Raw genomic sequence first — 58178 nt, 5'->3', positions numbered from 1 at the left:
GACAACAGGAACAGTTATTTTTAACTTTGCTTTGTAAAGTACTCAACATATGATTATAAATGTAAGAAACAATTATTTGAGAAATAATTATACAATGTATATATTGTTTCTTAACAGATGATAACTGAAAATCCTTGCACTGGATCTACAGTAGGCATAGTGCTTTGTGAAGATGAAGGCTTCCCTCCATTAATAAAGGGAATCATCATTGACTCCAGAGGAAAACTGGAATGAAGGGTTTTGTTCTTGTTTTCATCCAATACCATATAGACATGTCATATTGTAGGGATCCTTTACTGAATAGTTCATCTGGAGAAGAATGAATCGACCAGGAGGACAAATTGAACTTTGACACAGCAGAATAGGAAGAGTATGAATGCTTTTGAACTTTGATGTTGAAGACTCTTAAGAATATCTTGGACAGTTACAAAAACAAACTGAAAATTGACCAAATCAACCCAAAGTTCTCACTGGAGGCCCTTTTGTTTATCCTATTTATTCAAATACCAAGCTCTCCGGAGAAGGGTGTAGTGCTATGAAGGATGGAAAGAGAAGAAAGGGATGCCCAGCCGCAAGGTGTACGGACTCAGTTATAGTAGCAATGAGTGCACCATTGGAAGACCTAAAAGACCTTGTTTGGGACAGATCATCAGAAAATCCATCCATCCTTCCATGCAGGAGTTGACTAATGTGAACAATTTCCTCTCATCTAGTATTTTGTCCATAAAACCAGGGAGATTCATTTCTAAAAGGCCAAACTCTGTTCCAATTGTTTTTAATCAATAGCACACTAAAAGGAAATATTAGAGGTCTATTCTACCTCAATGCTTCTCAACCAATAGTATGTATACTACTCTTAGTGTGCAAAAGTGATATAGGTGGAATGTGACTCTTCCTCTCCCCAAGGATCTTGTAAGAAGACAAAGCAAATCAATTCTAGGGTATTTCAAGAGTAAAAAATTGAATATTGAATTTTCTGTAATCTAAAACACTCTGAAAGTTTTGGATTCAAGAGGCAAAATAAAACACTATTTTGAACTACTTCATTTTTATTATTTGTTTTATTTATTTATTTAATTTTTGAACTTCATTTTTATTATTTGTTTTTGTGTATTGATGTTTGTATGAGAAAGATTATTTGTGTTTAAATAAACAATTGATCCAATAACTACTGAAAGCAGAGACTTCATTCTTTCTGGAGAAATCTACATGTGCATGGTTGTTACTCAAAGCTTTGATAATACCAGTTGATTGCCATATCTGAAATACCTATTACTGTACAAATAGAACTTTCATGAAATATATTTCAAACACAGTGGTGAAAATTATATGGATAAAAAACTAAGTGAATGATCAAATGTGAGAAGACTCTGCAGTATATATGACGATAATGAAGCTCTTACAAATGAGAAGGCTTAGTCTTCAAATGGATTGTTCTAAGGCAGGATACATAATCTGAGATCAAAAATGGTATACATCCCCTGGAAGTTTTGGGCATGGTGTGAGACATCTCCTAGGTTCTTAGACTTAAATGAAATGTGTTGGCCTATCCATTAATAGGATTACTTGCATACCATTCAAAAGCTACAAGCAATCCTTGGTTTGGAACGTTTAGACCAGGCTATTCAACTTGTAGAGGGGAAAGAGCCACACTGAGAAATTAAAAACCATTCTGGATTGAAAGGAATATCTGGGTATCAACTGTCTGATGAGTGGCAAGGGGAGGTCTAGAAACACAGCAGCGGCAGCAGTGAATTTATTGACATTTTACAAAATGAGGGAGAATAGCTGAAGGCTGCTTGGGGGCTGCAGGTTGTACAGGCCTGATTTGGACTCTACTCATCATAGGGCTTCCATCTTCTGTTTTGCTATGCTGTGTGTTATCCCCCATTGTCTCTGCCTCCTGCAATGAGCCAGGCAAAGGTGTTGAATTGTCAGAACCTTTCATCTTTAGAAGCTCCTAAGATGGCAGGCATGACTTTACTCTCACCATCTTTAGTTTTCACTTTCCCCCTAGCTGAATTACCTTTTAGTGACTGCAGAAATCATTTTATTTAGACATTTTATAAGGGAGAGAGCCTAGCGTTTCATGGAGGTCATATGCTTGTTCTGAGAAGAGGTGTAAATCAAACCGATTCATTTTCCCAATTAGTATTTCACTTTAAATTGAAAGTCAGACCAGCGAAAAGGGAACAGAAAAAGCTGTTTATTAAACCCTGCTTGTTGTTTGAGAGTGGCTCATCAGAAGTGGTTTCACAACCTATAATAACACAGAGGGGTTCCCACATCATGCTTAAACGGGGAATAAACCACAATCGAGCGGCTACCTTCAATCTGCTAAAACCACCAATCGAAACGCCTGGCTTCGCGTGGCACGTCAAAGCAACGCCAAGCGCCGAGCAACTACCCTTTCCCAACTTCCCCCACGAGATGCCAAGGCCTCCGGGTCTGTCCCAGCGCCTTCCTTGTCCAGCGTCAGGCCTTCCCCCTTGCCTCTCTCAGACGTTACCTTGACGAGCAGCTGCTGACCTCGCGGGGAAAAAAAAAAAAAGAAGAAGCGTCCACAGTGGACCAGCCCTGCGTGACGCGCAGAAGAGGCGGGCCCGCAGAGCGGATGGGCACGCGAGGGCAGCGTCTCCCTTCACTTGTTGCCTGAGGCGTCGAGCGAGCCTCAAAAGATGCCCCGAGATGCTTTCCCCGTAGAGGCTGCGTGGAGTGGGCGAGGGCCTGCTGGCGAAGGTAGGACCCTGTTCGCTTGGGCGCCTTGTTGTTTGGTAACCTATGCAGCACCATCAGCGCCGCTTTTTTTTTTAATTCAATTCTCCCCGCCGCCGACCGGCGTGTAACACTGCCCTCCCTTCATTTGCAGCTGGGCAGAACCGGCCGAGGAGAAGAGGTGTCCGCGAGTGGCGTTAGCCTGGTAGCCGCTCGGCTCATCCTTTGTTTTTCCCAAGTTTTGCCCAGGCTTGTCGCTCGTGTCCTTTCTGCATCCCCGTTTATCTCCCACCCCCAACAACTTTCAATAAGTTTTCAGGGGAGAAAGACGATGTAAATCGACTTTCCTCCGATATGCGGCCTTCCCGACGTCTTGGATTACTAAATCCAAGTCTGCCGCATCTGATAGCTATTTTGGATTGGTGTGATAGGAGTTGGAGTCCAACGCTCTTATAGAATACCAGGCTGAGGAAGAGTAACAAAGTAGTTGATAAGTTTTAAATGAATTTAAGAAGCAGTAAGGAGGGTGCCTTGGACTACAGTAATCAGTCTTTCTATTTGTAAAGCAATATTGTATGAGCAGATCAAAGGCTTGTCTAAACCATCATCCTCTCCTGGAAAAAATCACTTATATACCTGTTTTCTTTTCATCAGTTTATACACATTCCCTTTTTTCTCTTTTCCAATTTATAGATGTTGAAAATCAATTTGCTTGAAAGAAAACAAATCATTTGAGATAATTTCAGTAATAATGTGACAGTTTATAGCAGTGATGGCTAACCTATGACACGCGTGTCACTCGTGACACGCCGAGGCACTTTGACTGACACGCCTGTTGGTGTGGGGAAAACCTGCACATTTAGAGGCTGCCTGTGCTCTACTCCAATCCCTGCTCCCTGCTTGTTGCGTGGAGGCGTGGTGTCACCGCTGCCGCAAGATCTTTGCAGCAGAGAACCAGTTTTAACCTCCATAAACTGAGGTTTGTCAGTTTCATTACCTCAGGAACGCTACAGGAGGAAAGGAGATCCATGAGGTTCACAGCCCTGTAAGGTGGCCTTCCGATCCCCACATCCTGCACCTGCAGCCCTGAGACCAGGGAGACGAGTTTCACAGCCCTGTGTGATCACCCCAGCCCAGTCCGTCATAAACCAAATTATTGATATTTCTTGAAGTGACACACGACCCGAGGAAGGCTACACTTTTTCCCGATTTTCGACACACCAAGCTGAAAAGGTTAGCCATCACTGGTTTATAGGCCATTTGACTGGCTTATAATTTTAAAAGGAATACAGGATGAGAAACATGGAAGTTTTATTGTACTAACCTTTTATAATTGCTAGCCAGCTTTTTTGCTGGAAAAAACATGAAGGGGATACAACTGTTGACTGAAATTACAATAGCATTGAAAAAAGCAATATATGATTTTCACAATTATGACAATCGTGATCAAAATTCAGGCACTTGGCGACTGGCATGTATTTATGACAGTTCCACTGTCCTGGGGTCATGTGATCACCATTTGTAACCTTCCCAGTTGGCTTCTAACAAGCCAAGTCAATGGGGAAAGCTAGATTTGCTTAACAATTGCATGATTCACTTAACAACTGGAATAATTTGCTTAACTGTGAAAAAAGATCATAAATTGGGGTACAACTCACTCAACTGTCTTGCTTAGCAACAGAAATTTTGGGCTTAATTGTGGTCGTAAATTGAGGATTATCTGTATTTTATCTAATGGTGTTTGGGAAATGCCACCCATTTAACTCTGATTTCTGTTTGTTTCCATATTCACAATTTATTAGGAACAATTATGTGAATGAGCACCCGTGGAAATAAGGGGAAGTAAAGAGACAGTGAACTATTTAGTGAAAAACAATTAATTTGAAATGTGGTGCTTTTAGCTTGTGGTCAAAGAAATTCTTAAAAAATGTAAATTAATCCCTGCCCCAAGTTAGAGAAACATAGACAAATGTATTGTTTAATGTAGTTGTGTTCTTATAATCACATTTAGCTGAAAGCATAACTCATTAAATACAGTGGGTTTTCAGAACAGATATCTAAGATTCTGCTTTTAAGATTCTGCTGTTTTACTATGAATGATAGTCTACTTTCTGCCTATTAAATGTCAGGTTTTTACTGACTCCTATTTCTAGGCATTTGATTGCCAATTGTATCAGGGAGTTGAATGGTTTCTTGCAATCAGTCCAAGCTACATTCAAGCTGAGTCTTCCTTCTCTTGCAGTTTTCCAAAATCATTTTGTCAGGAGTTGATTATTTGTTCCTATGTTGTGAGGGCAATTTTCTTTCTGGTCATGTGGAAAGGGCTTGTTTTCAGCAAGGTGCTGTTGAACTGTTATCAGCTACACCAGGGGTGTCAAACCTGACGTGTTGTGACTTCCCCTTCACTAAACCAGACATGGGCGTGGCCAGTGTGTGAGGCATCCAGCCCGCAGGCCGCAAATTTGACAGTCCTGAGCTATACACTATTTAGCGATTTGAAAGTTGCTGGTAAGCAGATAATTGGTCTGTATTTACTTGTGCTACTCCTTTTGCTGGATCCTTCACTATCATGTAGGTTCTACCAGATGTTAACCAATCTTCAATTTCACCTCTTTGTAGTTTGTTAAACTGCTTGGCAACAAATGGATTAGACCAGAGGTCTCCAACCTTGGCAACTTTAAGACTTGTGGACTTCAATTCCCAGAATTCTCCAGCCAGCTATGCTGGCTGGAGAATTCTGGGAATTGAAGTCCACAAGTCTTAAAGTTGCCAAGGTTGGAGACCTCTGGATTAGACAAGTCAGATATTTCAACCAAAAAGCCATGTAATTCATCTCCACCTGGAGTTGATCAATTTTTGATCTTTGCCTTTTTTTCCCTACCATTTCAGTTATTCAGTTATTACATGTTATTTCATTTCACCTTTTTTATTTTTATACACCTCCTTTATCCAAGCTGTATTCTTGTTGTATTTATTTGAGTTGTCCCATAATTGCACCCAGAACTGCATTGTTTCTTTGTTGTCAGGTATTGACTGGTTCACTGGAGCTTCTCCATTGTGGTTTAGTAGAAATGTTTCTGATTCCACTGAATTTGGATATTCTGCCTATAGTTTACAATTCAAAATTTGTTATGATTATCCTTTTAGCTAATAAAGCTACAGTTGACATGGCAGTACCTGGAGACAGCAGAATAGAAAAGAAAAAACAGAGAAAATCTTAAAATACAAAGACCTGCAAATAGAATTAGAATGACTTGCAAGAGGAAGCAAAATAGTACCAATAATGAGAAGTGTCTTGGATGCAATCACAAAACATCTGGAATACCACTTTTACTCACCGGCATTGACAAAATCATCATCAGCCAACAGCAAAAGGCTTACTTGGAAGAACTTACAATCTGCAACAATATCTTTAACACCAACAAGATAAGAGCAACTACCTCTCCCAGGTCATTGGGAAGGATTCGATAGGTGAATAAAAATGCCAAAGACAGTTTAAACATTTGGTTGACTGTGACAAACTATAATAATAATCAAAGAGCATTAATAGCTCCTCATCAAACTGGGAATAACAATTTGATTTTTGCTACAAATTTGAGTCCTTTACTCTTGAATATTTTTATTAATGACTTAGATGAGTGAATGCTTATCAAATGTCCATATGATGCAAAATTGAATGGGGAAATAGAAATAAAAATGTAAACAATATGGATGGGTTGTAATTTTGTACTGCTGTATAAATAGTTCTACTCTATTTTTCATTGATCATACAAACTCCAGACTGGGTATGATATTTTAAGAAAACAAATACAGAGAAGCACAGTGAAGATGACCTGGAGGCTAAATATTATGTGGAGAGATGGCAGTGATGGTTTTAACTTTGAGGAAAAAATGACTGTTTAAAGATCTAAAGGGAAATCATAAAGACAGATCAATATCTATTCTTGCTTGCTCAGTTTCAGGTCATATAAAAATGGTCTTAACATATGAGAAGGCAGAGGCAGAAAGCAGCTGAAAGTAAGAAAAAACTACTAAAAAGCAACTATGGCACTGGATCAAGAAGGTGTTTCGTATGACCTTCTTCAGTAGATATGCTCAAATTGAAATTGGATTAAGACTAATTAGATTACTGTCATCTTTTAATAACCACAGAGATAGATTCTCTCCAGGATCTACAACATTCATAGCTGTTAGAATAGGCCATTCTAAGATGATTGAATACTTGGAGAGAAAAGCATATGAAAAAGAATTGGGAATTGGATATTCTCTAGAAAAGGATTAGTGGGGATATGATAGCAGTATACCAGTATTGGAGGGGCTGCTGCGAAGAAAAGGGGTCAACTTATTTTCCAAAGCAAATCAAGAAACAATGTATGGAAACTAATCAAGGAGAAAAGCAACCTGGAATTAATTCCAGCCTGGAATTAATTAATTTGAAACTTCCTAACAGTGAGAAGTGCAGGTGGGCTGCAACCAGTTCACACCAGTTCTTGTGAACCGATAGTTAAGATTAGGCACAGTTAGGCATGGTTTTTCAAGCCGTTTTCTGGGCCAAAAACCTGAAATAATGGGCAGGGCAGGGCCAGACAGTGGTGGGAGTAGTCCCAACCATTACATACCTCTTCCTTTGAGGCGAGTGGCTGAAAGGCTGGGCTGGTTGTGATGAGTGATGTCACCTATCCAGTCACATGGCTAACTGGCCATGCCTACCCAGCCAGAGAACCGGTTGCTATACAATTTGCAGCCCACCACTGGTGAGAACAATTAACCAGTGGAACAGCTTGTCTTCAGAAGTTATGGGTGCTTTGGGGTTTCCGGTTTGCGAGGCTTCGGCAGCGGCAGGAATTTGCGATCCAGCGCGATCCCTGCCGAGCTCACTGCCAAGGTTCCCCCGATCCGTTTGGATCTGGGGGATATAGCTGCCCTGCAGGGGCAGCTGAAGACAGGGGGGATCTGGAAAGGGGGCAAGGGGTGTCGCAGACCCCCTCCCCAGCCAGCAAAACCCCCTTTTCCCGAGGCGGAGGAGCAGCGGTCAGCAATGGCCGCCATGAAGAAACCTGCAAACGGATAAGATTGTGCAGGAGGAAGAAAATCGGAGAAATTGTGAGAGCTGTTTCTGGACCGGGATAAAGTTGCCAAGGGATAAGAAAGTTTCCTGGGGCTTGAAAATTGCTACGGAGAAGTTGCTACATTGTTTCCAGAGAGAAACAATGCACACAGAATTCTAAAAGGGAAAGTTTTTTTTTTCTTCACTTGACAGCGGATGGAATAACAAGAGAAATCTGAAAATCTAGGTAATTAAATACTGAAGAGATAAGGATTTCTGATTTTTTAAAAAAATTTTTTTTTTTGCTGTGAGTGGGAAGGGAGAGGGAAAAATTGGATTAGAATTTGAAAATAAGGAGAAGACTGCCTGGATTTTTAAAGAGCTATAAATACTAACAAGGCTTCTGAAAGATATATATTAAATGGAACTTTGTGATCAAACTCCAATCCCAGAAAGAGAAAGTGAAGGAGAAAGTGCTTAAAAGAATTAACCTACTTGGATTGCTTGGTGATTTTACCACTTTTGAGAATTATCTCTGATTAAAAGCACTTGGGTGGTTGCTTGGGAAAACTTTTTCTCTTTATAATGGCATTACTTGTGGACAGATTGAAACTTTTATATCAAAAATATGAGAAAGAAAAGCAAGAAGGGAAGGATGTTTTTGATACTCTTTTTCAGTATTTAGAAATGGCGGTCTACACTTATGTAAAATTGAATGGACAACAGGACGACTGGGACAAAGAAGAAGCCATTTTTGATGAACAAGTGACTTTGGCTGGGGAAGGAAAGGAGAAAGAGAAAAAGGAAAAAGAGACTTTAAGACCTATAAAAGCAATCAAAAAGAGAAAAACAAGATGAAAAAGAGATATTATGTTAGAAGACAACAGAAAGGAGGAAAGCAGAGAAAAAGGGAGGTGGAGAGGCAAAGGGATAAAGAGGACAGAGAGAAGAATAAGCAAGGGAGAAAGGGGACGAGAAGCCTCAATAGTAGAGAGCAAGATGTAAAGAAACAAAAGTGTTTTAGAGATAATGGGTAAACTTTATTGATAAAGGGATTCTAGAGGTACATAAGATTGTTTTTATATTTGTATTTAGAAATAATTTTAGAAAGTTGGAAATAATGTGTAATTTAAAGTGTGATAAAATGTTTAATATAACTTAGTGAAACTTGTCTTAAGAAAAGGGGAACATTTTATGAAATAAGGATTTGAGATATGATGTGGGGGGGGAATAATGGTGGAAAATATAAGTATTCCCAAAAGGCATGTTATTTAATTGAAATGGATAAAATGGTTAAGATATAAAGGAGTTGGAGAGAAAGATACAAATGAATGTCAATATTAATTAGATTGTGTTATTTCAGTGGAATTTTTTTTTTTTTTTTTTTTGAAAGGAGAGATTTGAAGTAGGAGAAGCAGGAATACCTTAATGAAATAATGATTTAAAATATGTGACGTGGGGGGGAATAATTATGGAAAGTAGGTGCTCCCACAAAAGTATGTTAATTAATTGAAAAGTAATGTGCTAAGTGTTTATGATATAAAAGAATATGAATATTAATGAATAGATCAGTATTGGTATTGATAATATTGTATAATTTTAGAATGTACCAAATAGAATCCCAATGTAGGTTAGGTATTTTATATTAAGTATTATAAATGTAGGGGAAAGAGGTAAAGGCATCATACTCCAATTAGTGTACAGGAGAAGCTTTTTTTTTTAAAGAAGAAAGATAAATCGATAGCTGGAAATAAACAGACAAAGAATAATAAATATTATGATTTGAATTGAGATGAGATAAATAAAATAAAATTAAGAGAATCTAAGAGAGAGAAGAAGTTATATAAAAAATTGAAAATGGTAATAATGATATGGAATGGCATATAAAATGAATATGAATTTGACTTGGTGTCTGTACAAAGAGTTTTGACCCGGGATTAAGCAACTTTCAGAAAAGATTTTTTTTTTTTTATGTTTATATGTTTTGTGTTCTTATGTGTTTATGTTTGAATGAGTTAATAAAACCTTGGAGAAAGGTTAGAAAAGGACAATGGAGAGAAAGATAGAAGAAAATAAAGCAAGTTAGAAAGGGAAAATATGTGATTGTAAGGAAATGTGTTAATGTTGTAAAACTTTCAAATAATTTTTAGAAATTTTTAGAAAAAAGGTTTTATGTTTGTATGTTTTGTATGCTTTTTAAAAATTAATAAAATTTGTTTAAAAAAAAAAGAAGTTATGGGTGCTTCATTACTGGATATTTTTAAGAAGAGATTGGACAGCTACCTGTCTGAAATGGTATAAGGTCCCCTGGACTAGATTCTAGATTCTTCCAGGTCTATTTTGATTAATCGTGCCTAATTTTCTTTTTTCTTCATTATAGAATTCTCAAGGGTCTTCAAATTATATTTTGAGTCCAGTTATTTGTGCCTCAATTACATTGTTTTGTGGCCTGTTTGGTGGTTTTCATGGCTTTCTGTGGTATCCTTAAAAGTCGTCTGCAATAACAATGTTCAAATGTGTTGATATTTGTTCTGTCCTGCTTTTGTAAGTCCAACTTGTGTGTATGTGTGTGTGTGTGTGTGTGTGTGTAGTCTCACAAGAAAAATGATAATCTGAACAATTCTGATCTTTGTAGGTATAGAGAATTTTGGATTTTGAATATTTTTCCAAGACCTTCATTATTACTTTACAAATCTGTTATCAGATAGTAGTTTTTAACTACTAGATCACGTACAGTTAATGGTTGGTTAATCCTAAAAGCTATCTCCCAATTTAATATATTCATTATCAATTCTGAGACTAGTTGCTATACCTGTTATTATTTAATCTTGATATATAATTGTAGTCTCATTCTTTTTACTGTGCTCCTTGATTTTCATTATTATACATTGTAGATAATTTGCATTTTAGCTATCAACTATTTCTTGCTCTGAATTTGTATTTCTGAAGTGAGTAGGATATTGAATTTAAAGTTCTGTGGCAGAAATAACACTTTGAAAGCAAAACTATAGAGATTATGCCCTTTTTTAAAAAGTCTTTGGGAAAACTATTCCTGATTTTTTTCACAGTTTCCTGGCTGACTTTAAAATACATAAGCTGTATGTTGGTACAGCTGTGATTTTAACAATTCCCTGACTGCTCATCATATTTTAGTAGAATTGGTACTGTGCATATCTCTTCTTAGATTGATATTCTTATTGACTGCTGAAGATATTACAGGATTTGAACTAAGATGAATTTTAATGAAACATTTAATTCTAATTTGAAATGCCAAGATTTCAAAATACCCAATTAAGCTATTTTGCATAAACTACTAGATTGCAGCAGTGTTATTGCATATTGAGTAAAAGGGAAGAGAACATTCCAACTGTTTCAGTTTTTGCACAAATAAGATAATAAAGAAGAGCATGAACAAAAGACTGAATTTAAATAGTACTGCTCAAATATTTCTTTTTAAAATATTTTAAAATCTGATTTACAAAAAAGTACCCTTTTGGGTGTCTCGTATTTCACTTCTTAGAGTATTGTCTGTTAGTATGCAAGTACTGCATATTGTTTAAGATGTTTTTTGAAGCAACAAAGAAATTTGATGGCAAAGACAACAGGTGTAAGTAATGTAAGAAATTGAAGTAATTTATACTGTTTTATGTATATACTTTCCTCTAAATAGAATTGAATAGTGAAAAACACACAAAGGATATTTAAAGCTTTTAAGGCAATATAAATTGTGGCAAGTGAAAAAAATAACCCACTGAAAGTCACATTAGCTTCTCCCCACTTGGGGTATTCTCCTTAAAAACAAGTAGACTACTATTTTTATCATTCCCTGGGGGTTGGATATGAAGCATTAGAAAAATTAAATTTTGAAATAACATTCATGAACCTGATTAGTTGCTAGTAAAATAAAGGAAAATCCATGCAATATACATTCATGGGGAAATTATAGTTTTCAGTTAGATGGAGCATTAGCATACACCCACATGAGAAAGTTGTTCAGGAAAACAGAGCAGGTGATAATTAAGGGTAATAGAATAATTGTTATATAGCATGATTTTTTTCCAGCCCACATTTTTTGATTTTAAAGCTCTCCAGACTGGTCCAGACTCCATACATGGTAAAAATATATGTTATCAAATCAGAATTATGAGCAAAACAGCTCTTAGTATGTCCTTTACAATTTAGAAAGCGGATTTGCTATAGTAAGATAATATATTTGCTTCTAAAAATTTTGGATCTATGCTACTGATGATTCTTGTTTTAGTAAGACAAAATACAGCATATAAAATTACAATTTTAATTTTGAGAAGAGATAATATTGATGTATATCCCCTTTACTCTATTTACTTTACAAGTGAGGAATATAATCTTTTGAGAGAAAAGCCACAGTGAAATTACTGCAGGACACACAGAATTTTTGAGAGACCCCAAATATCTTATACATTGTTATTTTTAATTCATTAATTTAATACAGAGTATTGTCCTCAGTTCATTTTTTAAAGATAACAGCTTGTACCTCTAACAAGACCAACTTACTTACCCTGTAACATAGTGGAGAAGAGATGAAATAAGTCAAAAACAAAACTTTCCACTGTTTGCTTAAGATCCGGCAATCATAATATAGCACATCTATATTATTGAAAAAGTTGGTTTAACAAGTATTTAAACCACTGATTTTATGTGCCACTGAATGTATGTGTTCGTGTGTGTGTGTTTTGTTTTGTTTCAGTTGCTCTAAAGCAGCTATATGTTCTGAAATATATCAGAGTGTTTTGCTTTTTCAAGGTTGATCCCAAATCCATGAACTGATAACTAGGTCACAAACCTCTAAAGAAGGCAGAAATGTTCAACTCTTAGTATGATAAAATGAGCCTGTGGAATTATTGGAAAAGAGCCAATTGGCATTGTAAGGAGCAGCAGTTAGTCAAGTTGGCATTTAGAATCTGTTTCCTTCACGTCTTGTCTTTCCTGACTGACATTCTTCCTGTTATCTTTGGTATTCACTTTGACTCTCTGCAATTGTTCAATTTCCTTTCTTTTTTTAAAAAAGAATAGTTTATCAGCACAAGCCCAGGAAGGGTGTTGTCACAGGAAGATTGCTGCCTTTGTAAACTGGGCATGCACACACAGATGGAGGGGGGGCAAAATCTGAGCCCTTAAAATGCAAACATCACCTTGTATTTACATAAGATGATGGCAGGATCCAGGCAAGTTGATTACTTTTCTGAAACTGACAAGATTTCACTTGATCATTTACCATATATAATATAGGCAGAGACATCTTTTTACAATCCCTAAAACTCTGATAATTTACCCCAACCTTTTTCCAGAGAGAGAGAGAAAGATATATACTGTATATCCTGAAAAATTTGAAGAAGGATGCAGGGCATTTGAAATCATTGAAGTTTTATAGTATATTAACTCTTGATTGATTTAAAAGATAGGAAACCTTACTGTATACCGTATTTGCACGGCGTATAAGACGACTGGGCGTATAAGACGACCCCCAACATTTTCACTCAAAATATAGAGTTTGTTATATACTCGCCGTATAAGACTACCCCCTCTTCCACACACCTTCCACTTTGCACTTTTTTTTTTGACGCACTTTTCTGCTTTGGACAATTTTGAAATGAGCTAATCCAATTTTGAACCAAGAATATGCAAATAACTATGGAGTTTAGAAATGAGTTTTAAAAATATTTTTCATTGCTTACCATTAAGCGTAAAATATGTTGTAAATAAAATGAGAACACGTTCTCTTCTCAATACAGCTGATCTCTCTCTCTCTCTCTCTCTCTCTCTCTCACACACACACACACACACACACACACACACACAAAAACCCGGACACTGAAAAGGCTGCCAAGGAACAGTATATTCAATGCCTTCTCTTTAATCAAGAAACAAGGAATTCCTTAGAATCTTTTTTTCCCCAAGTGGCCCTCTTTAAAAAAAAATGGAGGTAACACTTTCATTCAAAAAGTCTTCCAGTATCTGGAGTCGCTCAGACATATTGAAGTGAGGCAGGAGAGTAAGTGAAATTTGAAATGATCCAGCTACCGTTTTCTTCCCCTCCCGCCCGAAGGCCATTATCTCCACGAGGGAGGCAAAGAACGAGGGGAGGCAAGGAAGCCAAACACGCTAAAAAGGATCTCTTTATTTTCCTACACAAGGTCACACCTACTTTTCCGCATTCAAAGGACAACCTCTCCTCACCACCACCACACACACACACACCCCCAATACCCGCAAACAATGTTCTGGGCATTAATCACCATTGCTACATTAACCTGGTAAATTTATACCCTGCCTCCCCAGTGTTGCTTTGACGGCAGGATTTCACACAGCGGGCGCTCGCTCGCTCTCTTCTCCGCTCTCCCACCGTTCGCACATGTTGGAAGCACCGTAAAACCTGATAACCCACCCGGGCTCCCCATCCTTAACCTACAGCCGCCCGCATGCAAAACCTGCGTGCAAAAAGAAAAAAAGAAAAAGAAAAGTACGCCGCACGTGAGGATCTTCGAATCCTCTCCTCCCCACACCACTAAGGAAGGAAGAGGGGAAAGGTTGCGCAGCGCGTGGCGAGTGACACCCGCCACACACACACACACACACACACACACCGCTCCCCCAGCCTCCTCCCGGCTGCAACTCAAGCTCGAAGTGGGAGTTGGAGTCCTCCCGGCGTATAAGACGACCCCCCACTTGGAGGCATGTTTTCAGGGCAAAAAAGTCATCTTATACGCCGGCAAATACGGTATTCCTTTTTTCTGCTACTTGAACTTTATATCTAAAATATAAATAATAAATCAAAATGAAACTGGGTCTGCATAGTACAGACATTTGTAAAGCTTACAAATGTCTCGAATGAGAATTAGTGCTCAAATGAGAAATGTGCTCAAATGAGAATTAGCTGGGAAGAGTGAGTTTTATTCTTTTTAACATGGCTATTGTACAAATACGATGCTGTAATCAATAAAGCACTGATTATGTTGCTACTTGTATTTGAAGGTCACAGTGCAATGGATGTGAGAGGAGATTCCATGAGGATGGCTGTGCACCTGCTTGCCAACACTGGACATGCAATACACTTGCAACAAGCTCTTGATCAACTTCAAGAATGGATCTCCCTGGACATTCGCCTCTTTCTTGTCTCAGAACGCCCTTCTCCAATTAAGTATTATGAGACATACCACCAAAAGAGTTCCAGGTTTCCTAGTACTTCTGTTCTCCTTTTTTTGCATGAGGACTTTGGAGAAGAACGTTTTTTCCAGGTTCATGACTTCTTCCAACATCCACCTTGGCAGCCTGTTCACATTGAGTGTCCCAGCAGGAAGCTATCTTACCATGCCCACCTTGATCATCAGGACTTCTATGGACTGGATGAACATATGCCAGTATGGGGCTTGAGACAAGTTCACTACGGCATGGAAATTCTGCGTGTCACTCTCTATTGTAGCTTTGATAATTATGAGGATGCAGTAAGGCTTTACGAAACAATCCTGCAGAAAGAAGCAACTGTCCAGAAAAGTGGCTTCTGTGCTTTTCTACTGTACACAACACAGAGCCTTGTGGTTCAGCTCTGCTTGAAGCAGCTGCCTTTGGGGATGAGTGTTGACCTGAAGGAATCTTCAGTATTACAGTTCAAAGTGTATGAAATTGGAGAACTGGTTCCACTTTTGCCCAATCCCTGTGTCCCAATAAGCAATACTAGGTGGCAAACAGAAGACTATGAAGGAAATAAGATCCTGCTGCAGGTACTTGTTGTCACTTCAATAGATACCAAAAGACATGATGGTATAACTTTTGTATTGTCCTTAGCAGGGGTCACCAACCTTTTGGACCTCAGGGACCACCAAACTCATAATTTTAAATCCCAGGGACCACTAATTGGTTCTGTGGGCATGGCCTAATTTGTGGGTGTGGCTTGGTGGTCATGTGAATGGCTGGCCATGGCTTGTATGTAAATATTATAAATATTTATATAAATATTGAATTTTTTATTAAAAAAGAGCAATGTTTATCCAAAATCAGGCAAAGCAGGCAGGCAGATTGAGTTGCTCACAGAATCATTCAGTGATCTATCTATCTGCCATCAGCTAGCTCAGTCTGTCACATAAAATTTGCTTGCAAGCAAACTCACAAAATTAACTTACAACACATCATGTATGTAAATATTGATTTTTTTATAAAAAAAGAGAGCAACTTTTACTCAAAATCAGGCAAAGCAGGCAGGCAGATTGAGTTGTTCACAGAATCACAGATTCATTCAGTGATCTATCTATCTGTCATCAGCTACCTGAGTCTATCACATAAAATTTGCTTGCCACGAGTCTGGACTGAATAATAGAACCTTCAGTCCTAAGGGAGGTTCAGCTGTGCTTAAAAGCAGAGCCAAAGATCTAAAGATTAGCTAGAAAGCAAGAAATCCAACCATTTCCTGCTTTGTAGCTAATCTAAATCACCCAGCACAGCAGAACAGCTGATGGTTGGAAAAAGGAAAATTAGCAATTTAGCAGGCAAATTTGCCAGGTAAGAAGTGAGTGGACGGGGAGGGTTCCACAGGCCATGTGGGTGGCGTAGCCTTGTGTTTCTGCACAGCCTGGATTAATTGCTTTGGGGGGCTGCTCTGGGGTGAGATTTCTCTGCGGCCTACCAAAATTTTCTCGCGGCCCAACAGTTGGCAACCGCTGGTCCTTAGCATGGATGCAATAACTGATACTGCTGTTTTCACAGAAAATGTTGTTCTTCAGATATTTATTTATTTGACGTTTGGTACAGGTGATGATACATCTATTCAGTGTTTGTTTGCTTAGTTATTCCCATTACTGTTCCACTTCCTCTGCCTCTCCACCCACTCCAACTCTTATTTCCTGATATTTGTCACAAGGCATCAGCAGGTTGCGATGGAGGAAAAGGACCCACAGATTCATAAGAGCCTTCAGTCTGCTGCTGGGCTGTGGGCCCTTATTAGCTGCCCATTTGTACCTGTCATGCCATCTCCTATTTAAAATTAAAATATATTAAATATCTCTTAGTTTTTATTGAAGAATAGCTAGAATACACACTAAAATGTGAGGATCATGTTGACAGGTACAAATAAGTTTAATACTTCCATTCAAGGCTAGGTATGTGTTTTCCTTACCTAGGTCCTTAGTAGAACTCTTTAATTACTGATTTGTGATTGACAGTTTTATAGGATCAGGTGTAGATTTGACTTTATTACTATTGTCAAGATGCAGTTAATTTATTTTCTTGTCCACAGGTTCAGAACAGAGTCTCAAAGCACAAAGGAACTCAGTCTCTACCCCCTAATTGGAGTGACAACACTGATAAGAAAGGATCTCCCCATTACTACTGTGATTTATGCTCCAGTGTACCTTCCGTGACTCCCAGAACTGCTGTTCAGCAGAAAAACCGGACACTACGAGCCATGAAAAATAAAAACAAATCCTCAAGGAGGATGGTTCAAAATCCTGCAAGTCTTTTTAGCCCTTCACAAAGCAGCTTTAATTCTTCCTCTAGTTTGTATAATATAGCGCATTCTTCTTTGCAAGATCTAGGCCCTTCCCCAATGAACCTGGGCACTAAATTGAGACATTCCAGCCATGAACTCTGGCTATTCCAGAACAAAGGAGAGGAGGAGGAAGAGACTAATGTTGACACAGGCAAGAGAGTATCACCTTTTAAATGTGCTAACTCTACCCTAGACAGATTTTCTAAGGACTTGCAAAAAGAACTTCTTCAGTCCCAGGCACCAAGTTCATTTATGGGAGCAGGTTTGGGTTCTGAGGACAGGAACTCTCTATTGTCTTCCCATGTTGCTGAAATTAATAAAAGATCAGGATTTAGTCATTTTCAGCTGAGCACTTCAGGAGCAATTGATGGGAATGAGAAAGATGAGGAAGAGTTTTTTATATGATTTGAAACTTCCGTGTATCTTTCACTGCCGTATTTTTGGAATATCAGAAAGTCCAATTGATTTATGCTTCTGTATAAATAATCTAGCAATCTATTGCTATGCTATCTTTTTATATTAGCACTACAAAGAAAGGTTTATAAAAGAACTTGGGGGGAAAGTAGATGAAGAAGTGTAAGGATTCTAGCAGTTACCGCAATTAAATCGTGAGTCTCGAGCCAATATAAATTTTATGTACTGGAGAACATTGTGCAACAGATTGGAAAAAGCCATTCATTTTAATGTACCACATTAACTGACAAAAATTCACTAAAAATCTAGGAGAAAACCCCAAACCTAGGAAGCCTAAAATAAATTTGGGAGGCATCAAATTGGGATGATAAGAATAGTGCTTTAGTTAATCTTGACTCATCTGAGAAGCTCCTCATAATCTGACCTCATTAGTTCTTGGGTAGGACCTCCAGGAAATATCCTAAAAGAAAGTAATGGAAAAAATATTGCCACCAAGAAAATACTTGGAGACCTTCATGAAATCATGAAGGTTCAAGCTTAATTTTTCCCATACCATAGAAATTAATTTAAAGATATCAAAAACAAAATAGCCATTTTTATTTTGCCATCATTACTATGCTAAGCCTGTCCTCACTTTCCCCAGGCTTCCTGTACTCTATGTGTTGATGTCAAAAATATGAAAATGCACCTTTGGGTCTTTGGAACCGATGTCTTTCCATTGTTGAAAGTGCAATTTATAAAGCAGAGGGGCACACATTAGTCTGGCTTCTGAATGGCAGTCCAAAAGCTGCACTTTTTAGAATGGACAAGATTAGACAATATGTCTAAGGCCAGGATAAATGCTACATTTCATTAAGCATAATTTATAAGTCAACTTATTTAAGATAAACTGGTTATTCTACTGTTCATTTATTTTCCTTATGTTCGTATTAAAACCTAGTAGCAATTTTTCCAGATTGTTGTGGAGAATGTATCAAAGCTCATTTAGTTCTGGAGCTCAGTTTTTGCACCTTAATGGAAAACGTAGTGCTGCTGTTGTGACTACTGTATTAATATTACTTAAACTATGAGCTACTTCTGTCTAGCTAATGATACTTAATAATGAGTTCTAGAGAACAGGAAATGAACACTGAGCTTGTTAAGTAACATGCTCCTTTTCTCAACTTAAATTTATAATCAGAAGGCCGAGCTATATTCGGAATGTTATGTAACTATAAGAACAATAGCAAATATAGGTGTGACTCTGCACTTGCTTTAAAAGATGTCAATAATGAAAGATCGGCTTGTGAATCTATTTTTTTATTGCAGGAATCTCAATACATTTCTGGCTTACCTGCACTTCCTTGCCTCATCTCAGATATCACTACAGATTTCCTTCCTATTTTTTGTTGCTACACTTTACACTAAATGTCTGTCGAAGAACTGTATTTGAGGTCCTATCTGGAATAAAACAATCCCAAATTGTTTGAGATATGAACTAAAATTCAGCTGGTAAAACAATTTTATTTTGAAGACATCTTAAGCCACTAAGTAGGTTCTTAACTGTTCTCACAAGCTGGTTTTTGAAAGCATTATTTTAGCTAAACAACATTAATAATGCAACATAGTTGTTTTTTTAAATTTCTCCTGCTTTGAAAGGGATCCAGGGCTAAACTAAGTGGGAAAGGCATTTGCCTGAACTTTGCTTTTGTATAAGTTCAAAAGTTAAGGCTTCAAAATATACATGGAAGTCAGCAAAGTTGTCATTGGTTGTCCTAATTATAGAGGAGGAAGAAATAGCATCACAGATGCTAATTAGTTGCTAACAAATCAGAATAACAGAGCAGGAAAGGACCTTGGAGATCTTCTAGTCCAACCCCTAGCCCAACCCAAAATGCAAAGGCTTGTGATGGCCTGCATAGATTTTAAAAAAATCATCATAGCTGAATCATAAAAGCCTATTTTATATCATCCTTATTGTTTGAATTCCTACTACTTTTAAATTTCTGAAGATGAAATGTTAGACTAGTGAAAGTGAAGCATATGTTAGGATAGCAGCCTTGTGCTTTCACATCTTACTATGTGTCATAATCCCAGATTTGATCTAAAAGTCATTGTCCCACTCACACTGCTCTTAGTATGAATTGTGACCTATAAATAATGAACTGTCTATTACCTCAATCAATTCATATAACCCCCAGATAAAAGCAATCATGTTTGTATAATTGAATATTTAGAAAGAACATGAAAAGCAATCAACTGAGGCCTAGGTCTGCCAATCTATGATATATTCCAAATTTCAGATCTAATATACTATTTGTCAATGGAGCTAGAGTTCTCCAGGCTCTTAGCTTTCTGAATTTCAGCCTTAACCTTATCTAACAGTTTATTAAATAATAAGGTGCAAGAATCAGGACCACAAGTTCAGTTCCAGTTAAGTTAATTTATTGCTCATGTCTATACATCAAGAATCTAGTCAGCACTAAATTAGTACTAGATAAGAGTTAACAGAACTCAACGGAGACTGGACTTGAACTTCTTAGGGCAGGAGGTTCAAACTCAATTTCATTGAGGGCCTCATCAGGGTTGTGTTTAACCCCAGGGGGGCCGGGGTGAGTGTGCCCAAGGTGGGTGTGGCCAGCTTGATGTCATTCATGTCCAGGGGGTGCCTGCCAGTGGCTTGAGCTAGGTGACAGCCGCCCCCCCCCCCAATTTTTTTGTTGGGGGGGGGGGTGGGGGGGGGTGTTTGGTCTTTTTCGGGGAGCCCACAGGCCAGATCTAAGCACCCTGTGGGCTGGATCCAGCCTGTGGGCCTTGAGTTTGACACCCCTGACTTAGGGGAACATAATGACTTCAGGCTGATTCCTCTCTTGACTCTGGCCCTCGGCTCTGCCTCTCCTCCCTACAATACAGGTAGTTCTCAACCTACGCACCACAATTAAGCCCAACATTTCTGTTGTTAAGTGAGACATTTATTAAGTGAGCTTCACTCCATTTTACAACCTGTCTTGCCACAGTTGTGAATCTTTGCAGTCGATAAACTAGTAACACGGTTGTTAAGTGAATCTGGCTCCCCCATCGATTTTGCTTGTCAAAAGGTTGCAAAAGGTGGTCACATGACCGTGGAACACACCAATGATCATAAATATGAACCAGTTGCCAAACATCTGAATTTTGATCACATGAGCATGGAGGTTGTAAGTGTGAAAAATGGTCATAAGTCACTTTATTCAGTGCCATTGTAAATTTGAACAGTCACTAAATGAACTGTTGTAAATCGAGGACTACCTGTATTGACAGATTGTTAACTATCTGTGTTAAAGTACTTGTCATAAAACAAACATTCTAAACCAACAACATCTCTACAAATGGAATGACCTGCTTTTGTATGAATGCTTGCACAGAAGGTGTATTGAGCTATTTCAGTTTGTTTATCCCACAGGAAATAATTGGGTATAAAGGAAAATGCTTAGAGTAATTTTAGAAATTAATCTAAGTGGAGTGTGGCTGTTTTCCCTCCATTGTAGTCAATTAGTATGCAGCATGCCTCCCATTTTCCTTCTTCCAATGAGAAAATAATTTGAGGAATGTCTCAAAAGTGCTGTTCCAATTTTTATTTGCAATTGCAATTTTCAGTGTGAAGTCATTGCTTCTCAGCCATGCTGAGTTTAGCTCCAAAAAGCTTTATGAAAAAAGAAGAATAAAAAATGTTTATCATTATCAATGCAAAATGCTGCAGCAGTTTAAATGAACATGAGGTTGCACTGTGCTTTAGCAGTATGGGTGCTATTTAGTTGGTCCACAATGATGGGGAAGCAAGAGGGACATTTGGTGGGGTGTTACAGGACAGGATGCTCCAAAGTTACTTAGTGTGCCTCAGGGCATAATAATATCTTTTGTCTTGCCCGAAACCAGCAGCAGAGTTACTTTAAAAAAAAAAGGAAGAAAAAACCTTCAGCTTGTTGCCAAGGAACTGAAATAGTGGCCCATAGCATCTTGGAAGCAAAGCAGAAGACTGTTGGAGTTTTGCCTAGTATGTCCTGACCTGAGCATAAGATTTTGGAGTAAGTGAATATCTGATGATTAATGTAGAAAGAGTAATTCGTTTAATCCTGTCCTCAAAATATTATTATGCACCGTATGCTGCCTGAGCTATATGTGCCATGTATAAAATTGCTTATAAATGACCTAAATAAAACATAAATAAAGATCAGCCAGAGATAGGAACAAAAATTGCAACTGTAGAAAGGGGTAGAAGAGAGCTACTGGCCAAGAGAAGAAATGAGGGAGAGTTTTCTTCTTCCCTCCCATTGCCAATTATGGGATTAAATTATTTATGCCATCCTAGTGTTCATCTGTTTCTATGGGCATCCCATGGAATGAAAAGATTTGGAAACTAGTGAAATCGCTCTTTCTTCAACAGGATGCCTGATTTTACCTTAAATGACTGATGGAAAATTGTTTCCACACTATCTGCACTATCCGAGTTTCTGCTTGTGGAATGGATATCTAAATAGTATGTTGTGCGCAATTTTCCTGTGTGTCAACTGGTGCTTCCAACTCTTTTCAACAAGGCTTTGCATTTGATCATCTAATACATTTCTTACAGCGTCCTTAATCTGCTGGTTGCTGTTGATTGACTGAAAATGAATTGAGCAGCAATATTAAAAATACAGTATTTAAATTATAAACAATGAACTCCAACTGTTCATTCAGAACAGCTGGAGGAACTTTGAAAAACCAGGGCTACTTAAGAAAGGTATTTCATTCATGCTAATTCATTTTTAAAAATGCTTCATTTAAATACTGTACAGAATCATAAAAAGAATATTGGTATTTGCTAGTAATCTACTGGAATTCCACTAGTTTCAATGGTGCCTTTTTAAACTTACCTCTGACATTTTGGTACAGATTTTAATTAAAAAGAACCCTTTAAAAGTATTACTAGGGTGTTTAGAAAATTCAGCTGGTGCAAATGCAGTGGTGTGAATAGTTATGTGTTTTTCTGGCAGAAAACATGTGACACCTCTGCTGCGAGAACTACTTTGGTTATTAGTTTTTTTCTGTATCTAATTCAAGATGTTGGTGTTGACCTTTAAAGTATAGGACTAGGTTATTTGAGGGGCTGCCTTTCCTTCATCTGCTCATCCCACCAGAACCAACAATGTGGGCATGCTACTAGTTGTATCATCTAGAGCAGTGGTCACCAACTGGTGGGTCAGGGACCACTGGTGGTCTGCGAGAAAATTGTGATGGTCCGCAGAGAAATGTCATCCCCAAAGCACCCCCCAAAACAATTGATCCAGGCTGCACAGGAACACAAGGCTGTGCCACCCACATGGTCGACCCACCCACTGGCCCCCACGCTTCAGCTGAGCAAAAACCTTACCTTGAGTAGAGCCATGTGAGCAGGAACTGGAAGGTAAGACCAATGGCGGGTCAGGGAAATCTGCCCCGGGGTGGCTTGCTGACGTTGGTGAGAAAGTCGGTCCCATATTCCAGAGCTGCAGTAGTCACAGGACTGGCCCTTTGGTCATCCCAGAGCAGTTGCTCCTCCACCGGGTGCACTGGCCTGCCATGGACTGCTGGAGTTGCTCCGGGATGACCAAAGGGCCAGTCCTATGACTACTGCAGCTCTGGAATATGGGACCAACTTTCCCACCAACGTCAGCAAGCCACTGTCAGTCAAAATTCATATTAGTATTCCACAGGATTTAAAATTATGAGTTTGGTGGTCCCTGAGGTTTAAAAGGTTGGCAACCCTGATCTAGAGAGTTACATCTGGCAGGTCCTAGCAATGGGCCATCTCTGATGTGGTACCTGCATCATGGATTCTTCTCACCCCTGAAGTGGGGATGGCTTCATCTCTTCTGAGCTTCCAAAAATCCCTCAAGACCTGGTTATTCCAGCAGGCCTGAGGTACCCAGTGGATGGGAAAATTAATGATGTGGCTCCATTATTATTAACATCCCTTCATCTTTGAAGACAATAAAGAACAATAATTCTTTGTTTTAGCTCTGTTCTTATAGTTAAATTTTAAGAAATCATTTAATGATAATTGCTTTAAATATGTATTACTTTAGTTTTGTTGTAGGCCACCTTGTGTCACTTGTTTGTGACGTGGGCAGCTATATAAATGTGATAAATATTTAAAATATTATTACGTATCATGAAATTATTCACTTTGGATTATTTTTTTAAACATATGTTCATATAGGAGAAATATAAAACATAAATGTTAGCCAAATTTCCCAAAGGTGTTTGTTGCTGTGTTCCACCAAACAGCTAATTGGTTTTTTTCCCCCATGATTATTGTAAAAGCAAAATTGAAATGTTGGAATCACTATTGTTACTTATAACATCTAATATAGTGGTGGTTAAATAAACCAACAATGAAATTAGATTAACAAATGCATATATCAGTAGTTTTTCACAAAAAGTACATACAGTTGTTTTAGCAGGGTGTGGTGGGAAAAATGTTTGAAAATATAGATAGAATTATAGAGAATAGAATTTTAAAGAAATAATAATCAGTACATAAAATGTAATCATGTGGGAAATATGAATTAAATCATAAGAGTATATCAATGTGCCTAATAGGCCATAATGAAAAAGTTGTTTATTGAGTTTATCTAGAAATAGGAGAAGCTACAATCTTTTTCTAATTTAAATTAAATGTTTGCTTTTCCAGTGACTTTTATTCATATTTATTGAAATATACTGCATCTCCATCTTGTGGTCAAAAATGGGAGTTTTTCTTGAAGATTTGTTAATTGTATAGAGTAGCTTTCATAACATTCCTGTGATTATTTCCCACACCTGTTATTTGGAACAGTTACTCAAAATTTATCTAAGTCCTTCCATGTACCAAACGAAGTGCAAAATCTCTACTGAAAATATTTATATATGTCAATATTTGACATCAGCTGAGGTTTTGGGGCTGTGTTTCTCTAGATCTCTGATGTGAACCAGATGCTGGTTATAAGTGGGTCACTAGCCTGGTTGGCTTTCTCTGAGCAAAGGTAGGTCAACCACTCAAATACTGAAGCAGAACAGATATCAACTTTGTCTCCACTGTCAATATTATTGCAACATGAAATAGCAGATGTTACAATATCAGCAGTTCATAAATAGTAATTGTTAGGGGATTAATAATATAAGGAAGGGCTGTTTATTAAAGTGGAATAGTGTTAAATTCCAATGGGATTTTATACTTCTAAAATGATTAATTTTATATGCATACAAAATAAAAAGTGAACAAGCAGAATTGGAATGTTAGTCCTGATATTCACCAAATTAAGGGTTTATTTTAATATTTTAGTTTCCCAATACACTTTTTCCAATGCAAGAATGCTTGCATAGTTTACATTACAGGTTTGTTATACAAAATACATGATTGCAGATATGTTACTCTTAAAATATTGTGAGATTCTGAAGGTGCAACACTATCACAATTGTTCCAGAAATAGAGGCAAGATATTATGGATATGTGTATATATGTTTTTAATGTAGGTAGCACAAAGGAATGGCAATATACATACCTTAATCCCTTTGTGTTAAACGAATGGCATGAATGGCATAATCAAAGATATCCTACAGCAGTGATTCAGAATGGAGGCCAATAGCACTAATATAGGAATTGACAAGGGAGATGGTAAATGTTATGTCAGCACTGTATTGTATGGGGTCAAAGGCAATGAAAAGCACTCTAACTCAATAGGGAGAAAAGTTCTTGGACTGGTTTGTTCTTTTGTACATTACAAGCATTCCTGAACTGTTTATCTCATACCATCTCTTAGCTCCAGAATTAAAATGTGCTTGAAATACAATGTTTACTTTTTTGCTTTCTGCCCTCTCTGCTAAAATGAACAACTTTAATTCCTTCTCCATCATATCCTTCTATGTTCACTACCAATCAAATAAGTTGTTAGTTTCTGTCTTGACTAAAGAGCTAAGAAATATACAACATACAAGAGATTAACAGCTGGATTTTGATGTAATGTAGATATTCTAATAACATGAAATGTATCAAGTTCAGACTGAAGTTTCTTGGATGAGAAGCTAAATATCTTCAAGGAAAAATAAAGTCCAGTTACCTTTTGAAAAAGCACCTTTGGGTCAGCCATGATTAAGTTATTCACAATCTCCATAGACATAAAATTGGAGACTTTCCCCTCCAAAAGTAGCTATAGCAAGGCTTAGCTTCTCACACTGAGAAAAGCAACTTCAGGAGCTAGATATAGGAAGATCCTTGTAAAAGGCATTTAAGGGAATATAGGATACCACTCTTCAAGTACTTGAAAGAATGTTTCAGGACCCTTTTTTTCTTGATTCAGAGTATAGAATAAAGAATAATTGATTTAAGATGCAGGGGCACAGGTTTTGATTGAATATTAGAAAATACTTTGTAACAGTATTGAATTTACGAAAGCACTGAATGAAGGGACTTATGACACATGCCCAAAATTATGGCTGTTGCAACCCACCCCTCCTGCCATGGTCACCAGATTGCAATGTGGGCTCTTAGCAACCTGTTCACACTAACAGTGTTTAAGCGGTCTGCAGTCATGTGATTGCCATTTGAAAGGGAAAGATGAAAGCTGCCTGCTGACAGGACTCCGTCTGGTCCTGGGGGCTGGCTGAAAAAGATCAATCAGGATCCATGTTAGAATAGACCTTTTTCACCTATCCAGAGGGGCTGCTTAACAGATTGAAGGGCTGATTTTGTGCCATGTGGACTGTCTCTCCCCCCCCACCCCCGCAGCCTTGTTGCTCTCAAAGAGGCTGGCTGACAAAATCCGGGCCACAACTCAAGCAGGAATTTGGCACAGGGCAGTTGCAGAAAGGGGCAATTTGGAACCAACCCAAGCAATCCCTTGTTGCAAGCTTCCATGCCAAAACCCTGCTTGGCTTTTGGCACAGACATTTTCAACCAGTGTCAACTAAGAGAGCTGGGATGGTGGTCATTGAGTGAGTCAATCATGTGAGTATCTTACTTAATGATCACAATGCTGTTGACCAAAATTCCAGGTTCAATCATGATTGTAAGTTGAGGGGTACTTGTAAGTGCAGTTCAATGGTACAGTAGACTTGATTGACTGGAGAGTTGATGAGCTTCCCTTTATTAAAAAGAGGCTAGACAACCATCTGTCAATAATACTTTGATTTGCATTTCTCAGTGAGCAGGGGATTGGACTCAGTAACCCTTCCAAATTAATAGTTTTATAAATCTATGGAACAGTGTTAAGTTCTGGTTATTTTAGCAGTGTTTAATTGAAAGTTTGAATTCTATTTCTATCTAGTTGCTATCTAGCAGTGACTTTCCTAGATTAGAGGCAAGATGTTTTCTGTTTTACCAAGAGAAAAAAAAAGATTTTGTCTGGAACTCTCTGCTTGCAATGGATCTATTCCACCACTAAGGTATGCCCTTTACTTATTCATTTTGTAATGCATAATAAAGACTTTTTAATGTCTCTTCATGTAGCACATCAAATAAAACCAGTTCATTTTATTTTGAGGAAATGAGTCAATGCAACATGAACATTTGAATACATCTAAATAAATTATTTCAAAAATCCATAACCTATACTAGGAAACTATCCTGTATTAGGGCAATAATTGATCATAAATTAGTATGAAAATGTTTCAGCATAGCTATGCCAGAAATTGCAGCTAGTAATTCTGTAATTTCATCTCACAGAACATAGAATTTCATTTGAAAAGGGGTTCATTTAAGTCTAAGATTGTGAAATGCATTTATGCCTCACCCAACACTTAGTGGGATTAAGAAGTAATCAATAACACTATGTTGAAGTTAATGTTCAAATCCCAGTCTTGAAACAGAATGACCAGAGAACAGATTCAGTGCTTCTACCTGAGCTTGTCTGGAGATTGTTTTAAGGGGAAAAAATGAATATAGAAGCATATATATATAGCAGGTCATATTGGTGTCAGATGGGTTTTAAGGAAGTGACAAAAGTTCAATTACTCAATTTCAGACATAGTTCAGCCTATTAAATCTTTGTCTGTTTGAAGCTAACACATTAATTTGAGAAGTGCTTTACAGGCAATCAGTTTTTTAAATCAATCAGTTGTGATTATTACTGGGATAGGAAATGCCAAGATTGAAGAAAGAAATGATAAACTGTTTCTATATTGTTCTAAGAAAATTACATAACAGTTTCTCTGTAGTTGAAGAAAGTTCTAGCCAAAATGATAAATCATGCTTTATTAAAATTGACACAAGGATTTAACAAAATATTAAAAAGAACTAGTTTAGTGTAGTGCTTAAGGCATCAAGCTAAAAAATGGAACTCTGTGAATTCAAGTCCTGCCATAGCCATGAATGCCAGCTAGATGATTTTGGGGCAGTCAGTCTCTCTCACCCTAACCCATTTCACAAGGTTGTTGGTATGGGTAAAATAGGAAGGAAGAAGGTGTGCTGGATATGTCTGCTGCCTTGAGTTATTTGTAAAAATAATAAAAGAATACAAACAAATAAATTTCCACCTGCTTATTAAAAGGAAATGTTCTTTCTTAGGGGCCAAACTGTTCTGTTATAAAATACACCTTCATCTGAATTCACTTAATCTGTCATTACAAATATTTACATGTATTAATATAATATATAGCAGATAGTTTTTGGCTTACAACCATTTGTTTAGCAACTGTTATAAGCTACTATAGCACTGAAAAAAGTGACTTATGAGTGGTCCTTGCATTTATGATCATTGAAACATTCCCATGGTTGCACGATCAAAATTCAGGTGATTGGCATGTGGCATGTATTTATGATAATTGCAGTGTCCTAGGATCATGTGATTAGCATTTGTGACCTTTCCTGACAGAAGGATTGACTTCCAGAGGAAGTCATGGTGGAAGCCACTTTAAGGATCATAAAATTTAAAACAAAAAGGGTTGTAAAATTGGGCACAATTCATTTAACAACTATTTTGCTTAGTAATGGAAATTCTAGTACCATGTGATTGTAAGTCGAGGACTACCTGTATGTGGCAACCGTCTCTTCAAGAAACTGTGGGCAGTGAACAACATGAAAACAGAGGACTTCATTAAAAAAAAAACCTGCTAAAATAAAAATACAACACCACTGGATACATACACACCTGCCAGAGCTTCTATGCCAATATCCCCAATGTACAGAAAACTTCAGTAGAAGGTGTTTGGCTATTGAAGTTCAGTTCCCAGTGGACAAAGTCCAATTTAGAAATGTATTTTATGTAAACATATTCACTTTGTGCTGTAAAAACAGTACATGCTTAATATGAGATAGCATGTGCCCCATCCATCTCATCTCTAGTGCCTCCTCTGAGACCATAGTTGGCAAACTGCAAAACTCTATCAGAAGAAAGTCCAGGAAAATTCTTCTAAACTACTTAACTTCAGCTGAGCATGGGCAAAATCACGGCATAGGATCCATCTTTTTCCATAGAGATATATATGAAATAAATCATGAAATTTCTTTTTCTGTGTTTGCTTATTTCAAAATAGCAATATTCCAACTTAATCATTTAAAGAAAGCACAAAGTCATATTCTTGTTTATTTAGCCTTGAGAAATCTTTTGGTGGCCAGGGACTGCTCTTAATTTATTTTTCCAGGAAGCCATAAGTCTAATGGAAAGTTTGGATCATGCAAATGGGTATGGCTGAATTTTGGAAAAATGTTGTTTTGTTTTCTTATGTTTATTTAAGGAACATGTTAAACCTATTTTAAACCTATTTTACAGCATTGGTATTATTTCCTACCTCAAAATAGCAAGAAACCACACTTTTTAGCAAAACAGTTTACAGAAAAGGAATTCTGAGTCCAAAAGTTATTCAGGAGTATTCACACAGGTTTTAGATGACCTACAGTATTTCTGCCCTAACTGTAAGTTCCCCATTCCAATTCCAATTTTTCTCAGAAGAAGTACAAAATGTCTGTGGTCCTTCAAGTCCTGTTTATCAACTTCCTATTTGATCAGCTTTCTAATTTAGTCTGGTGTGCTACTCTACATGGACCTTGTCTTATCAGAAACTTATGCTAAGAGATTTGTACATATGCATAATTTATCACATGTCAGAATTGGACTTTTTTTTTTTACTGGGAATACAGTATTTTGTAAAGAATTAAAAAATTGGCCCCCATCAATTGCTGTGACTTGATTAGCAATGTCATGAAGGGGGAAAAATGGTTTTGCAAGTCTTAAGATTGAATTGTCCAGCTCCTCCTGAATGGAAAAATTAGCCTTTGGAGGGAGAGGATGTGTGCTTTAAACTTAACCCATTTCCTGCAAAATAGTTTGGCTTAAAATACTCAGAGTATTCTGATGGATGGGAACATTTCAGTGATCCAAGGATTACCACTTTTGTTTTAAACATAAATGTGAGCATTTCTTCTCCAGTGGATAAATGGTACCTATACTACAATGCTCTCGAGGACATCTGATCAGTTTTGTAATAATACTCAGTCAAGAAAATTGCTGATTTACTTAATTATTCCACTCCTTTTTATGCATCTCCAGATTGGTATTTCTTCGTAATAACAAAACTCCTCCTCTTTCCTGTGTCTGTTTGAGATCAGTTTCTTAAGATATTTACTCTTTGGTCTTGCTAGGACAATCAAGGCAAAAAAAGAGCAAAGTTTCTCCGCTGTGGTTACACGCAGCTCTGAATCAGCAGCTTGCATCATACAATTTCACAATGGGAAACTGCCTGACCACAATTACAGGCCAATCCAGCTTGATCCACTGCTACTGAACTCTGCATCACAGTTAAGTAGACACAATGGCTTTTTGCCTAGTAGAAGATCTGGAAACATTTTATCATCTTTACAACCTGCCAGATAAATTAATCTGAGCTATGTCTTGCCCTGTTCTCTCTCCTTCCCTCTCTCTCTCATTCTCTCTATTATATTTCATTGGTCTCTTATTCCATGTTTTTTTTTTATGGTGGGATTCTGTTTTGCACTTTGGATATTGAAGGAAGGAGATTCAAATATCTGATTTTTTTATGTTTAAAAATGAGATAGCTGTCTGTGTTTTGACATTGTTCCAGTTCATGGAAAAAATCTGTTTGTAAATAGAAAATATCTTTTTTCCCCTGCAGCTTTTTCCTGAAAAAAAAGTAATCCAAATTCAAGGTAATCCAAATCTGAGATCCAGAAAATACATTATGTACTTTTCAGCCTTTTCCAACACATTGCTTGCTAGCTGGGTAGGATTGAAAATGTAATCCAATCACCAGGGGAGAACTTAATGGGAGAAGCTGCTTCTTACTTGCCTTCATTGTTATAGTATATCTATAAGGAGTGATACAGATTGTCCTCCACAGAATCTATTTTTTTTCTTTAAAGTTTGGTGTAAAATATTAAGATGCTATAAAATGTGAAGCATGCAAGCAGTTTTCACAATAGAGAGTTCTTTTTACAGACAGACCTTCAAAGGTAATTCTGCCCAGTTGCCCAAAGTAAAATAAAAGGTGCTTTATAATTTCTTTTGGAGTTAATGTGGTTTGGAGAGGATGGCTTTTTTCATCAATGATGCACATCCTTCCAGCATTCAGAGCCTTCCTACTTGGCTCTGCTACCCGATTTGAAAAAGCCACCTGGGAATTTTCCAAATTATTCTTCCTACCCTTTTCACCAATTTCCTTTCCATCTACTTGAATTAAAATGGTTGAACAAATGTGGAGCATCACACAGAATTTATTCACAATTAATATATTTTTGTGCAAGATTGTTTCCCCCATTATTGTATTTCTATAACTATTATACCAGAGTGTCATTTCATCAAAATACTGTAGTATGGACTATGCTTTAAAATTACCATTAGTTAAATGGCTATGTTCATGCTATGTATCAAACATACTATGTTTTAGCATAGCAGCACGTGTGAATACTTCAATGGAAAGACATGGAAAATATCTGGACTGCAATTTTGCTGGTAAAGTGGGTTCCTAAGTTTATTCATTATGCATCAGTTGTATTAAGAGAGTTTTAATCTGAACATTCTGATCCACATAAGTGATTATACCAAATCCATCTGAGATTCCTTCGTTTAGATTCAATAACTCTATTCAGCAGTGGTTATATTCATCTGGTTCGCACCGGTTCACACCTGTGTAAATGGGTAGGAAGGATTTGGCATGGGTTGCCAAACTGGTAGTAACTTCTGGCTGGCCACGCCCCTGACCCAGTTGCCGGTCACTCGCTTGCCCCGTCCGCCCGATGCTCGCTCACACCACCTGCCTGACACTTGCCCCACCCAGTCACTCCTTAAGGCAGGGGTCCCCAACCACCGGTCCGTGGACCGGTACCGGTCCGTGGAACAAATCCCACCGGGCCGTTGGTTTGCTGGGCGCCGCCATCTTGTTTTGATGAAAAAGTGCTTCCGGTGAGCTTTTCTGGGTAGAAAGCCATTTCTACCGGAAAAGCTCACTGAAAGCGCTGAGCATGCCATCTTGTTTTGATGAAAAGTGCTTCCGGTGAGCTCACCGGAAGCACTTTTTCATCAAAACAAGATGGCGGCGCCTCAGCTGATGCCGGCCGCGGCCCCAGCTGATGCCAGTACCGGCCACGGCACCCAGCTGATGCCGGTACCGGGCCGCGGCATAAAAAAGGTTGGGGACCACTGCCTTAAGGTATTTCTTTTTTTCTATCCTGACAATCAGCTGTTTCTACGATCAGCTGTGCCAGGATTCCTCTCGCTTACTTACTGCTTCACCCAAGAGGCTTCCCTGAGGCACAGAAGGTCCCAAAATGAAGTATGGGGGTGCTGCTGCTCTCCAGGTTCCATTTTTTCCTTCCTGAGCCCCAAGAAAGCCTTCTGGTAGCAAAAACACCCCCAGGAGGTTTTGCTGAGGCACAGAAGATCCCAAAATGAAGTGTGGAAGGTGTTGCGCGTCCCTTTCAGGCTCTGTTTTTTTCCTTCCTGAGCCCCAGGGAAGTTTCCTAGGAACAAAAACATTGCCCCCAGGAGGCTTGCCTGAGGCCCAGAAGGCCCCCAAATGGGGGGGGGGGTTTGCTGCAAAAAAAGCCACACCTACCAAGCCACACCCACAGAACCGATAGTAAAAAAATTAAATCCCACCACTGTATCCCTCCCTTTTAATTTTTTGATTCAGTGTTACAAGTAGCCTATCTCATACTGGCGTGTGAGAGAGGGCAAGAACAGGAAAAGCATTTCCCCCCTCAATTTTCCTACCTATGTGCCATTGGCCCTTTTAGTATATCCTGACTATAAAGTCACCCAGGCTGGATTTATCTGGAGATGTGGTATGATTAGTCTTACCTTCCAAAAAGCTTCCTCTACCTTTAATGTATTTGATTTTCCTATAACAGCTCAGCCTCTCCTTTCCTTGTAAATGTTGAGAGCAGCTGATAAAATCCTGGCTTTCTATTAATTACGCTTGCTGATTCCCAATACTAGTCAAAATATTCTTGTCTCTTTATGGTTTTTTAAATTTGCCTTAAGGGTTTTTAAAAGATTAATTGAACTGGAGAGTAATAATTAATAACTCACAATCATAATGGTGTTGTGTTCAAACTCAATGAATTACTATATTTCAGATTCTCTTCAAATTAGACAAAACTTTGCTTGAAGCCTCTATTAGGAATTCTGCTGTAGAATCTGTGTGATCGTTAAATTTTATGAAAAATATTTTATGAGAATTTCTCATAATTTTAGTATCAAGTTTTCATCCTTATTGAGATATGAGGTGGCCATAGGGTCTGTGCGAATGGCCTGTCTTTAACTGAAGAATCTTGTCTCCCTCAATGATACTGTTCCTGGCTCCAGTGAGATACCCGGGAAAGAACCCAGAAGGAAGTAGTAGCACTTTTTTTTCCTTCTGAGAGAAAATCCTGCTCTTGGAATAACAAAATAACAGTTGGAAAGGATCTTGGGGGGTGGGGTCTTCTAATCTAAGCCCTGCTCAAGCAGGAAACTCTATGCCATTTCCAACAAATGGTTGTTCAATCTGTTCTTAAAAACCTCCAGTGTTGGAGCACCCACAACTTCTGAAGGCAAGTCATCCCATTGATTAATTCTTCTAAGTGTCCGGAAATTTCTCCTTAGTTGTAGGCTTGTTTTTTCCTTGATTAGTATCCATCCGTTGCTTCTTGTCCTGCCTTCAGGTGTTTTGGAAAATAGATTGTTCACTTCTTTGTGGCCCTTCAAATATTGAAGACTGCTATCATGTCACTCCCTAGTCTTTCTGGAGAATTTATCCTTCCTAAGAAGAAATTCAGACAGTTCAGTTGCCCACATTTGTGTGAAATTGAATTCAGGAGGCAAATTTAAAAACAAAATTCTCATTGGAATGGATTCCAAACTCGAAGGGGATTTAATTTTGAACCTGCATTATGTGGTGGTACTAATAGCAGCTCTTTGTTCTACTTTAGCCTGTCAGCAAACTGGCAGCTTTTCTGAAACTGATTTTTGAGGTAGGATTAAACAGTAAACATTATTAGTCAGTGAACTTTCATACTAAGTAATAGCATATGGCAAATGTGAAGAAACAACAATTTGTGATGTGATCATATTTCAGGACAGAAACGACTAAAATCTCAGTGACTCACCATTCAGGGCTTAAAAATTCCAGAGGGGTAGTATCATGCTGAAGCCACAGCTTTGGTTGTCTAGACAAGACTAATACTGTGACGATCTCTATTTTTCCCTTTCACGTCAAGGAACTCAAGGACTTGGATTAGGTATAAATAATATGTTACATTCTTATTATCAGATTCAATCATGTAAATATATATTTTATACTACAAATGACAGATGGCTAAATGTCATTTTCCCCATCACTCTGTTTCAAGGCTTCCTGTCGGGCTCCGAGTTCACCCAGAGCTCGTCAGCTTCAAATATGCCTCCTAGCAAGTCAGCTGACCATGTCACCTTTGCTGCTGCTGGATCTGTATTTCTGCTTGTGTGCTGGCAGATGGCTTTGGAATGACTCAGCAGAGCTGAAGATGGATTCTGCAACAACTGCGGGGCTGCAGGATGGATTCTGCAACAACTGCGGGAACTGGCTCTTTATTGATGTGGTGCATATTGTTAAAGTAGGTTGAGGCACATATAGGTGGTAATTAGGACAGGTTAAAACATGGTGAAGGTGGCACCAGGTGGGGATCAGTTAGTGAGGGTCGGAATAGGGTAGGGATGTAGACATGTTATAGGGCTAATAGCATTTAGGGATAATGGGTGAGGCGTAGCCAGAATTAGAACTTCATATAGGCCTGGGTGTGTCTCATGATAATGGTGATAAAAGGAAAGGGAGCAAACTCAAACCCAACTCTAACCTTGCTTTCTTGCCATTCTCGCCTGATTAGAGTATTTGTTGTTTGATGCTATATTGAATAAACCATCATTGTCCTAAAGAGGAGCTGGAATTTGGATTCATTTAAAAACAAATATTCAATACTCAAGGACCGGCTGAGAGAAGGTTTTGCAAATTTCTATCGCCAATTTATTCCATCATTCACAACGATCGCATTACCGCTTACGGAACTCTTAAAAATAAAACAATTACCACAGACCAAACGTAAACCAGGGAGCTCAAAAGGGAGATTTAGTATATTTGTCCATCAAATATCTGAAGTTGAGTGTCCCATGTAAAACCATCATTGTCCGAAAGAGGACCTGGAGTTTGGATTCATTTAAAGACAAATCTTCAATGTTCAAGGACTGGCTGAGACTTCCTTCCTTCCTTCCTTCCTTCCTCCCTCCCTCCCTCCCTCCCTCCCTCCCTCTCTTCAATTATTATGGCTTATAATCTTATATGTATATAAACAGTTTATTTATTTTATAGATCGCATTAATATACTACCACAATTGTATGGAGACTCTAAGCAATAGGGTATACAGTACAGAAAATTCATTTTCTGGGTCTTCCACTATCTGGAAAGCCATTTAAATTAGTTTTTTATGGCAGTATGAGATGAAGCTGAAAAATTTCTACTTTCCTAAGAAGCTTAGCTCTTTTGGCAATTCAGTAAAATGGGAAAGATCCATAGTATGAAGGGAAATCCCTGACATATGCAATTTCTGATTCACTTATCTGAAAGTGTATATGGCTGATAAATTCAAATCCATAAATAATGAGCAACCATTCACAGAAAGAAAAGATTGTTAACCCCTGAAATGGATGGATGGAAAGTCAGACAAACAGATAAATATGGGAATCAGAAAATTTATTTATATGGGGAAAATATTTTGGTAACTTAATGACCACAACATGATTGACTTTTGTCTCAACATAACGTCCACACAAAAATCATCATAATGATGGGATCCCCAATTATAACTTCAAAAAAGGCAACTATGATCTTATAGACAATGATCTCTCTCATCCCTTGATTGGCAATTTCTATTCACTGGATGCAATACTGTTGAAGACCATTACAACATATTTTTACTTGAAGTCAAAAGAGTCAACAAACTATATATACCAATAACAACTCCCAAAACCAGAAAAAAAACAAATTACCCATAACAATAAGGAAGCTTCAATCCAAAAGGAAATCACTTTGGCAGAAAAACAAACCTGGTCACGTTGCCAACTTCAAAAGCCAATACAAAAATTTATGCCACCAGATAAAGACTGAATGCACCAATTATCACATTAAACAAGAGGAAAACCTTCTACGTACCAATTCCACCTGCACTTTCTACAATTTTATTAACAACAAACTAAAAGACTCAAGGTCCATCCTACCCCTGAAAGGACCTAATGGTAAAGACTGCAATGGTGACACCATTAAAGCCAACCTTCTTAACACATACTTTGGCTCAGTATTTGTAAACAGCAATGGATCATGCCCAGTATTTCCTAGCTGAACCACAGAAAACTACAATGATCTAATACATATCGATTTTACAGTAGACAATGTTGAAAAAGCATGATGCAATCTAAAACCATCTCTATCTATTGGACCAGACGGAATATGTGCCCACTTCTTGAAAAAGCTATCCATTGCCGTAGCCAAACCTCTAAGCATAATCTTTGAAAAATCTTTCAGGACCAGCTCTTTGCCAAAACTATGGTCACAAGCCATGGTCTTGATGCCACTTTAAGTTCCTTTATGGAAGGCGAGAGGAGAAAATAAAGTTTCCCTTGCCTAATGTATTCATAAATGCAAAAAAGGGAAGCTCAATCTTGTACAAAGCAAGGACAATCATTTCAAGATGCTGGGTTTCAACACAAAGAATTTGGTCAAGTGAGGACAAAGAAATGGGTGGATAAAGGAATTAAAATTTGATTTAATTTAAATGTTAATTAAATTAAATAGATAACTGTCCCCATATGTTCAATTACTTCACCATGGTAAATATGCAGGATTGCCTCCCATCAAACCTTGACCCATACCAGTTTGCCTATCGGAATAACAGATCCACAGAGGATGCTATTGCCATGGCTCTCCACGTTGCACTGAACCATCTGGAGCAAAGTGGGAGCTATGTAAGGATGCTTTTTGTTGATTACAGCTCGGCTTTTAATACCATCATTCCAGATATACTGATGAAGAAGTTGCTAGAATTGGGCCTCTCCTCTCACATCTGCTGTTGGATAAAGGACTTTCTTACTAACAGACCCCAAACTGTTAGGATTGGCAGCTATTTTTCCTCCACTCTTGCTCTCAGCACTGGCTCTCCACAGGGTTGTGTGCTGAGCCCCCTTTTGTATTCACTCTACACCTACGACTGCACTCCCTCTTGTCCCACTAAATTAATAAAACAATAAAATTAGCAGACAACACTACATTGGTGGGACTCATATCAGAAGAAGACAAAACGGCCTATAGGTCAGAAGTTCTCAGACTGGTCTTGTGGTACAAGAGTCATAACCTCATCCTGAACATCCAAAAGACCAAAGAATTGATTATAGACTTCAAAAGATGCAAAGCAGAGCTTCTCCCACTATATATCAATGGAGACTGTGTGGAAAGAGTTCATAGTTTTAAATTTCTAGGAACTCATATTTCTGACAACCTTACTTGATCAGTCCACACTATGGCCACTGCAAAGAAGGCCCAACAGTGCCTGCACTTTCTGAGGCTGCTGAAAAAGAGTGGTCTGGGTGAGAAGTTGCTGGTTACTTTTTACCGTTCTACCATCGAGAGCATTTTGGCATATTGTGTAACGGTGTGGTATGCTGGATGCTCTGCAGTGGATAAGAAGATGCACCAGAGAGTTATAAACACAGCACAAAAAATCATTGGTTGCTCTCTTTCTTCTTTGGAAGAGATTGCGAAGACCAGACTCCTCTCTAGAGCACTAAAAATCTCCACAGACCATTCTCATCCTGGACATTCATATTTTGAACTGTTACCATCAGGGAGGCATTATAGGTGTCTTAAAATAAGGACTAATAGACTGAGAAACAGTTTCTTTTCCAAGGCAATAATTGTCTTGAATCAAACAATGCATATGTGATTTAGCCTATGTATATAGTGGCATTTTTAAACTTACTATATGTTTTAGATAGGTTTTAGACTAGGTTTTTAATTATTATTTTAATTATTTTAATTTTTAAATACTGTGTAGTGTGATTGTGATGTGGTGTTCGGGACACTGTGCTGGAGTAGCTTTCAAATTTCATTGTATTTGTAGAATGCAATGACAATAAAGGTGGTCTATTCTATTCTATTCTATTCTATTCTATTCTATTCTATTCTATTCTATTCTATTCTATTCTATTCTAAAATTAAAATTTGGTAGCAACCTAAAGGCTACACTCAAAAGAGTTGAGAGAGCAGCAGATTACGGGTCCTGATGAATGGGTTGCATGTGAAAGCTTTGATTTTCAGCTTGATTTCTTTGATTAAATGTTGGATATATTTCATTTCAAAAGTGAGAGTTAAAAAAGATGTGTTAGGAAGCAGAATAACTTAGAAATTCAATAGGAAAATTAGATCTGAAATATTGTGGAAGCCTGAATTCATTCATTCATCATTCATTCATTCATTCTCTCTCTCTCTCTCTCTCTCTCTCTCTCTCTCTCTCTCTCTCTCTCCCTCCCTCCCTCCCTCCCTCCCTCCCTCCATGTTTGTATGTTTAAGAGGAAGAAATGAGCAGAACATATTTTGTCTCATAGCTTCCCTTCTAAAATTGAAAGCAGGAAATTGGGAAGTTAGTTTATCTGGGATGGGGAACCTTACTCGCCTTTTCAATGCCATAGCCAGTTTGTGATTCTTTATAAAATATGGGAGTGGCTAAAGTGACTATCCTTTTACATATTATTTTGCAAAGATGTTACTTTAATTCATATTCTCCACTTAGTCTGACACTGTTGAAGGGGAACATTAACTTGTATGTGGTTTGAATTGGAGGTTTATAATGATGGGATTTCTTTAATAAAAGATGCCCAACTTACTTTATGGAGACTTGTATAAGTATTTTGTTCACGATAGGGAAAGCTAGAAATTTGCAACCGGGACAGAAAATATGCTAATATAATGACTGTAAGATTCAAGGACTGGATATGGGTCAAAGCAGGTGAAGAATTGCAGGGTCTAAATTCCACCACTTGTAATATTTTTCTTGTGTACAAGCTGAAAAGAGCACAGCAATTATGCTGCTATGCAAGCAAGATTTAAAATATAACGATTTTTACAGCCTGATGATCAAGATTTCTTTGCATATGAAGATTCATTCCTGGTCGATTAATCTTATCAATTATGTTTTGAGCCTTTCTTTTGAAAAGCAAGCTAAGAGCCATTTCTCTGTCATAGGCTTACAGCATCAAGTGCTTACTGTTGACCTGATATACAGATACTTTAAAGCCTATTCTCATTGGCACAATGACAATTGAACAATCCTAATAGAGTCACTAATGGACTTTTCTATTGTTCAATTCAAGTCTTTCCATCTTATTTTTTATATAATTCTACCTGTCTCTTTAAACAAAGCAATAATATTGGCGTTACTTATATAATTATGTGTGAAAAATTCAATGTTCTCTACAATAAATTTTGGATGTTATAACAATTCAAATTCAGAAATCTGATATTCTGCTGTTGCATAATATTCTAGAGGCTACAGTTTTTTAGGAAATTACTGAAGCTGTAAGCCTACACACCCACACCCACACTTGAATCAGAGTAGCAATAACTGCACTGTTGTTTTTTTTACATATTTTCATGGTCTTTGAAAGCTTCCAACTTCTTGGGAAAACATTCCTTTAGGCTGAAATTTCTCATGTTCGCTCAGCCAGTTTACGAAGTGAAAATTATGTTTTTCCATCTCTGTTGTTTTATTAAAAGTGCTAACATTGTAACCAATTATTAACTGTTAAGATGTTTTCTACATAAACAACTAATTGCAGAGATCTAGGGATATGAGTGGATCACCTTAGCCCTAAAGAGCACACAGGATATATTAATGCTTTCAATAGAAAACCAGGCCAATGTTCCATATTCAGTGATAGATAGATGATTGGTAGCTAGATAGATACATTAGATACAAGGGTGGGTTTCAGCTGGTTCGGCTGAACTAGATGTTAATTTTACATCTGGTTTGGTGAACTGGTAGTTCCGACGACTTGCAGGCCCTGCCCAGGAGTCCCCACATGTCTATTTTGGATTGCAGGTAAGTGCAGGGCCTGTGCTGAGGCTCAGGGAGGGTGAAAAACAGGCGTCCTGGAAGCTCCAGAAAGCCAGAAATGGGTCTGTTTCTGGCCTCCAGAGAGCTCCAGAGCCTGGGGAGGGTGAAAACCTCTTGGAGGCTCAAGGAAAGCCTCTGGAGCCTGGGGAGGGAGAAAAATGGGCCTCTTGGAAGCTCTGGAAGGCTGGCAATGGGCTCGTTTCCAGCCTCCAGAGCCTCCAGAGCCTAGGGAGGACAAAACTGGCCTCCTGGAGGTTCAAGGAAATGCCTCCCATTTTTGTTCCCAGAGTGGTGCAGGAGGCCAACTAGGCCACGCCCACCATGGTCACACCCACCCAGAAACTTGACAGAGAACCAGTTGTTAAATTTTTAGATAGATGGATAGATGGGTAGATAGATAGATAGATAGATAGATAGATAGATAGATAGATAGATAGATAGATAGATATTTCATTCTATCCTAAATCTGCACAGTGCAATCCTTTCATTTAGGGCCTGAACAAACAGGCCATGATAAACACCTTTTGCACACAGTTCTGGAAGGAATGAGCTGAGGTTCCTGAATCAGAGGTGGTATTCAGCCAGTTCTGACAGGTTCTGGAGAACTGGTAGCAGAATTTTTGAGTAGTTCAGAAAACCAGCAAATGCCACCTCTGACTGGCCCCGCCCCCATCTACTCTCTGCTTCCCAAGTCCCAGCTGATTGGCTGGGTCTTCTTTTGTTGCCATGCACAGGAGAATGAAGCTGGAAAGCAGGTTAGTGGGGTGGGGAGGGAATAGGGATTTTACAGTATCCTTCCTCTGGAGTGGGGTGGAAATGGGGATTTTACACGCCCACCAAGCCACACCAAACCCACCAAGCCAAGCCCACAGAACTGATAGTAAAAAATTTTTGAATACCACCGCTGGTCTGAATGCTCATTACCCCTGACATAGCCAATGTATGAATAGGGCAATTGTGTAATGCCAATTTTCTTTACTTCTTTCATGTATCATTTGTCCCGTGGCATCAGGGAAAGTGAACCGGTCACTGTAAAGCAAATAGTGGCCTTTTGTCCTATCTCAGTGCTGGAACTTACACTACCTTCTCTCCCTGACTATTTGAGAGGTGTTGAAGATTGGCACAGAACAGCATTTTAATTAAATAGGTGGGTCTACCAGTAGTGTACTTTTTGGTTACAACCAATGCACAAAAATTTTGAGCATTTAAGGCACTGGTAATGGTGAATGGCATTCTATTCTTATTATTTGGGCAATCCAGGAATAGGTAAAGGAATATTCTGGGACTGTAGGAGAGGGGTGGGCAATGAGCAGGTTGGATGTCGCCTCCAGCTCTTATTTAGTACTTAATGGAGGATTCCAGGACTGTTTCATAAAAAGTGTTGTTTTTCTAAGGGCACACTTAGAAAGTTTTTTGTGGCTTTTTGTGAACACACTTTCGGGGTCCACAAACTGTATAATCATTGGCAAAAGCCAACATATTTAATTTCATTTTAAAACAAAACCTAATTGCATTTTGTTATAAACAGAAAGGAAAAAATGAACAATAATAAAGATTTACTAATGAATAGGTAAAGAACAATCTCTCTATAGCTTAAAATGTAAAAATGAAAATTAGGTATTAGTCTGAGAGTCAATTTGGTGTAATAGTTAAGGCATCAGGCTGGCTGGGAGACTGTGAGTTCTAGCTCCACCTTAGGTGCAAAGCCAGCTAGTGACCTTTGGCTAGTCACTTTCTCTCAGGCCTAGGAAAAAGGCAATGCAAGCTACTTCTGAAAAACTTTCTCAAGACAACTGCAGGGACTTGAGACCAGTGGACCCATAAAAGCAAATAGCTGCCATGGGAACTTGCTTATTTACTAAATGGCTTCCAAAATATTGCCACCAGGCACAAAACATCAATATATTTAAAAGAAACTGATGAGATTGCTCCCTTTCACCTTCTTTAACTTGTGCTATTCATCCTTTCAAGGCCCAGCTTAGCTTCATTTTCATTTTCTTTTTTGGGATAAGTGGTCACATCTACAAAATTCTGAGCTACAGCCATAGCCCAATGTTATTTTATATGAATACCTAAGGGCTGATGTAAATCCAAGGGCATCCTTGGAAATAAAGATCATGGAAGTCCTTGATTATCACCTCCAGTTATAAATGTGTTTATAACTTAATATTTTTTTAAAAAAAATGAAAAGTAGGGTGAGAGGACAATTCATTTCTGTGGATATATTGTCGAATAGCCCAAATATAGAAAAATATGGGTTTTTTATTTGTTTCATTGTGACTCTAAAGTCTTTTTAAATGAGGGATAGGAAATGGTCAGAGTAATCCTCAGTTGCAGTCCAAGAATGGAAAATGGTTTAAAATATAGACATTCACTGCTGTTGTACCACCAGCTAGTTTGCTTATCTGTTCAGTCTTGTATCTGTTTGCTGAAACAGGTGTGCATTACCTCCAGTATTCCTATGGAAATATAGGAAAAGAATCAAACTGAAGCAAAACTTTATAAAAAGATTTTTATGAAGTAAAACTAAAACCATTGCAAGAATGACTGACATAGGATAACAATGAAAAAAAGATCAGAGCTTGACTACTTTCGACAATAAAAATGAACAGATGTTTATTGAAGAGGGGGGCAGACCAACAGCAATTGGTTTCCTTTGCTCCAAAAGCCTCCTGCTTCCTGGTTCAAGTTGGTTGTGTTCTTCAAGCACATAATTCATGAGCCACAGTTTTATAAAGCTTACAGAGGCTAGATGTAAAGGAACACTTTTCAAGTCAGTATTTCCATATTTTGTTAATGGTATCTGAAAGAGATTTGCATGAATGGCTTGCATTCAAGATTGATACCAGTCTCTTTAGGATTAACCACAGGAGATCTGGTTTGGCTAGATAACACTGAATATAAGAGGTTTAATTTTCATATCTTCAATGTTCACATCCTTTCCAATAAGCAGCTGACAAGAAAGCAGACCAGTCAATGGAAGTATTCATTCCCACTCGTTTTTTCATGCATCCCCTTCACTCAGCTAAATTTTCCAGTGGAATAGCCAGCTCCAGGACAGAATGATGCCTTTATTTGCCTTTCCTCCTGTCAACCCTTAGCTAGAAGTACTGAAGAGTTTTTAAGAACAGTGTCTTTTTTTCCTGTCATGCTCAAGTGAGAACCAGAAAATAGTTTTAGACAGGCCAAATATAACATGCATTGTAAAAAAATACTAATAAAATGATTAAAAATGTTATAAGCCATTTGCATTCCTCAGAAGTTCCAATTGGTGAGCATGCATTAAGTTTCTTTTTGTCATTGATATGCAAAACCAGATTCTAACATTAATGTAGCATGTATTGCAAGGGGTTTTTTGCCTCAAGATTTCAAAACTCCATACATTTTTTAAAGTATGTTTTCTAAGAAAATCTTATCATATACTAGAGATAACATAGAAATCAATTTGCATACTTTTGCTAAATTGTGTTTAATATTCTTAAGGAACAACTAACAGCTATTTCCAGACACCAAAATACCAGCAATTATGCAGATTTTTTGTAAGACTCTGTATCATTATAATATACTTGTGACCCATAATTATAATATACTTGTGATTAGTCACAAGCATATTTTGTTGCTGGTAGCCAACTGGTTTGTCTCAGAAGGCTGATGCAATTCAGAATTTAGATCTTTGTTGTTAGTTGTGAAGTCGTGTCCAACCCATTGTGACCCCATGGACAACTTTCCTCCAGACCTTCCTGTTCTCTAACATCTTCTGGAGTCCATTTAAGCTCATGCCTACTGCTTCAGTGACTCCATCCAGCCACCTCATTCTCTGTTGTCCCCTTCTTCTTGTGCCCTCAACTGTTCCCAGCATTAGGCTCTTCTTCAATGAGTCCTTTCTTCTCATTAGGTGGCCTTCTCATTAGGTTGCCTTCCTTCTCATTAGTATTTGACTTTCAACTTCAGGATCTGGCCTTCTAAAGAGCAGTCAGGGTTGATATCCTCTAGGACTGACCAGTTTGATCACCTTGCAGTCCAAGGGACTTGCAGGAGTCTTCCCCAGCACCATAGTTTAAAGGCCTCAATTTTTTGGTGCTCAGCCTTTCTTATGGTCCAACTTTCATAGTCATACACTGCAACTGGGAAAACCATAGCCTTGACTATATGCACTTTTGTTGGCAGGGTGATGTATCTCCTTTTTAGTATGTTGTCTAGATTTGCCATAGATTTGCCATTTAGATCTAAATGGAAGTAAACAGGAATAAAAGTGAGAAACAATACAAAAGAGTCTCATTTAATGGAAAAGAGTCCATCTAATTTATCAAACTTGATGAAATGTTTAGTTGGTCAGTTCACATGATTGAAAAAACAGAGGTGCTTTATCAGTTCTGGATTTGCTCTGAAAATAATTTACCTATATTTACTGGTTGATTAAAATTTCTTGTGACTGGAGGAACCATTCACACTTTGCAGTATACTTCAGAAAATTCAAGAAGCCTGGGACCTGGAATATCTCTACTCTGTCTGACTGACCAGGCCAAGCAAGCCCTGTGTCCTGAAGGACTTGGTGAACACCATTTTGAATTGCACCCATAATTGAATGGCAACTAATACAATTCATGGGGCAGTAATTATTACTACCCATCATCACTGCCCACTCTTCTACATTCTAACTTAAGTAGGTTTAAAAAAAAAAAACTAGAGAAATAAAAAGTAACAAGAACTAACAAGTAAGATAAAAGGATAAAGAATGACAGAGAAACCAAAGCCAAAATCCCAGAGAAAAACGCAGTAAAAAGACAAAGAAATGACTTCAAATTTTCTTTTACAACTGGCATAAACATAAAGCTACCTTAATCACTTATTCTAAGTTTTTGATATAACTTTCATTTTTTCTATTTTCTACTATTTTTATAATCATCAAATCCATATAATATAATCTCATATTTTCCATCTGGAAGTTCAAAAGGTGCTTCCAATCACTGTTAAAATTATTATCTTTTCTCTAATCAAAGATGTCAATTTTGCCATCTCAGCTAGTTCCATCAATTTCACTATCCGTTCTTCCATTTTGGTTATTTCACATCTTTCCACCATTGTGGATATAACAGTCTCACTGCTATTATCTTATAATTGAACTTTTTCCCATTTGTCCATCAGTCCCAAAAGGAATAGAACATAGTTCAGCTGTATATTAATCTTTAATATCTTCTGAATTAAAGTGTGCATTTGAATCCAATTTTTTGCTTTGTTACATGTCCAACATTTGAAGTACTTTTACTATATATTTTGGGCAGTTTTTCCAGTGACAAATACCAAAAGTACATCATTTTAATTTCTTTAAGGTTGTAACATAATGTGAATTTCAATACTTTTATCCGCATATTCTCCCATTATTCCATATTATACCAAAATATGTTAGCCTTTTTATCATACATTTTTCATGTTCAATTTCTTTCCAACAAAGGTTTATACATTTTAGCAATAATCTATTCATCATTTGTATATACTTCTAATACAAATTAACTACATCAGCAGGTGTACCACTAGGGAGGAAATGCATATAATTACCTAATTATGTTATTCCTTAGGATATAATTGACATGGCTAAAGAAGTTTGATTGAAAATTCTTTCAAACATCTCTGTAATCATGATTTAGCACACTGAAATACTAGAAGAAAAGCTCCATCACATAGCTCTTTCAATTTGCTCCACAACAATTCTGCAAGCTAGGTTGGACTCAGTGACTGATCCAAGTTCCCATGGTGAGCCTCTGTGGCTGAGGGTGAACTATAACCTGGTTGTTCCCACACCTAGTCCTACAACTTAATCACTACACTGCGTTAAGATACCTTCCCACTTACTCAGACCTACTGCAACAAATCATCTGACTTTTCATTTCCCCAAAGGTTTGTGAAGCAATATGTTTTCTTTACCTCTTTCTACAAAGAGCATCCTGTCTGTTTAAGGAAGAAAAAAATCTGTTTTCGGAAACAAGAAAATTCAGCACAATGTTATTTAAGAGAGTTCTAGGAATGCTGTGCAGTTCCATTGTTGATGTCAACTGCACATAAGGAAAGAACCACAATGGATGCCACAGAAGAGAATCCACAACAAATTTTAGAAGGCACTTTTCCTTCCTGAACTTTCAGCCACAAGCCTATTTGTGTTTCTATTACATCCCATTGGTTGGAGAGTCCAATTGCACAATCTTGTAATCATGGCTTTACTCTCATCCCAGCCTGTTTATTTATCCTCCCTGCTTTCCTGTGAATCTACCACCCAGAAGGAGCTTCTGCTATGCAGTAGTTCTTCATGAGATTCCTAGCGCAAGTCCAGGCTTTAGTCAAAAGGACATGTTACAGCTCCTTTCTGCAGCTCCTTTTTTTTTTAATGAAAACTACAAATCACCACTTTAACCTGCAAATAAGCTTAGATGATTAGATGATCCCCAGCTTAGATTAGGGGTCTTGAAACTTGACAGCTTTAAGACTTGTGGACTTCAACTCCTAGAATTCCTCTTCCAGTCATGTTAGCTCAGGAATTCTGGGAGTTGAAGTCCACAAGTCTTAAACTTGCCAAGTTTGAAGATCCTTGGCTTAGATGATTAGATTGATGCGTGGAGCTCCTGATGATTTTTGTTTGGAGTGTTGTGTTTGTCCTTTCAGAGATTCAGCATTTCTTCTTCATAATTTCTCTTTCTGATTATGTTGTTTTTTATTTTATAACATAAGCACCTCACAGTCTTGTGGGATTGGGAAGCTTCTACATTTAAATAAATAAGCCTACTTTACATAAAGTTGAAGGAGATGGATGGAATTGTTATTAGTTATTTACATGACCTTAGGGAAAATTAAGCCCACTCACTAGAGCCAAAACGCTTTCTGCCTGAAACAGACACTTTTTGATCTATATCCAGATTGAAATATGCATATTTCAGGTTGAATACTGATCGATAAATATGTATTTTAATTTGGATATAGAAAATCAGAAGCAAGCTGTTCCTGCATGGAAAAATTTGCACCCAGAATATTTTGCATATTTTCAGTATTGGGCTAGCATCAGTAAGATTGTTATATGATTCTGAATTAATCGTTGAATTAGATCACTAAGAATTGACACTAACTTGATGATACATAATCAAAGTTAAGAGGAAAAAACCAAATGTTACATTTGTAAGAACAATCAACCAATGGACCAGTTTGCCTTCGGAACTTGTAGGAGCTTCATCACTGGAAGCTTTCAAGAAGAGACTGGACTACCATCTGATAGAAATGGTGTAGGGTCTCCTGCTTGGATAGGGGGTTGAACTGGATGACCTACAAGGTCTCTTCCAATTCTGTTCTGGTAAAAACTTTCCTAGTAAACTTTATGTTTAAAAACCTATTGACAGTAATGGATACCATTATAGAAAATACCAATAGCACTTAGACTAACATACCCCTGCACAATGCTTACAGCACTTTCTGAGAGGTTTACAATCTCAGCATATTCCCCCCTCCCACCAGCAATCTAGCTACTCATTTTACCAGCCTTGGAAGGGTGGGAGGTTGAGTCAACCTCAAGCCCCATCAGGATTGAACTTCAGACTGTGGGCATAGTTAGCCTACAATTCTGTGTTCTAATCACTGTGCCACCAGGGCTCCTTATTTGGTGGATTTATAATATCCATCAGTCCAATATAGACATAAAATAAATTACTTGATGGGATATCTTTAAATACTCTTTGAAAATGGATAGTTTCTTCCTTTTTCTGATATCATATTTCTTATGAAAGAACCAGTAAGTCTTTCCTTGTAGTTGTCCCATGTAAGGAATCATTCATCTACTATCGTTTCTGTCTTGTAGCACCTAACTCATGTAGCTCCTTCTTTATAAAAAGTTAAAGCCAATATATAATATATGGACAATATATGGACAATATATAAACCAGGATCAACATTTTAATACTGTCTCTTTAAGAGAATCCTAAAAGTGTAATTGGGTATGGTTTTATCAAATGGCCATAAGATGGAGCCAGAAACCTGGGTTGTTCAATCTTAGTCTTAGTCTCAGAAGAGAGTGTGAGTGTATCTCTGTTTCTTTCTGTTGAAGAGTATTGCCGTTCTTCCTATTTGACTGTTATTCTTGGATTTGATGTAAGTCTGTTCTATGCATACTTTTTAAATTATGTAATTTTTAAAACATTAAAATATAGTATTCTTGATCTGATTTTGGTGATCTACATCAAGAACAGACAGCTTGATGCTCTAAGATCACATGATGTCCTTGGTCTATCAGTTCAGCAGGTAAACAGGAAACAATGACGGTGAAAGAGTGAGAGGGTTTAAAAGAAAAAATAATGGATATTTTATCCAGATCTTGTCCTATCGACCTCTTGTTTCAGCTGTTCTACCCTTAATGGTTGATCCCTAACAAATTATACTTGAAAAATTACATTCTCTTCCCCTTGGTTGACACAAGTCAATATTTACTTCACTAAAACTACCTTATTGGGTGTTCTCCTTCTCCATGTAGTTAGTAGGAAAGGTAATTGAAGCACCCTGAGCAGGTTTGCTCAGATCTTTTCTTGCCAACATCTTCCTGTAGTTAGTGCATATATGAGAAATGAGAGAATTGGTGGAAAGGAAGGGAATTATTTCAATGGACCCAGGTTCAGCATGGGTCTGGGGTGCTGGTGTTCAACATCTTTTTAAGACAATTACTTATAGCTGCATCCTTGTAAACATTATTGTCCAATACAAATTTTATCAATCTGCCATTCCTTGGATGGGCTGGGATGATAGTCCAGAATTCTCAGAACTTCCCAGGAGCATAGCTGAGTTTCAATCAATGAATATTCGGAGGACCCTAGTTTGGAAATCCTTTATTGCCATGGACGAAATAACAGTTTTGAGGAAATGATAGCACTTTATATTCGTATTTCCCATTCAAAAAATATTTTTTAAGGCTTTTTCATACTCTACACAATTCAGTGTTTTTTTTTTAATATGAACTTCCTGAAATGGTAAGAGCTTGTGCTTCCCACTAAAACCATGCAATATACTGGATTTTATATTGGGAGACCAAATCAACCCATTTTTCTAAGGACCCATTTAAATGGTATTACTAGCAAATGCCTGACAATAGAATCATTATTGTGGCTTTATAGTGAGATTTCTGAGGATTCTCAAAGAGCCATTCTGTGGCCTGTGAGACAAGGAATTCCTTCATTCCACAATGAAAGCTTTTACTATTTTAAAATCAAGTTGGTTTTTTTTAATGAATGCCAAAACTAATTGTGTGAATTAACTCAGTTCAGTACTAGTATCTGTACTTGTCCTATCTTCCTTTGAGGTCTTGTTCCAGGAAAAGAGAGCAACACGTGCTATAATATATAATTTATTGGCTGTAATTGGAACATCATGGTTTCTTCTTTGACTCCACCCCACTCCAAAAACAACTACTACAACAAAATCAAACAATCTTCCCCCAAGCTGAGCAGTAAGAACAGACATGTTATATTTGTTGCAATTGAATTCTTATTGTATCCAGAAATCATACATTTCTGGACTTAGGGGAAAATCACATGAGTGATATTGTTGAAACAAACTTTCTCAGAAAACATTTTAATGAATTTGATAGATATGCCCTCCTATGAATGTCCTTTTGATTTGAAATGAAAGTGCTTCAAAGGGACAATGTCTATTTATGCTGGTGATGTTTCTCAAGAATATTCTGAGGTTGTGAATAAAATGGTAGAAAAAGGCCAGTTATTTGAGTGGATATAAACAGTCACCAGGTTAGTCATACTTAGAGTAAACTTGGTGAAATTAATAGAATTTAAGTTAGTCATCGGTCCCATCTAAGCATGACTAAAGCTGGCTTTACAACATTATTTATTGAATAAGCTACAGTTGGCTGGTTTCATATAACATGCTAAGCCAAAACTAAACAAAATATATTTATGGTGCAGTGCAATGAGTGAATCCAGGTTCAGTCTAGAGCCAATCATTTAATTCATGAGATATACTGGTTGTGTCCTATCCAAAAATAAAGAGCTTGCAATGGCAGAAAGTGGACCACAAAAACCATAGTGGCTGCAACAATCTTACTGCGTTTTGTGGCAGTTGATGTCAGTGACATGTACATCCATACTATTAAAAGTGGTCTACGTTAGATAAGCTGATGCTTATGCTCCATCACAGCTCTGGGGAAAACATTTGGAGCCACTGCTAAAACCCATTATACAAGTCTTTACTAATTAATAACAGACTGGAACAAGGAGCAAACTCCTTGAAATAACAAGAGTTATTCTGTTCCTGTATAGTGACAGTTCTAGAGATTGTATTTAACCAGACAAGCTGGAAAAGGTTTGGAGGTCAGAACAAATAACTTTGAGGAATATATATATGTATTTGTTTTCCTAAGTTTTCGCGGGTACTTACATGTATGGCATTCAGCTTTGATCGGGTATTTTCCGTAGTTGTGCTTTTAAAGTTGTAGCAACGTTTCGGAAGAATCTCATCTGCCATCATCAGGCTTCTGTATTGTGTTCGTCTGTGAGTCAGACTGTTACAGTGGTTTCAGTTTTAAATTTGGGGATAGCCTATTGCTGTGCCAGAATGGTTTTTTCCTCATCCTGATTGGTTGGGAGTCTTGGTCTGTGTTTATTGGTCTTGGAGTTTGCTGTGTTCTGCTTGATTGGTGTTTCTAATATCTTCTGTCTGTTTTGTAGCTCTTTTTGTGTCTTGATTGGCTGGCAACATTGTGTTCCTTTATTGGAGGCCTTCAGTCTAACCATAACGTTACCCAATTGTCACCCTTTCAAATATCAACCCTGCTACATTTTTCAAGATCAACCAGGTGTCAGTGTTACCCTCTAGCTGATTTGGATCCACCACCATGCTCAACACACAGTAGTAATCAGGGTCTTGTTCTGACATGAGAATAACAAAAGCATTAGTGTGTGGTTCCTCCTTTGTTTGCAACACCATGATTCACATAGAAAAAGAGTGAGTTTGTCTTCCACTTCTACAACATTGTTTTGTCAATCTGACACACACACACACACACACACATACATCTTTTCCTGCTATAAATGCTGTGCTATGGCTAGTGGTGGGATTCAAATAATTTAACAACTGGTTCTCTGGCCTAATGATTTCTTCCAACAACCAGTTCACCAAACTGCTTAGTAAGTTAACAACTGGTTCTCCCAAAGTGGTGCAAACTGGCTGAATCCCACCACTGGCTATGGCCTCTGGCCATACATTAATCAAGGACTAGTTTTAAGGGTTGTAGCTAAGCTGTTTGCAAAGTACTGGAAATATATGTTTGTGCTTTATTGTATACCATATTTTGAGCAAGTTCTGTTAATAATTTTATAAATTAAGCCTTAGACTTCTTTATGACATAAAATCAATACATCGATTTGTTTAAAAACAAGGCATTATTAAACTGTGGAAGAGCACTAATAGCTATTATTTAACTGATGCATTTTTCAGAGGTACTATCTGGACTAGATTTGGGGAGAACTATAACAGCAAAATGAGTGGGAGAATCAGAACATACCAGTGTTGGTATAAACTTCATTTAAGGGAGTGAAATGATATTCATATATATCACTATCATAACTGGAGTATTTTGAGGCGACCTAAATCCAGGGAATTTCCATTTTTGCTTTTAAGTAGAGTAGCACTATTGTAGACAGACCCTGAGCTTATGGTTTCTTCTCCTGGCTCCAATGGCCTTTGCAGAAATTTGTCTTGTATGCCAATGGACCAGAAGGCCCTACTTCACAGTTATTCTCATCTTATTCATTTCTCAGGCATTGCGATGTGCAATTCATGACTTGCCCCTGACTACCACTCACAAGCTTCTGCTGATCCAGAAAGCAGAGGCATCAGTACTGAAGGGCACTCTCAATACACCATTTAATATTACTACATTGTAAGTTGTACTAGTTTACCACTAAACTTTCAGGTACAAGATGCTAATTGTTCTACATGGCATAAAACCTCATTATGTTGGGAATTGCCTATCTCTAATTACTTCTGCTATTTCATAAGATCCACTGGTTGTGTGGTGGTGGAGGAATGCTTTGCATGCTATTACTTAAGAAACATGTAATTTTGCTGCCATACCTGCCCTATAGAGCAACATTATCCCAATTTGGATGACACTGATCCCATCTGCCTTCTGATAGTTTCTTAAGACCTGGCTTTCCCCCAAGACTCTTTTAGTCAATGAAATTGCTTTATTGTTATTGTTAATGTTTTCTAATTATTTTGTGTTGCTTCTATTTGCATATGCCACCCAGTCACATGTCAATTGGCCAGTAATCTAAATTAAACAAATGAACAAATAAACAAACAAACAAATAAATAAGGACTTGAACTGAAATCCTCTATATGTTGCAAAATATACAATTTGCTGGTCAAAAACGTGTTCTAATCATTTTTGGTACAATGGTTCAGTGCTTTGGATTTATCAATTATTTTCGGACATATTAATTGCAGTCTAAGAAAAGCATTGTGGTCTCGCTGTTTATGTAAATACAGTTAATGTTCTGGAATGCACATCCCAATAATTAAAACACTTCTCTACTTTTGGCAAAGAAGGGAAAGAAAATAATGGTTGAAAGTAATGTAATATAGTGACAAATAGACTGAACTCATTTACACATTTTGTAAATAAGTCCGTGCTCTCTAAGTTTCAACCAGGATACACACATTCTCAATTAATGCTATCCTACTTAATGCATATAGTAAATTATTACTGAAATAGGATTATATGCTTGTAATCCTTGAAATATCAATAATATTCTTGGATAAACTCTTCTTTTCACTTATTAAGGAAGCTAGAGAGATTATGGAAACCCAGAAATGTTCAAATATCTGCCTTTAGAAATTTTTTCATTTTGAAACCATGGTAACAGAGGTGGTCTTCAGCAGGTTCTGATGAGTTCTGGAGAACCGGTAGCAGAAATTTTGAGTAGTTCAGAGAACCAGCAAATACCACTTCTGGCTGGAGATTTTACAGTCTCCTTCCCCTGCCACACCCACCAAGCCACACCCACAGAACTGGTAGTAAAAAAAAATGAAAAAGAAATCTTCTTTTTCCCCCTTTTTTTTGGGGGGGGGGGAGTGGCAATGTGAGTTGGCAATTTATGTTATTGCAATTGGAACAAATGGGCTTTGGTAAAAAATTCATTCAAGCCATTGAAATGATATATTATGAACAAACTGCAAAAGTTATGGTAAATGGAGAACTAACAGAATCTATAGATATAAGAAAAGGGACAAGGCAAGGTTGTCCACTGTCGCCCCTGCTGTTTGTGTTAACATTGGAAGTGTTGAACAGGAATATTAGAGAAGATAAAGAAATGAAAGGAATGAAAATCCAAAAGGAAAAGTATAAATTGCAAGCTTTTGCAGATGACCTGGTATTTATATTAGAAGACCCATTGGAAACAGCATTTAATTTAATAGAAAAAAATAGAAGAATATGGCCACGCCCAGCCAATAACATGACCACCAAGCCACATCCACCCAGTCACATGACCACCAAGCCACGCCACCAACTAAGCCATGCTCACAGAACCGGTTGTTAAAAAAATTGAATCCCACCCCTGCACAGAAGGGTGGCAGCATCATATAGTCTTGACAAACATATGGCCCAAAACATTTGATGGAGGTCTTTACAGAAAAGTCATTCATTTTCAGTGCCATCCTTGGGAAATTTTACACACAGAGATGATATATTTGTGCAATGTTAACTGCTGCTTTTTCAAATGATCTATTTATTAGCTTATTACAAAATCCTTTTAAAAGTGCTTAAATCTCATGACTAAAATTACAGAAACAAATATGGAACCACTGATATAATTTCAGAAAATCAAGCTACCATTCAATTTTTACATAGTAAATTGTGGGTATTCTTTTTATATAATTTTAACTGGAATGTTAATATAAGTACAGTTTTGTGTGCTGCCAGCACTATATTACATGACAGACAATATAGAAATAATATAAATACAAAGCAATATGATAACATCAACATATATTTTACATGGTTCTGCAACTTCAGCAATACAAATGAGTTTCTGTCTTAGGTGATTTACGTTCTGGAATCCTTTGTGCTTTCTGAGCTTGTTTGTTTGCAGACATTTTATTATCCAAGTTGGTAACATCATCACTACTGGTGTGGGGTTTACTTCCTGTTTATATGTATGATATATATCCAACCTGTACTGTCAGAGCAAACTTCACACTCATTAGCACTGTTGATGTTACCTAGTTGGGTAATGAAATGTCTGCAAATAAACAACAAGCTCAAAGAGCACAAAGGACTATACAGTTCAACCCTGAGCTAGGTACATATATTCTCTTCTGTTGTGACTTACAATTTTTACAACCACAGTGGAAGAGATAAAAAAAAGTAGGTGACGGAAGATAGAATGAAATGAGTAATTCTATAAATGAAAGTGGTTACTAACTTCTAGACTGGGCTATCTAATGATTTGGGGGAAAAACACTAGAAGTTTTTAAGAAGAGTTTGGGCAACATTTGTCTGACGTGGTAGAGGGTTCCCTGCCTGAGCAGGACTTTTATTTGGACTAGAAGACCTCCAAGATCTGTTCCAACTCGTGTCATTCTCTTTTGTTCTGTTCTGTTGTAGTCTATTTTATTCTACTCCTATTCTACTCTTTTTCTATTCTATTCTATTCATCTTCTGATGTATTATAGATAGCACAAATCACTTTTTTTCAAAAGGTAGCTTAAACAAATATAATCTGAAAACTAATAATGACATTTCTCATCATCATTTCATTTTTCCCCTTAAATGGAAACAATTTTAGCATTACTGAAGAAGTAAATTTCTTTTTTTAAAAAAAACTAAATTATCTGATGGGATTTCATCTTCATTTTGCATGTTTCATTGCTTCATCCTTCTCACAGCGGAATTTAAATTATTGCCTTTTTTCCTTAACTACATTAACCTTTAGGTAAAGATGTCTGAACATTTCCAAAACTAAGCTCCTCCTCTACTAAAAAGGTCACGCTGCAGTGTGCTAAATTCAAGGAGAAGAAAAATACAGGGTAGTTTGCAAAAGCAGCCATCTAGAATGAAAGACAAAATTACTTCAAAATTACTGTATTTGATAAGATGTGAATTATATGGCCAGAGCTTTTTGTATCTTCCACAAGATATTTAACCACAAGATATTTAAATTTAACTTGTAAATTCAAGTACTATCCCTGACCAGCTGCATGTCTATTAAACTGGCTTACCAAAGGAATGACTCGCTACCACTGACACAATAAAAATAAAATGCAGAAGTGTTTCTGGTAAATTGCATGTGATTTGCTTGTTATTCCTAGCCTTGCTAAAGAATTGATCGACAAAAATTCTGTTTTATGTATCTGTGCATATTTTGAGCTGTATTTGACAATCATCACCAAATACAAACCTTTCTTTCAAGAGAACATTGTAGAGTACATGGTAGCAATCCAAGTGCAGAGTACTAGAAGACACAGATTATGTGAGCCATTTTCAGACTGGGTTCAAGCCCAGGTATGGTGCAGAGGTGAAGTATTGGTTGCTCTCATGGATTATCTTTGTTAAGATTTAGATGGGGATATTGGACCTCACTTTATCCTTTTGGATCTCTCAATAGCTTTTTACACATTTAGAAAATAAAATCAAATTATAGAAATAAACAGGAGCAAATAATACAATATAAAGTACAAGCATATACTTACTTAAGAGTGTGTTTAGAGGCACCAGCATGAACAAATGTCTCTCTAGAAACAGTTGCAAAACTGTCAGAAACATTTGCTTCAGTAGAAAGCATAAGAACAATGCTTTTATCTTTGTCTTGCTGACCTTTGTTATCTGCATATGGTTATTTAAAAGTAAAAGTGGTTCCCTTTGTTGATTGCTAACAATTCAACTGTTAACACTAATAAACATAGAAACATAGAAAACTGAGAGCAGAAAAAGATCTAATGGTCCATCAAGTCTGCTCTTTGGGGATTTTTTTCTCATTATTTATCCATTTATTCATTAATTCATTATTTTTAATTATTATTTTTATTTTTAAATTTTTTGTCAGATGATAGACATGTTTATCTCAAGCATGTTTAAACTCATTTACTGATTATTGACCCATTACCACCTTTGGAAGTTGGTTCCAAGATTTCACTATTTTTCTGTGAAGTAATACTTTCTAACATTACTTCTGAACTTCCCTTCTGTCAATTTGAAGCTATCTTTCCATGTTCTTGATTTTTGCTTAATATTGAAAATACTGCCTTCTAGAACTTTATTCATATATTTAAAGGTTTCAAACATGGTCACCCCTTTCTCTTCAGTCCTCCAGAAGTACATATTCAGTATCTTCAATCTCTCCTGTTATGTTTTGTTCCTTAGACAGAAAACTATAAATAGGGAAAGAAAACTCATTTAAATAACTACAAAATACACACAGAGATTAATTGATAAATCAATGTATTGATGAATAGCTTAAATTACTTGGACATTGTACATATGAGAAATGAGTTAGTTGAAATGAACAAGCTATTTATATTGACTAAAGTCCAATAATATACTTTATTGAGGTCATGTGAATATTCTCTTATGAAAGCTGCAAATGAAATCTGTTGAAGATTTATTTGTTCTTATTCCAATAAAGTTGGACCTGTGATCAAGCAACACATTTAAATAAAGCAAAACAATTAACGGAAGAAGACTGGAAGGAAATATATACAAATGAATTACTTCAGTGCAAGAATATAGAACCAAGATTCTCCAGATATTTTTAACTCCAGCACCCATTTTTCCTAATGACCATGCTAGTAGGCCTGCTGGCAGTTGATAATTCAGGGTAAATTAAATATTTTAAACAAGAAGTTGTTGGACAAGAGAAAGCATGCTTGAGCATGGTATGTGTTTCAAATTATGGAACCGAATCATTCCAAACATGAAGAAAGCAGAGCAAATTATACAGGAAGAAGAAAATATAGAAGAATTATTCTCAAGCCCCAATGGATTATTTCCATCAATTCCACCCAATATAAGAAGATGGGGCTTGTTGCCATGCCTTATATTCTTGAATGGTACAAAGCTGGAGAATTTTGCTGCAATAAAATATTTTCCATAATCACATACAATTTGACTGGGATCTAATTGTATATTTTATGCAGCTGTATCTCTGCTAGCTGAATGTATCTTTCTATACTATAGAAATGAGAGTGGCTGAACATATCCTGTTTAAAAAGCAACAGCCAAAAAGCTCCATCAAAATGTAGCCAGGTCTGTGCCAAGTGGTGAAAGGAAGGCTTGCCTGTGTTCATTATAATGTAAATCTGCTTGTTACCATATACTTCCCAAGAAAAGGAACCTTTTTTTTTTTAGTTTGGTGGGATTTCCATAAAGGTCACTCTATCCATTAACACTACATCAATTTTTGAAAATAAACGAGATGACACAATCTCCTAAACAAAACTTAGCAAAGGAAAATGTTCTCACTGTGGTTGAAATGTTTTTTTTAACAAGGAGTGTTTCAGAAAGAAAAGTTCTCACAGAAACGTCAAAAAGGTCAGAACGGAAAGAAGCATCTGTTTTCCCACTTCCAGGATTGCTTCATTTAATATTTCCACAGACATGATTTTCATTAATTTTTTTCCTCATTACTAAAATTTCTGCTCATTGGCACATTTGGAAATTAAGCCACTGATCCAAGGTGACTTCATTTTAGAATATACTCCATAATGCTATTAAACATCAGTAGGTTCTGGGAAATGAGCAGGTTTCAATGATGTATTTCTAACAGCTATTCAGCTATTCAGATGATGAAAGACTGTTTCCATGCATTAAACATTACAGTAAAGTTCCCATCAAGACACATTCATTATTTTTCTCTTGTCTATA

General features: G+C 37.4%; 1 protein-coding gene across 2 annotated transcripts; it reads left to right on the top strand.

Moving 5' to 3' along the window:
- The first annotated feature begins 2435 nt into the window (after window positions 1-2435).
- Window positions 2436-25547, top strand: FAM124B (family with sequence similarity 124 member B). Of its 2 annotated transcripts, none has more exons than XM_026667995.2 (3): window positions 2436-2739; window positions 14774-15519; window positions 17028-25546. In XM_026667995.2, exons 1-3 carry the CDS (start codon window positions 2679-2681, stop codon window positions 17682-17684), a joined length of 1464 nt encoding a protein of 487 aa, XP_026523780.2. In that variant the 5' UTR covers window positions 2436-2678; the 3' UTR covers window positions 17685-25546. The 2 variants fall into 2 exon arrangements, with proteins under 2 accessions (XP_026523780.2, XP_087821155.1); XM_087965029.1 differs by lacking the exon at window positions 2436-2739 and adding an exon at window positions 9991-10057 and having other exon boundaries at window positions 17028-25547.
- The last annotated feature ends 32631 nt before the right edge of the window (window positions 25548-58178 follow it).

This window comes from Notechis scutatus, chromosome 4 (assembly GCF_049901735.1).
Source record: "Notechis scutatus isolate UNSWTSFEM ecotype Mainland chromosome 4, rNotScu1.2, whole genome shotgun sequence".
Taxonomy (NCBI): domain Eukaryota; kingdom Metazoa; phylum Chordata; class Lepidosauria; order Squamata; family Elapidae; genus Notechis; species Notechis scutatus.
The sequence above is the reverse complement of the archived record's forward strand: the minus strand, read 5'-3'. Positions and strand labels throughout refer to the sequence as shown.

Excerpts from the sequence above, each read along its gene's own strand:
- FAM124B (XM_026667995.2), top strand. The coding sequence starts at position 2,679 with ATGCCCCGAGATGCTTTCCCCGTAGAGGCTGCGTGGAGTGGGCGAGGG. Across the intron at positions 2,740-14,773 it reads GCGAGGGCCTGCTGGCGAAG|GTCACAGTGCAATGGATGTG; the intron begins GTAGGACCCTGT and ends TTGTATTTGAAG. Across the intron at positions 15,520-17,027 it reads GAAATAAGATCCTGCTGCAG|GTTCAGAACAGAGTCTCAAA; the intron begins GTACTTGTTGTC and ends TCTTGTCCACAG.